Source organism: Salvelinus namaycush, chromosome 8 (assembly GCF_016432855.1).
Source record: "Salvelinus namaycush isolate Seneca chromosome 8, SaNama_1.0, whole genome shotgun sequence".
Taxonomy (NCBI): Eukaryota; Metazoa; Chordata; class Actinopteri; order Salmoniformes; family Salmonidae; genus Salvelinus; species Salvelinus namaycush.
In genome coordinates, this window is record NC_052314.1 from 65,935,863 (window position 1) to 66,007,951 (window position 72,089).

Genomic DNA, 72,089 nt, shown 5'->3' on the forward strand with positions numbered 1-72,089 from the left:
AACATAACTACCTGAATCACACTGACTGTAGAGAGAGAACATACTGTAACTACCTGATTCACACTGACTGTATAGAGAGAACATAACTACCTGATTCACACTGACTGTATAGAGAACATAACTACCTGATTCACACTGACTGTATAGAGAGAACATAACTACCTGATTCACACTGACTGTAGAGAGAGAACATAACTACCTGAATCACACTGACTGTATAGAGAACATAACTACCTGATTCACACTGACTGTATAGAGAGAACATAACTACCTGATTCACACTGACTGTAGAGAGAGAACATAACTACCTGAATCACACTGACTGTATAGAGAGAGAACATAACTACCTGAATCACACTGACTGTATAGAGAACATAACTACCTGATTCACACTGACTGTAGAGAGAGAACATAACTACCTGAATCACACTGACTGTATAGAGAAAATAACTACCTGAATCACACTGATTGTATAGAGAGAACATAACTACCTGAATCACACTGACTGTAGAGAGAACATAACTACCTGATTCACACTGACTGTATAGAGAGAATATAACTACCTGAATCACACTGACTGTATATAGAGAGAATATAACTACCTGAATCACACTGACTGTATATAGAGAGAGAACATAACTACATGAATCACACTGACTGTATAGAGAACATAACTACCTGATTCACACTGACTGTATAGAGAACATAACTACCTGAATCACACTGACTGTATAGAGAAAATAACTACCTGAATCACACTGACTGTAGAGAGAACATAACTACCTGAATCACACTGACTGTAGAGAGAACATAACTACCTGAATCACACTGACTGTAGAGAGAACATAACTACCTGATTCACACTGACTGTATAGAGAGAATATAACTACCTGAATCACACTGACTGTGGAGAGAACATAACTACCTGATTCACACTGACTGTATAGAGAACATAACTACCTGATTCACACTGACTGTATAAGGCCATGGATGAGATATTTATGAAGTAAATCACACACACACAAACAAGGGGTGATAAAGGCCATAAATGAACCAAAGGGGCTGACTGAACGTCTTACCAACCCTTTGTTAATTGTGTGAACACCTAATCAAGATATTTTACTGTTTTTATTTTTCATATTTGTTAGAATTTTTTCTTCCTCTTCAACATTTATGTAACCATTATTTAACTAGGCAAGTCAGTTAAGAACAAATTCTTATTTACAATTGTTCAGGGGCAGAATGACAGATTTTTACCTTGTCAGCTCGGGGATTCAATCCAGCAGCCTTTCGGTTACTGGCCCAACACTCTAACCACTAGGCTACCTGCAGCCCCTTTACAGAGACCTTACAGAGTATTTTGTGTAGATCATTGACAAAAAATGTCAATTAAATACATTTTAATCCCATCTTCTAACAACATGTGAAAAAGTGCAGGGGTTTGACAAACTGACTTGTTAGAAAGGTGGCATCCTATGACAGTGTCACCATGAAAGTTACTGAGCTCTTCAGTAAGGCTATTATTCTGCCAAGGTTTGTCTATGTAGATTGCATGGCTGTGTCCTCAACTTTACACACCTATCAGCAACGGGTGTGGCTGAAATAGCCAAAATCACTAATTTGAAGGGGTGTCCACATACTTTTGTATATATAGTGTTCAGTGCATTCGGAAAGTATTCAGACTCCTTGACTTTTTCCACATTTTGTTACGTTACAACCTTATTTTAAAATGGATTAAATTGTTTTTTTTCTTCATCAATCTGCACACAATACCACATAACGCCAAGAAAAAACAGGTTTTTAGAAATGTTTACAAATGTATAAGAAAATACTGAAATACTACATTTACATAAGTATTCAGACCCTTTACTCACCTTTGGCAGTAATTATAGCTTCGGGTCTTCTTGCGTATGGCGCTACAAGCTTAGCACACCTGTATTTGGGGAGTTTCCCCCATTTTCTGGATGGGGAGTGTCGCTGCACAGCTATTTTGAGGTCTCTCCAGAGATGTTCGATCGGGTTCAAGTCTGGGCTCTGGTGGGCAACTCAAGGACACTCAAAGACTTGTCCCGAAGCCACTCCTGCATTGTCTTGGCTGTGTGCTTAGGGTCGTTGTCCTGTTGGAAGGTGAATCTTCGCCCCAGTCTGAGGTCCTGAGCGCTCTGGAGCAGGTTTTCATCAATGATCTCTCTGTACTTACATCTTTGCCTCCAATCTGACTAGTCTTCCAGTCCCAGCCACTGAAAAACAGCCCACAGCATGATGCTGCCACCACCATGCTTCACCGTAGGAATGGTGCCAGGTTTCCTCCAGACGTGACGCTTGGACATTCAGGCTAAAGAGTTCAATCTTGGTTTCCTCAGACTAGAGAATCTTGTTTCTCATGGTGTGAGAGTCTTTAGGTGCCTTTTGGCAAACTCCAAGTGGGCAGTCATGTGCCTTTTACTGAGGAGTGGCTTCCGTCTGGCCACTCTACCATAAAGGCCTGATTGGTGGAGTGATGGAGAGATGGTTGTCCTTCTGGAAGGTTCTCCCATCTCCACAGAGGAACTCTAGAGCTCTGTCAGAGTGACTATCGGGTTCTTGGTCACCTCCTGACCAAGGCCCTTCTCCCCTGATTGCTCAGTTTGGCCAGGCGGGCAGCTCTAGGTAGAGTCTTGGTGGTTCCAAACTTCTTCCATTATAGAATGATGGAGGACACTGTTCTTGGGGACCTTCAATGCTGCAGAAAGTTGTTTTGTAACCTTCCCCAGATCTGTGCCTCGACACAATCCGGACAATACGGACAATTCCTTCAGCCTCATGGCTTTGGTTTTGCTCTGACATGCACTGTCAATCTCAAAGATGATCAATGGAAACAAGATGCATCTGAGCACAATTTCGTGTCTCATAGCAAAGAGTCTGAATACCTCTAGTCTGTAAATGAGGTATCTGTTTTTTATTTTTAATATATTTGCAAAAATGTCTAAAAACCTGTTTTCGCTTTGTAATTATGGGGTAGTGTGTATTGAATCCATGTTAGAATAAGGCTGTAACAAAATGTGGAAAAAGTTAGGGGATCTGAATACTTTCCGAAGGCACTGTACCGTATGTGTGGGATCTTAATTTGAGCTAGTTTGCTACAGCAGGAAAATTATCCCAGAGCAGCAGGAAATGTAGATTATTATGTGGATTATAATGAATGGAAAAAATGTTGTACGGGTTGATACATTTTGTGTTAGGGCAAATTAAGTATGACATTTTAAAGTGAAATTACTATCTTTAGAATCCTTTTTAATTATTCGAATAGACTACACTACCTCCAATACACTACAAGTTTGGATTTCCTACAAGTTTGGATTTCCTGCTGAACAGGAAAATTCTTACCAACAAAAGAGAGATCAAATTAAGATTCTACATCTATATCAGTAGCTACATTAGGCTCAATTTAGTCCCCTTTTCACCCTCACACACACACACACACACACACACACAGACAGGCACACGCATACACAAACCCAAAAGATACATTTAACTCAGCTTACCATCTCTCCGGCCACACCAGAGGTCAACAGAAGAAATGTCCACACTGTAACGATCGCCATCTTCATTCAAATCAACCGCAGACATAAAGGGGGACAGAGAAAACACAGTAACATTATGGCATTATTGATGACTGTGTTAAACAGGGGTAGCAAATTGTCCTCTTGGAGAGCAACAGTACTGTGGGTGCAGGGTTTTACTGCAGCCCTGCTTCGACACATCCAATTCAATTATTTGGCAGGTAGCTTAGTGGTTAAGAGGGTTGGGCCAGTAACTGAAAAGTTGCTGGTTTGAATCCCGGAGCCGACTAGATGAATAATCTGCCTGTGCCCTTGAGCAAGGCGCCTACCCCGAATGGCTCTGGATAAGAGTTTCAGCTAAATGACTAGAATGGAATCAGTATTCTGTCACTGTATGTTGAATCAGGTGTGTTTGAGCAGGCTGGAACACAGTAGCTTTCCAAGAGGAGGGTTGTCCTCCTCTGGAGTTAAAGGCTGCAAACAAACGTGTCTGTGGGGAGCAATGGAAACCCTGTGTCAGACACACATGGAATAGAAATGACCTTGTGTTTAGATGAAGCTTCTTTAAGATGCTGTATCTGTATTCATGGCTGTTTTATACTAGTATTGTCACGGTAGTTTCACAGCTCCTCCTCTGTTCGTCTGAGAAATAACACTTACATAGTGTACCCTCAAACTCAGAAGCAGACCACACACACACACAGACAGGAAACACTTATTTCATGCTGATCTAGTGTGAACATGACTAACAACAGCAACACCACTGCTGATACGGAGAAAAGGTTTCCCATAGTAACAGTACATCATAATGATCAACATCTTCCTCTAATCAGGGATTGATTCAGACCTGGATTACTCTTTAGCCAATATACCACCAATCAATCAATCACCCAAAATAAAGGAAATCAGCACTACGGTGAAGCCTGCGTCCCTCCAGGAACACGAGTCCACTAGTCTAAGCTTTGTCTGCCAATCATTAATTTAGCTTGTTGAGGTAAATACTGTCCTCTACTGGCTGATGTGCATAGCGCACCGTGTCAAGACAAGGCCTCTGGGTACATCAGTGTGTGTGCTTTTCAGTGCCAAGGGTACGGGATCTTTTATACTGAAAACAATGTAAGAAACCTTATCACATTTGCAAGGTAGATCGATTTACAATTCACATCCCCGGAATTGTTTAACTGATCATTAAATCTATATGATATTCATAATCCTAAATTCACAATCAACAAGTAAATAGAATGTACTGTATACATACAGTACATATCTCAACTGAACGTCAAGTTTTGATCACACACGTACACACAAACATATTTGTTTTACTATCCTTCTGGGGACCAAACAATTGATTGCAATTTAATTATCCTATTTTGCCTAACCCTAAACCTAACCCTAACCTTTAACCTAACCCTAACTTTAACCCTTACCTTAGCCTTAACCCCAAACCACTAACCCTTAATTCTAACCCTAATAGAAAAAGAATGTGAAACTAGGAGTCCAACTATGGAAGCCCTGCCCAACCTATGTAAATTAACATTTAACAAAAACATCCACAGTCTGTTAACAGACAAAAGCAAATGCATTAAATTAGATACAAACTCATAAGCAAAGAGAGGTTCACATTTCCATCAAAGGGGAATGTGTGCAAACATGGCTGTTGTTGAACCACACCAATGATTAGACTATATCTTCATCATCACATCATGAAAGGTCATGTTGATGTTAATTTCTCTTCTGTCTCTCTTTTCCCCCTTCTCTCTTTCTCCTCTGTGTCTGTCGATGCTCTCTCTTTCTCCTCTCTCTTGCTCCTCTTTCTCTCTCAATTCAGATCAAGTTAAGAGCTTTTTTGGCATGGGAAACATATGTTAACATTGCCAAAGCAAGTGAAATAGATAATAAATAAACGTGAAATAAACAAGAACACATTTACAGTAAACATTATACTCACAAAAGTTCCAAAGGAATAGAGACATTTCAAATGTCATATCATGTCTATATACAGTGTTGTAACGATGTGCAAATAGTTAAAGTACAAAAGGGAAAATAAATAAACATAAATATGGGTTTACAATGGTGTTTGTTCTTCACTGGTTGCCCTTTTCTTGCCTCTCTCTCCTGTATATCTCTCTTTCTCCTCTCTTTCTCTCTGTCTATTTCTCCTCTTCTTTCTCTCTCCTTTCGGTCTCTCTCATTCTCCTTTTTTTGTGTCTCTCTCTCTTTCTCCTCAGATCTCCAGGCTCAAAGCGTCAGTCCACCAGGTAGGTAGAGTATAAATCTACAGTGATTATAGCAGTTCAATAGTAGCCAGCTTTATTATCCCACATGTGTTTAGTAAGAAAGATAACTGTCTCTCTCTTTTCTTTTCTCAGGGCCTGGTGTGAAGCTGGTGGGAGGAGACAGTCGCTGTGCTGGTGGAGGGGATTGATACCACCAGGGAGAATGTCCCCCCTCTGGAGGGCTGAAACTTTATTTTTCTATGACCTTGGAAGAAATCTAGAAGGAATGACTGCAACCACCATTATTCCTTTTTGTTTGTTTTGACTTTTGCCACGTGGGAAACATGGGGTTTTGTTTATTTTAAGAGACTAGTTTAATTACGTCTGTTTTGCGTTCTGTACATTTAATTCCAGGATTATTTTGTAGATCTTATTTTGTTGATTCTTAAAGAGATGTCTGCGCCCCTGCGGAAATGTAGTTAGCATTAAAAAAAAATCCATCAGTTTAAACTAGAGAAATCTGGGGGTTTTGCATTGGATGCATCTCAATCCACCGCATCCGCTGATGTCACCTTCCGCATCTGCAGCAGTTTGGGTTACACATTAATATGACCCCCACTCCATGAACATGTGACTGTGGGTTGTTCTGCTGTAGGAAGCCCACAAGCCTCACAAAACTCGTATGAGGGTCCCCAGTACCAGTTTCTAAAATAAGGGGTTGAATACAAACTTCCCTGATATTTCTCATATCTCTCTGATATAGGACACTTCACCACAAACTGCCTTTCAATCTGTTGTTTCATGTGTTATTCAATGCGTTTCTATGGGCCAACAGCATTAGAGAGATGCTGGTTGGATAGAGGGTAAATTCATGCTTTAGTCAATATACAAATGAGTTGTTATTTTCTAAGGTTATTATTCTATCAATATACAGTATTATCAGAACACATAAATAGGCATGCAATGCCTTGAGGATGTATTTAAAATGGATTCAATTACGATTTTGTGTCACTGGCCTACACACAATACCACATAATGTCACAGTGGAAAAATGTTTTTAGAAATGTTTACAAATTAATAAAAAATTAAAAGTACTCAACCCCTTTGTTATGGCAAGCCTGAATAAGTTCAAGCGTAAACATTTTCTTAACCAGTCACAGAAGTTGCATGAACTGTGCAGTAATAATGTTTCAAACCTCATCTCTGTTCCCCACACCTATAATTATCTGTAAAGGCCCTCTATCCAGCAGTACATTTCAAATACAGATTCAAATGGAAAGACCAGAAGTTGTTCAATGCCTCAGCAGAGAAAGGCACGTATTGGTAGATGTGTAAACATTTTCAAAAGTAGACAATGAATATCCCTTTGAGCATGGTGAAATTATTAATTACACTTTGGATGGTGTATCAATACACCCAGTCACTACAAAGACACAGGCGTACTTCCTAACTCAGTTGCCGGAGTGTAAGGAAACCACTCAGGGATTACACAATGAGGCCAATGGTGACTTAAATGTTCAGTTTAATGGCTGTGATAGGAGACAATGGAGGATGGATAAACAACATTATAGTTACACCACAACACTAACCAAAATGACAGAGTGCCTAGAAGGAAGCCTGTACAGAATACAAATATTACAAAACATGCACTAAAGTAAACTGGAAAAAATGTGGCGAAGAAATTATCTTTGTCTCCTAAATACAAAGCGAAATGTTTGGGGCAAATCCAACACATCACTGAGTACCACTCTTCATATTTTCAAGCATGGTGGTGGCTGCATCATGTTATGGGTATGCTTGTCATTGGCAAGGTCTAGGGAGATTTTTATGATAAAAATAAATGGATCAGAGCTATGCAAAGGCAAAACTCTAGAGGGAAACTTGGTTCAGTCTGCTTTCCAAAACTGAAAAAACTCCACCTTTCACCAGGACAATAACCTAAAACATAATTCCAAATATACACCGGAGTTGCTTACCAAGATTACATTAAATGTTCCTGAGTGGCCTCGTTACAGTGTTGACTTAAATAGGCTGGAAAATGTATGGCAAGACTTGAAAATGGCTATCTAGCAATGATCAACAATCAACGTGGCAGAGCTTGAAGAATCCAGGAGTGCAAAGCTCTTAGACTTATCCAGAAAGTCACCGCTGTAATCGCTGGCAAAGGTGATTGATTCAGGGGTGTGAAGACCTATGTAAATGAGATATTTCTGTGTTTCATTTTCAATAAATTAGCAAAAATGTCTAAAAACATGGTTTCTCTTTGTTGTTGTGGGGTATTCTGGGTATTGTTTGAATTCAGGATATACATTAACACAACAACATGTGGAATTAGTCAAGGGGTATGAATAGTTTCTGAAGGCACTGTATGGTATAAAAATGTTAGCATGGGTTGTTTCAAATATGCTTTTTTAAAATATTTGACAAAGTCTAAACCTGAATTCCCACCAAAACTGGTGAATTACGTTTACTTTCTGTCCATCATTATACAATTGTTTGTGCTATAGTTCAGTCAATATTTAATGGATTTTTTCAATTCTAAAAGCTTTGAGTATCTCATTCTTTATGCAGCTGTTACATTTATCCGAACTGGATTTTTTTCTAACCTTTTATACGTTTTGATAACCGTTGCTAGCATTACTATTATTAGTATAATCATCTGTCCATTCTTATTTTTCTGTAAAAAAAGGGGATATCTATTCCACAAGCCATTTTTGTATGTTGTTGAAGTTTGAAAAACAAACAAAAAATGTTTCCTTGTTGATTTTTACCTCTCATTACGTTATTGACTATGAATTCTGAATGTTATTATGTGGATTATTGTTGTTAGTACAGTATATAGAGATAGTTGGCCAATTGCAACCAACAGGCAGAACTTAACATGCAGCTTAATGTTATGAACCGATTTCTTAAAACGCTACTAATGGGAGATTACATGCACCTGCCTATTAAAACAAACCTGCTTGCATCCAAAAAAAAACAAGAATAAACCAGCAGATTAGTTGATCTCCTGTTGTTACTGGCCACGTTCCACTGCCCAGACGTTGCTGACACATGCCAGACCTTACAATGCCTGGATAGGTATTTTAAGTATCAGCTAACCACATTATATGTTACAGCAATCTGGCGCTTGACGGTACAGTCGATGACGTGGCATGCAACCATTGGTTGACGCATGCAACGTCTGAGCAGGGGAATGTGACCACTGTGTCAAACGAGTTTGATACCAGACAGCTGCGTTTACGCCTTGATCACCCGACAGCGTCATTGCGCAAAATGGTACGCAGCATCATCTGGATATGTGTGCAACAAAAGTTCAACATTCACCTTCTGCTACCATTTCTGTCAAGCCGTCTACACATACAGTTTGATGCATACGTTCGATGAATCCAACTTATGCAGCACCGGTGGCGACACATTTATACTTTTTTTTGTCTGTTCTGTATTTTATTATTTTGGCATTAATACGTGTATGGAAAATACAGAGCTTAGGGGTTGGTAATGTTCTCTAGTTGCGCCGTGATTTGCTCAGTGTTCTGTCACTCATGGGGACACTACGTCACCCCTAAATCGGGTAGAGCTCGAAAATTCAAGCCCCTTGGGTGCTGCCCATCCAAGAAGGCTCAAGGTCATTGGCCACAGATAAAATTACCAAAATCCCTTTACATCTACGGTAGCTTTGATTGGACTAATCATGTCAACTTCATACTTTCAAAACCTTAACTAACGAGCTAGACAAGCAGTCATGATCATGCATCAAGTCGGCAATCTACTGGTAATTCCTTTTCAATTCTTGTCATATGAAGAGAAATTATAGATAAAACGTATCACTGCTCATCGGCCATTGGACATAAACATTACACAACAAGTTGGAAATCGCAAATTCAACAATGAGTGCTAAGGCGCCACTGCCGCCCCGGGTTTGATCTCAGGCTGTTACAGTCGGCTGTGACCAGGAGACCCATGAGAAGTCGCACAATTGGCCCAGCGTCGTCTGGGTTAGGGGAGGGTTTGGCCGGCCGGGATGTCCTCATCATGCTCTAGCAACTCTTGTGGCGGGGCATGCTCCTGTAAGCTGGCTTCGGTCGTCAGGTCGACTGTTTCCTCCGACATATTGGTGCGGCTGGCTTCCAGATGAAGTGAGCAGTGAGTCAAGAAGCAGTGCAGCTTGGTTATCGACCTTCGCCGAGTCCGTAGGGGAGTTGCAGCGATGAGACAAGATCGTAACTAGCAATTGGATATCACGAAAAAGGGGCTATCAATTGGATATCACAAAAAAACGCCATGGGCCAGAAAAGTCGAATACATTGGCCATGCTAGTCTGCCTCGTTCAAAACAACTGGAAACTCAGAACTGGGAAATCTCAGACTGCAGTGAGTTCAAGACAACTGGGAACTCGGATAAAACTTGATTCGACTGGGAAAATATGGAAAATCATTTTGAATGGTCATCTAACTCGGAATTCCAAATCGGGCCTCTTTCTAAAGCCCACAAGTAGGACCGCCGCGCCACCTTCCTGTTCAAGTGAGCACAGCACATTGTGAGTCCAAAAATGTCTTGTATGCTGCTGCATAAATGATGTAATATGCCAGGGAGATATGTATACTGTAGCTAAGAAAGTGATACTAAGTGTATGTTGTGTAGTAAGCTGTTAGTAGCCCATGTGCCTCACCCTAATAATTTGGTCCCTTTCCCCCTCATAACTTAGCTTACTGTTCTGACTTGGTGGTTCACATGTAGCCTATAGCCTGTTTTAGAGAAATGTCATCATAGAATATTGTAAGAGCTTTCATCGCCTGTTTATATGAACCCCTTTATTTAAACTACGGTTCTGACTTGTACAGGGAGAAAACTGTAAGAACGGCCCATGTTCTAAATTCTGTCGCTGTACATTTAAAAAGTGCTGGACAAATAGTTATATGTCGGTCTTAGCTCGCTCATTAATGTCTTGATAGTCAGGTGTAGCAGTGGTAAAGTGTTGGGACTGCTGTTGGGACTCTGCTGTTGGGACGGCTTTGTGTAGGCTCTAACAGTTTGTGGGCACCGTTTGTCACAGTTATAGTGCAATTAATGTATTGTTTAATGTTGTGTTTTGTTGTGTAGTGGCTTTGCTGGCATGCATCTAAAAAATATTGGGGGGAGTTTGCCCCACACAGAACGAACTGCAACTGCAACGCAATGCGTACCATTAGAAATTAATGTACTTCTGGTATACTCAAATACATTTTAACATGTGGAGAGAGAATGCAGGAGACAGTCAACTAATAAAGCAGGCAGGGGACCATTTTGTGGTGCTGAAACGTAAAGCTGCAACCGCAGCGCATTCAATGGCAGGTGAACAGCGCCTGGTGCTGAAAATATAGCTAACTTGTTATATAAGTGGCGCATAGCAACAGATAGAGAAAACATACACCAGTCGAGTAATTCATGTCAACAATCATCTTCATTTTAATTTGACTTCACAAACAAAAAGAGGGCTTAATTGGAGTCCATTTTTTTCCAAGCCTAGTCCAATAAAAATAACTTCACTGGCTGAGGTAGGCTATAAGGTATACCTCACTGATTTGACAGCTTCAACGCAGTTACACACCTCCGACAGCACCAAAATATCAGCTATGCAGATTATTGTTTTTGTTTCAATTAATGATTCTAGCACTGAAGGGGTAAGAGAGCTTTAATACTCCAGGCTTCAAATGATTGAATTCATTGCCAGACATCATTAGAAGTGCAGAATGTGTATTAAATATTTAAGTCCATATTTGTCCCGCTTTAGGAATGTGCATAATGCCTACATCATAATGTCTACATTATAATACCTACATCATAATGCCTAGATCGTAATGCCTAGATCGTAATGCCTACATCATAATGCCTACATCATAATGCCTACATCATAATGTCTACATCATAATGTCTATATCATAATGCCTACATCATAATGCCTATATCATAATGCCTACATCATAATGCCTATATCATAATGCCTATATTTACTAATGACATAGTCATTAGTTACTATTGTTACAATAAACATATTATAGAAGGTTTGTATAAAATAAATTGCATATGCAGTCTTTCCAAATTATTCACAGATATTAAACTTTGTCATACTTCCTTTTTGAATGTCAATTTGGAAAGAACACCCATTTGTAATACCAAAACATGCAACAATAATGTGGTTCAGGCTTTTTCCTTGTAAGTGTAACTTTATAGACGTCCTTACCTTTGCCTGTTGAGTTGGGTATCTAGAATCGTATGTCTACAAGCGGAGATGCAGCTGACGCTTTATAGCGATGCAGGGTGTTGTACTACACAAAGTGATTGGTCACCCTTATCTTGAAGGCGTTCCCTTTCTAGTCAGTCATGCAATTTCTTGTAAATCCTGGGTTGAGTTGCTGCCAGACTACATTGCTGACTCACTCCAGATCTTACAATGTCAGTGTATCACTATCACTTAATCTCCAATATACGAATGCCAATAAAGCAAATTGAGAGAGAGCGAGAGAGAGAGAGAGAGAGATCTGTAAGATGCCCCTACATGTAAAGATTATAACGACAAATAATGCATGCAGGGCAGAATTAGGCCAATATCCACTAATAATAAAAACAAAAAAAATAGCAATTCAGTTTTGAGTTCACAAACCTGTTCTACTAACACACTGAAGCCTCAGTCCCCTCATCCAGCTGGTCCTGGGGCTGAGTTCACAAACCTGTTCTACTAACACACTGACGCCTCAGCCCCCTCATCCAGCTGGTCCTGGGGCTGAGTTCACAAACCTGTTCTACTAACACACTGACGCCTCAGCCCCCTCATCCAGCTGGTCCTGGGGCTGAGTTCACAAACCTGTTCTACTAACACACTGAAGCCTCAGTCCCCTCATCCAGCTGGTCCTGGGGCTGAGTTCACAAACCTGTTCTACTAACACACTGAAGCCTCAGGACCAGAAAATCCAAACAATCAGAATAAACCAAATTACAACACAGTCAAAACAAAACTATATTACCTATTGGGAAACACAAGCACAAAGGAAAATGCATTGCTATCTGGCCCTAAATCGACAGTACGCCACGGCCACCTTAGAAAAACCTTGACAAAGTACAGACTTCAATGCTTCCCATAGTTGTGTCAAGTTGGCTGGATGTCCTCTGGGTGGTGGACCATTCTTGATACACGCGGGGAACTGTTGAGCGTGAAAAACCCAGCAACGTTCAGTTCTTGACACATTCAAACCGGTGCGCCTGGAACCTACTACCATACCCCATTCAAAAGCACTTCAATCTTTAGTCTTGCCCATTCACCCTCTGAATGGCACACATACACAATCCATGTCTCAATTGTCTCAAAGCTTTAAAATCCTTCTTTAACCTGTCTCCTCCCCTTCAAGTGGCATCAATAAGGGACCATAGCTTTCACCTGGATTCACCCGGTCAGTCTATGTCATTGAAAGAGCAGGTGTTCTTAATGTTTTGTCCACTCAGTGTGTATAAGTAGTGTCTTGTATAGGGCATTGAGTGGACTAGGATTAGGATAAATGTCTGCCTCCCTGTCTGTCTGTAATAACATGCATAGAGAAATGAGTCTGCCGTATGATTATGGAAGATAGAGTTTGCGTTGACATGGTAACCACTGACTCAGCCTGCATTCTAAATAGCACCCTATTCTTTATATATTGAACTACTTGTGAGCACAAAACAAGGGACCTTTTCAAACCAGCCTATCTGCAGTGAATGTCCAGTTGCAAGTGGGAAACGCTGTCTTTGTGACATCATCACTACTAATGAATTTAGCTTCCTTTTACATCAGCCTCTGTTTTTATCACCTGAGAGAGAGAGACAGAGTGAGTGAGGCAGAGAGAGAGAGGGAGAAAAAGAAAGGAAGAGCGAGAATGAAAGTGAAATTAAGAAGAGAGAGTCGTTTGTCTGGAGCAATCAGCACTTAATAAGTGCTGCTTTTTAAATGACCTTTTAGCCAAGTCGCATTTTGTTATTTATTTTTACTCTCTCCCACAGGCCTCCCCTACCAGAATTACACTGCATTGTTGGTGCAGTCCCATTGAAGAGTTGGAAGGATGGATCATGTGTTAAACAACACTGGATGTGTGAGAAAGCACAGTAAATATTCTCTCAATGTTAGGTCCTGCAGGCTGTCCCAACACATAATAATGACTTGACCTTAGTTTACACTAACAAGTTGTATTCTATACCCATTTGAATAGTAAACAAGTTATTAATTAATTTGTTTGATAAGATTACAGATTTTCTCATTTCAGTTTTAGGGGACCCCACATAGGGTCCCGATGCCAAGTTTGGGAACCACTGCTCTAACTTGGACTCTAATGGAGTTGCACTGGATATCCCTGTGGGAGTTAAGATGTTTTTTGTTTTTTTTGTAACCAAATTAAACTATTTATTTGATGTCTTTCAAGAGACCAATGCTATGTGAAGTTTGTCCACCATTCATCAGGCCCAGGGCAGTGGAGCTGTGGTCTAACTAGACTCTAACTGTGGTCTAACTAGACTCTAACTGTGACCTGACTAACTGTAGCTTAACTAACTACACTCTAACTGTGACCTGACTAACTGTAGCTTAACTAACTAGACTCTAACTGTGACCTGACTAACTGTAGCTTAACTAACTAGACTCTAACTGTGGCCTAAGTAGACTGTGGTCTAACTAGACTCTAACTGTGGTCTAACTAGATTCTGTGGACTAACTAGACTAACTGTGGTCTAACTAGACTTTAACTGTGGTCTAACTAGACTAACTGTGGTCTAACTAGACTAACTGTGGTGTAACTAGACTAACTGTGGTGTAACTTGGTTCTAACTGTGGTCTAACTAGACTAACTGTGGTCTAACTAGACTAACTGTGGTGTAACTTGGTTCTAACTGTGGTCTAACTAGACTTTAACTGTGGTCTAACTAGACTAACTGTGGTGTAACTAGACTAACTGTGGTGTAACTTGGTTCTAACTGTGGTCTAACTAGACTAACTGTGGTCTAACTAGACTAACTGTGGTGTAACTTGGTTCTAACTGTGGTCTAACTAGACTCTAACTGTGGTCTAACTAGACTAACTGTGGTCTAATTAGGCTCTAACTGTGATCTAACTAGACTCTTACTGTGGTCTAATTAGGCTCTAACTGTGGTGTAACTAGACTAACTGTGATCTAACTAGACTCTTACTGTGGTCTAACTAGACTAACTGTGGTCTAACTAGACTAACTGTGATCTAACTAGACTCTTACTGTGGTCTAATTAGGCTCTAACTGTGGTCTAACTAGACTAACTGTGGTGTAACTTGGTTCTAACTGTGGTCTAACTAGACTAACTGTGGTCTAACTAGACTAACTGTGATCTAACTAGACTCTTACTATGGTCTAACTAGGCTCTAACTGTGGTCTAACTAGACTCTTACTATGGTCTAACTAGACTCTTACTATGGTCTAACTAGACTAACTGTGGTTTAACTAGACTAACTGTGGTCTAACTAGGCTAACTGTGGTGTAACTAGACTTTGGTTTAACTAGACTAACTGTTGTCGAACTAAAGTAACTGTGTTCTCACTAGGCACTAGCTGTGCTCTAACTGGACTCTAACCGAAGTCTAACTAGACTAACTGTGGTCTATCTATACTAACTTTGGTCTAACTGGACTCTAAATGTGGTCTAACTAGACTAACTGTGGTCGAAATAGACTAACTGTGGTGTAACTAGACTCTGACTGTGGTCTAACTAGACTAACTGTGGTCTAAATAGACTAACTGTGTTCTAACTAGGCTCTAACTGCGGTCTAACTAAACTGTGGTTTAACTAGACTAACTGTGGTTTAACTAGACTAGCTGTGGTCTAACTAGGCTCTAACTGTGGTCTAACTAGACGAACTGTAGTCTAGCTAGACTAACTGTGGTCTAACTAGACTAACTGTGGTCTAACTAGACTAACTGTTGTCTAACTAGGCTAACTGTTGTCTAGCTAGGCTAACTGTTGTCTAGCTAGGCTCTAGCTGTGGTCTAACTAGAATCTGACTGTGGTCTAACTATACTAACTGTGGTCTATATTTGTTACATTATAGTGTGCATATAACTGTGTAACATCACTGTTTTCATTCAACTATTTACAGTTATTCATCCATTTTAAAAAACATACTTTTTCTATGTTTGCTTCCATTCTGTTCCATGTAGTATGTACCATGTGTTCATTCTACTGATGAAATACATCTGCAGTATATACTGTGATACAGGTATGTAATTTACTTGTCAGCTATACTCTAATACTAAGTCTTGTAATGTACTATTAGTAACTCCAGTGTTTTCCTTCTAAATGGTGTCAGTTATAAGTTGACATAGCACAGTAAAAACACTTCAGTTAATAGATAGAAAAGTATCCTTATCAGTAAAGATATAATATAGCAGTATCAGAATTGACCAGTAGATGGGTTGTGTCATCCTTGGAAACGTGACCAAAGCCCGTATTTACAAAGCATCCTACAGTAAGAGTGCTGATCTAGGATCAGTTTTGTCTTTGACCTCACTCCTTTTTTATTTAATTTTTACTTAGCTCACCCAGTACACAGGAACCAATGGGATAGTCCCAAAACTTCAAACTCTGCCCATCTAGCAACGCAATGTTCCTGTTTGATAAAATATTCACAATGAAAAAGTCTGTGCAGCATTTTGGAACTTGAACTTTCAGTTCGATTTGAGCTTGACTGTAAAGTTAAACATACTGTTGTTTTCCTAACACTCACATTTTCTGGATCAGCCCAAGTTAACTACATGTGACCATCTGTCTGAACCCACCGTCCGGTGGTGCATTAGTTCCTTGTTGTTTAGCCAAATAAGGTAACAGATATCCTGATGTTGACACAGAATATGGAGGTGTTTAGACTTTAAAACACACGTTACTGCAATCATAATGTAACGTAGACTGTAATTAATGTAGGCTACTGTCCCACATGCACACGTTACTCCAATTTTACATTTCATACTCACTCAGTTCATCTTGTTGCGTTTGTCTTAACGAACCAATATAACATAACTCTCTAAGACTGTGGTAAGATTTATTTTCACCAGATATGATATTTTTATGCATGGTCTGATTATTTTGTAACATGTTAATGCTTCTGGGGGACTGAGCAGGTGAACGATAACTGGGCCTAAGTACATTGCCTTGCAAAAGTGTTCATACCCTGTGGATTTCTAAACATTTTATTGTCTTACAGTGGGATTCAAATGGATTTAATTGTAATTTTTTGTCAACAATCTACATTAAAAAAAGAATACAAATGAAAAAAAAAGAATAAAAATGTAATAACAAAAATATAATTGTTGCATAAATATTACGCTCCTTGAGTCAATACATGTTAGAAAACTTTGACACCGATTACACATGTGCATCTTCCTGGGTAAGTCTCTAAGACCTTTGCACACCTGGATTGTGCAATATTAGCAAATTATTATTTTAAAAAAATGTCAGTCTCTGTCAAGATGTTGGGGATCATGGTAAGACAGCAATTTTCAAAACTTGCCATAGATTTTCAAACAGATTTAATTCAAACTTTAATTTGGCCACAGGAACATTCACTGTCTTCTTGGTAAGCATCTCCAGTGTAGATCTGGCCTTGTGTTTTAGGTTACTGAACTGCTGAAAGGTCCCAGTGTCTGGTGGAAAGCAGACTGAACCAAGTTTTTCTTTGGGATTTTGCCTGTGCTTAGCTACATTTAGTTTATTTTTTACCCTGAAAAACTCCCAGGTCCTTAACAATTACAAACATAGCCATAACATGATGCAGCCACCACTATGATTGAAAATATGGAGAGTCCTGAAAATATATCTATGAATACCACCCCTACCTTGTCACAACACAACTGATTGGCTCAAACGCATTAAGAAGGAAATCAATTCCACAAATTAACATTTAACAAGGTACACCTGTTAAAACTTCATCGGGATAGGGGGCAGTGTTTCCACTTTGAACAAATTGCGTGCCCAAACAAAATTTCCTCCTACTCTCTCCCAGAAGGTAATACATGCATATTATTATTACTATTGTATAGAAAACACTCTGAAGTTTCTAAAACTGTTTGAATTATTTCTGTAAGTATAACAGAACTCATTTGGCAGACAAAAACCTGAGAAGAGGTCAAAACAGGAAATGAGAAGTCGATTTTCAAAACAGTGTCAAATGGTACCCCTTCTAGATATGACTGAACAAACACTGCCTAGGGCTTCCACTAGATGTCGCCGTCTTTAGATTTTAGTCTTATTATTCTACTATAAAGGAGGGGCTCATAGGAGCTGTTTTAGTGAGTGGTCGTCAGAATTCTCAGTCTGGATTTGCGCGCGAGGGAGAGAGAGAGCTCTCGTTCCAATGCTCTTTCTTCAGACAATGAAATTCTCCGGTTGGATCCTTATTGATGATTAATGTAAAACACATCCTAAATATGGATTGCAAACATCATTTGACCTGTTTCTACGACCTGTAACGGAACTTTTTGAGTTTTTGTCTGGAGGGATTTCTCGTGCGTCATGAAAATGGATTCCTGGGCTGAACATGCTAACAACAAGTGGCTAAATGATGGGCTTTATGGAACTTTTCAGTCATTTCTGTCGATCTGGGAATCCTGGGAGTGCCTTCTGATGAAGTTATTCGAAGGTAAGTGCATATTTATAGTGTTTTTGTAGCTTTTGTTGACGCCAAAATGGCGACTATTTCTTTAGCTGGATTGTGCTCTAAACGCCGTTCTCAGATTAATCTTTTTCCGTAAAGTTTATTTTGAAATCTGACACAGCGGTGGCAGAGAGGATAAGTTTATCTTTAATTATGTGAATAACACTTGCATCTTTTATCAATGTTTATTATGAGTATTTCTGCAAAATCACCAGATGTTTTGGAATCAAAACATTACTGCACGTAACGCGCCAATGTAAACTGAGATTTTTTATATATATATATATGCACATTATCGAACAAAACATAAATGTATTGTGTAACATGATGTTATATGACTCATCTGATGAAGAATTTCAAAGGTTAGTGATTCATTCTATCTCTATTTGGGGGTTTTGTGAAAGTACCTGTGCTGTGAAAGAAATGTCTGTGCTTTTTGGGATTTGGTGGTGAGCTAACATAAATATACGTGTTGTTTTCGCTGTAAAACATTTTATAAATCGGACATGTTGGCTGGATTCACAAGATGTTTATCTTTCATTTGCTGTATTGGACTTGTTAATGTGTGAAAGTTAAATATTTCAAAACAATATTGTTGAATTTCGCGCGCTGCCTTTTCAGTGAAATGTGGGGGGGTTCCGCTAGCGACAATTAACCTAAGACAGGTTAATTGAAATGCATTCCAGGTGACTACCTCATGAAGCTGGTTGAGAGAATGCCAAGAGTGTGCAAAGCTGTCATCAAGGCAAAGGGTGGCTACTGGAATCTCAAATATAAAATATTTTTTGATTTGTTTAAAGCTTTTTTGGTTACAACATGATTCCATATGTGTTATTTCGGTGAGCGATTTCATTAGAAAGTGCATTGACGATGTCGTACCCACAGCAACGATTAAAACATTCCCAAACCAGAAACCGTGGATTGATGGCAGCATTCGCGTGAAACTGAAAGCGCGAACCACTGCTTTTATCCAGGGCAAGGTGACCGGAAACATGACCGAATGCAAAAGGAGGCTGAAGAAATTCGGCTTGTCACAAAAAGCACTCACAAACTTCTACAGATGCACAATCGAGAGCATCCTGTCGGGCTGTATCACCGTCTGGTACGGCAACTGCTCCGCCCACAACCGTAAGGCTCTCCAGAGGGTAGTGAGGTCTGCACAACGCATCACCGGGGGCAAACTACCTGCCCTCCAGGTCACCTACACCACCCGATGTCACAGGAAGGCCATAAAGATCATCAAGGACAACAACCACCCGAGCCACTGCCTGTTCACCCCGCTATCATCCAGAAGGCGAGGTCAGTACAGGTGCATCAAAGCAGGGACCGAGAGACTGAAAAGCAGCTTCTATCTCAAGGCCATCAGACTGTTAAACAGCCACCACTAACTAACATTTAGTGGCCGCTGCCAACATACTGACTCAACTCCAGCCACTTTAATAATGGGAATTGATGGAAATGTATGTAAAAATGTATCACTAGCCACTTTAAACAATGCCACTTAATATAATGTTTACATACCCTACATTACTCATCTCATATGTATATGTATATACTGTACTCTATATCATCTACTGCATCTTTCCATCTTTATGTAATACATGTATCACTAGCCACTTTAAACTATGCCACTTTATGTTTATATACCCTACATTACTCATCTCATATGTATATGCTGTACTTTATACCATCTACTGCATCTTGCCTATGCTGTTCTGTACCATCACTCATTCATATATCTTTATGTACATATTCTTTATCCCTTTACACTTGTGTGTATAAGGTAGTAGTTGTGGAATTGTTTGGTTAGATTACTCGTTGGTTATTACTGCATTGTCGGAACTAGAAGCACAAGCATTTCGCTACACTCGCATTAACATCTGCTAACCATGTGTATGTGACAAATAACAATCATTTGATTTGATTTGATGATTTCATAGTTTTGATGTCTTCACCATTATTCTACAATGTAAAATTAAAGAAAAATCCAGAAATAGTAGGTGTGTTCGATCTTTTGACTGGTACAGTATATCAGTATACAGTGGGGAGAACAAGTATTTGATACACTGCCGATTTTGCAGGTTTTCCTACTTACAAAGCATGTAGAGGTCTGTAATTTTTATCATAGGTACACTTCAACTGTGAGAGACGGAATCTAAAACAAAAATCCAGAAAATCACATTGTATGATTTTTAAATAATTAATTTGCATTTTATTGCATGACATAAGTATTTGATCACCTACCAACCAGTAAGAATTCCGGCTCTCACAGACCTGTTCGTTTTTCTTTAAGAAGCCCTCCTGTTCTCCACTCATTACCTGTATTAACTGCACCTGTTTGAACTCGTTACCTGTATAAAAGACACCTGTCTACACACAATCAAACAGATTCCAACCTCTCCACAATGGCCAAGACCAGAGAGCTGTGTAAGGACATCAGGGATAAAATTGTAGACCTGCACAAGGCTGGGATGGGCTACAGGACAATAGCCAAGCAGCTTGGTGAGAAGGAAACAACTGTTGGCGCAATTATTAGAAAATGGAAGAAGTTCAAGATGACGGTCAATCACCCTCGGTCTGGGGCTCCATGCAAGATTTCACCTCGTGGGGCATCAATGATCATGAGGAAGGTGAGGGATCAGCCCAGAACTACACGGCAGGACCTGGTCAATGACCTGAAGAGAGCTGGGACCACAGTCTCAAAGAAAACCATTAGTAACACACTACGCCGTCATGGATTAAAATCCTGCAGCGCACGCAAGGTCCCCCTGCTCAAGCCAGTGCATGTCCAGGCCTGTCTGAAGTTTGCCAATGACCATCTGGATGATCCAGAGGAGGAATGGGAGAAGGTCATGTGGTCTGATGAGACAAAAATAGAGCTTTTTGGTCTAACTCCACTCGCCGTGTTTGGAGGAAGAAGAAGTATGAGTACAACCCCAAGAACACCATCCCAACCGTGAAGCATGGAGGTGGAAACATCATTCTTTGGGGATGCTTTTCTGCAAAGGGGACAGGACGACTGCACCGTATTGAGGGGAGGATGGATGGGGCCATGTATCGCGAGATCTTGGCCAACAACCTCCTTCCCTCAGTAAGAGCATTGAAGATGGGTCGTGGCTGGGTCTTCCAGCATGACAACGACACGAAGCACACAGCCATGGCAACTAAGGAGTGGCTCCGTAAGAAGCATCTCAAGGTCCTGGAGTGGCCTAGCCAGTCTCCAGACCTGAACCCAATAGAAAATCTTTGGAGGGAGCTGAAAGTCCGTATTGCCCAGTGACAGCCCCGAAACCTGAAGGATCTGGAGAAGATCTGTAGGGAGGAGTGGGCCAAAATCCCTGCTGCAGTGTGTGCAAACCTAGTCAAGAACTACAGGAAACGTATGATCTCTGTAATTGCAAAGAAAGGTTTCTGTACCAAATATTAAGTTCTGCTTTTCTGATGTATCAAATACTTATGTCATGCAATAAAATGCAAATTAACTACTTAAAAATCATACAATGTGATTTTCTGGATTTTTGTTTTAGATTCCGTCTCTCATAGTTGAAGTGTACCTATGATAATAATTACAGACCTCTACATGCTTTGTAAGTAGGAAAACCTGCAAAATCGGCAGTGTATCAAATACTTGTTCTCCCCACTGTATATAAGTCGGAAGTTTACATACACCTAAGCCAAATACATTTAAACTCAGTTTTTCAAAATTCCTGACATTTAATCCTAGTAAAAATTCCCTGTCTTAGGTCAGTTAGGATCACTACTTTATTTAAAGAATGTGAAATGTTAGAAAAATTATAGATAATGATTTATTTCAGCTTTTATTTCTTTGATAACATTCCCAGTGGGTCAGCAGTGTACATACAATCAATTAGTATTTGGTAGCATTGCCTTTAAATTGTTTAACTTGCGTCAAACGTTTTGGGTAGCTTTCAACAAGCTTCCCACAATAATTTGGGTGAATTTTGGCCCATTCCTCCTGACAGAGCTGGTGTAACTGAGTCAGGTTTGTAGGCCTCCCTGCTCGCACACGCTTTTTCAGTTATGCCCACACATTTTCTATAGAATTGAGGTCAGGGCTTTATGATGTCCACTCCAATACCTTGACTTTGTTGTCCGTAAGCCATTTTGCCACAACTTTGGAAGTATTCTTGTCCATTTGGAAGACCCATTTGCGACCAAGCTTTAACTTCCTGAATGATGTCTTGAGATGTTGCTTCAATATATCCACATAATTTTCCTCCTCATGATGCCATCTATTTTGTGAAGTGCACCAGTCCCTCCTGCAGCAAAGCACCCCCACAACATGATGCTGCCACCCCTGTGCTTCACGGTTGGGATGGTGTTCTTCGGCTTGCAAGTCTCCCCCTTTTTCCTCCAAACATAACGGCGGTCATTATGGCCAAACAGTTCTATTTTTGTTTCATCAGACCAGAGGCGGTTTTGGAGCAGTGGCTTCTTCCTTGCTGAGCGGCCTTTCAGGCTATGTCGATATAGGACGCGTTTTACTGTGGATATAGATACTTTTGTACCTGTTTCCTCCAGCATCTTCACAAGCTCCTTTGCTTTTGTTCTGGGATTGATTTGCACTTTTCGCACCAAAGTACGTTCATCTCTAGGAGACAGAAGGCATCTCCTTCCTGAGCGGTGTGACGGCTGCGTGGTCCCATGGTGTTTATTCTTGCGTACTATTGTTTGTACAGATGAACGTGGTTCCTTCAGGCGTTTGGAAATTGCTCCCAAGGATGAACCAGACTTGTGGAGGTCTACAATTTATTTTCTGAGGTCTTGGCTGATTTCTTTTGATTTTCCCATGATGTCAAGCAAAGAGGCACTGGTTGTGAAGGTAGGCCTTGAAATACAACCACAGGTACACCTCCAATTGACTCAAAGGATGTCAATTAGCCTTTCAGAAGGTTCTAAAGCCATGATATAATTTTCTGCATTTTTCCAAGCTGTTTAAAGGCACAGTCAACTTAGTGTATGTAAACTTCTGACCCACTAGAATTGTGATACAGTGAATTATAAGTGAAAAAGTCTGTCTGTAAACAACTGTTGGAAAAATTACTTGTATCATGCACAAAGTAGATGTTCTAACCGACTTGCCAAAACTATAGTTTGTTAACAAGAAATGTGTGGAATGGTTGAAAAACGATTTTTAATGACTCCAACCTAAGTGTATGTAAACTTCAGACTTCAACTGTATATACGTATATATATTCAGGCCAAAGAGTTCATCTTTCCCACGATCCAGACTAGTCTCCCAGTCCCTCCCGCTGAAAAACAGCCTCACAGCATGATTGTGCCACCACCGTGCTTCACCGTAGGGATTGTGCAAGGTTTTCTCCAGATGTGACGCTTGGCATTCAGGCCAAGGAGTTCAATCTTGGTTTCATCTGTATGGTTCTCCCCTCCCCACAGAGGAACTTTGGAGCTCTGTCAGAGTGACTATCGGGTTCTTGGTCACCTCCCTGACCACAACCCTTACCTACCGATTGCTCAGTTTGGCTAGGCGGCCAGCTCTAGGAAGAGTCTTTGTGGTTCCAAACTTCTTCCTTTTAAGATTGATGGAGGCCACTGTGTTCTTGGGGACCTTCAACCTTCAATAATGCAGAAACTTCTTGATACCCTTCCCCAGATCTGTGCTTCAACACAATCCTGTCTCGGAGCTCTATTGACAATTCCTTCGACCTCATGGCTTAATTTTTTATCCTTCATGCACTGTCAAATGTGGGACCTTATATAGACAGGTGTTTACCCTTTCAAATAATGTCCAATCAATTTCATTTACTACAGGTGGACTCCAATCAGGTTGTAGAAACATCCCAAAGACGACCAATGGAAACAGGATGCACCTGAGCTCCATTTCGAGTCACATAGGAAAGGGTCAGAATACTTATGTAAATAAGGTATTTCTGTTTTTAAATTTTTTATTCATTTGCTCAAATTTATAAAAACCTGTTTTCGCTTTGTCATTCTGGGGTTTTGTGTAGATTGATGAGGAAAAACATTTATTTAATCCATTTTAGAATAAGGCTGTAACGTAACAAAATGTGGAAAAGGTCAAGGGGTCTGAATACTTTCCAGATGCACTGTATTTAGCCATGGAGCATGTTCTGATTGGCCAGTGAGTGGCCAAGCCTTGACACACCCACAACTTGTTTATTTTTACACACACTGAAGGAAGTAAACAAAATCAGGTTAATTGTTTTCTTCATACATATTTAATTGAAAATGGTATCAAAAGATTGTGACTAAAGCAAGGAAATGTAATGTGTTATAGGGTCCTGTCCTCAAGGATGGAGGAAGTGTGGATGCATTTCCCAGGGGAAATCCTGGGAGGAGAGCAGAGAGGACTGTCTGGAGAGAGGGGCACACCTGGTGATCATAAACAGTGATATGGAACAGGTGATAGAGAAGGGGGGGACTTTGTATTACCAATGTTTTCTGTGCCACAAAAACAGACATTTATCAATGGGTTTGAAGTACCAACCAGTTAAACTTAGTTATGTCTGGATTGTTCTGACAGAGAAAGAGAGGGGAGCTGAAAATGGGTAGCACCCCAATGACTGAAGGAGTAGGACTGATTCTCTGTGATGGTCTAACTCTTGTTTCTACTTCAGGTATTGGGGGAGTGGACTGCATGTTGGTAGCACATCCCAGAACTGTGTGTTTTTCAGTCACCGCTCCTCAGGCCAAGCAGTGTGGGGAGACTATAATTGTTCTTCTCCACCACATTGGATCTGTGAGAAATAGTCTTCTCATAGCTACATTCTCTGCACTGCTGATTCATGAACTCTCTGCTGTTTGTTAATGATAGTCAGAAGACTGATGATATATTTTGGTAGAATGGTACTCTGATCTAGACGTTGGAGAGAAAGGCACACGCGTGCATGAATGCACACATTTGACACAAGTTGTATAATATTCAATAGCTGCTGTAAAGCAATCACTGTAAATGTTTAAGGTAAATTGTATGTTTGCTTCTTGTGCTTCCATCAAACTGTACATAAACACTGTTTATTTCCTGCTTATTCAATAAATCATTCAACCTAGATTAAAGACATTTGTCTAGTACATTGTTCTCCTTACTCTGTTTTTATCTAACATGGACAAGACACCTACTTTATCTAATAGTAACATTGACTCTAGAAGGACAAGACACCTCTAACAAAGACGCAGGAAGCAGGTGCAGATGGTGAGTTTAATAATAACGGACATGGAGAGTTACAAAACAAGAGAAGCATCTGGACATGAAAACAGAATTAATACTGCCTGATGACTGAGGGCTCTATGAAGGGAGAGTAATCAGGGTGGTGTTGAAGTCCAGGTGTGCTTAACGATGGGGAGCAGGTGTGCGACGTCGAGCGCCGGAGGGAGCAGGCGTGACAGTACCCCCTGCCCCCGACGCGCGGCTCCAGCCGCAGGTGGACGGCGAGGAGCGGGCCGGACGGCAGAGATGGAAATCCCGGATGATGTTAAGGTTCAGGATGTCCGCCACTGGCACCCAAGAATGCTCCTCCGGACTGTACACCTACGACATCGGGAGTCCAGGAGGGACCTAACAGCATAGGCGGGGGTCCCCTCGATGTCCAGGGGAGGTGGAGGGGTGTTGCGGGGGACCTCATTAGCCAGGGGACCAGGAACCACCAGCCTGAGGGAAACATGAAAGGAGGGTGAAATCCAGTAGTTGGTGGAGAGTTTTAAACGATAGGTTACCTCATTGACCCTCCAGAGGACCTAGAAGGGCCCCACAAACCAGCAGCTCAGCTTCCTGCAGGGCAGGCAAAGCAGGAGGTTCCTGATGGAAAGAGCCAGACGGTATCACCAGGATGTTACACGGGAGCTTCAGGTGGGTGGCATTCCACACTTCCTCTGTGTGCCGGAACCACTCGTCAACTGCAGGGGCCTTGGTCTGGCTCGGAGTCCACGGAGCCAGGGCCGACTGATATCCCAGGATGTACTGGAAGGGAGTCAGCCTGGTGGAGTAGTGACAAAGTGAGTGCTGGGCTTATTCCTCCCAGGGAAGGAACCGGGCCCACTCCCCCTGCTGGTACTGGCAGTGACTCCTTAGAAACCTCTCCAGCTCATTGTTGGTTCTCTCCACCTGCCCGTTAGACTGAGGCCTGTACCCAAATGTGAGGCTGAACGTGGTCCCCTGCGTCTTCATAAAGGCTTTCCAGAGCCGCGACGTGAATTGAGGACCACGGTTGGAAACGATGTCCCCAGGAAAGGCAGTGCCGGGAGACCTGCTGGAATCTCAGCGACCTGGAGAGCGGGTGTGAGACCAGAGAGAGGGCTAAAATGGCAGGACTTAGAGAATCTGCCAATAACAACCATAATGGAAAAATCATCAGAAAGGTCTATGAAAAGTAATTTAAAAGTCTATGGACAGATGTGCCCAAGTCCGCTGAGGCACGGGAAGTGGAAGTAGTTTACCTGCTGAAGCGTGCCGGGAGATTTGGATTGAGTTCATATGGAACATGAGTTGACATAGTGGGCGACATCCTGAGCCAAGGTGGGGCACCAGTATTTATTGGATGGTACGGATGATACCTGGGTGTCCAGTGGCGAGTGATGTGTGCCCAGGTCAACAGCCGATCTCTCACCCCTGTGGGGACGTAGATGTGCTCTGTAGGGCAGGTGGCAGGAGCGGGTTCCATCTCCAGAGCCTGACAGATGTGCACATCTATGTCCCTAAACACGGGGCCAACGATACGGGAGGACCGCTTGATGGACACTCACAGGAACCTCCACCGATGTGAAACCAAAGGGTGCGGGAAAGCAGGTCCTCCGGTATCCAGGTCCCCAGGCGGTGGTTCTCATCTTTGACCAGGAGATGGTGGGGTTATGGAGTTGGAGCCACGAGAGGCAGAGGATGACTTTGTGTACGGGTGAGGGGATGATGAAGAAGGGAAACCTTTCCTGGTGCTTGAGTCCCACGGTGAGGGTCAGTGGTGCTGTGAAGTGTGTAATTGTGCAGGATCCCGGTGGTCGCATATCCAGGGCTTGGGCAGGAAAAGGAGAGATGAGGGGTTAAGTTCAGTGAGGAGGCGAGGGCCTGATCGATTAAGTTCGCCATGATACGGTAGTGGTACCGTAGCTGTAGAGACAACACTTGAGGGACAGCCAGCCAGTGAAATGAGAACCAGAAAGGGTTTGGCGGAAAACGATAATGGAATACTCCCGCCTACCCTGGGAGACGGAAGGTGACGGGGCCACCCCTCTGCTCCAGTGGACCCTGGGTTAGGACTCACCGGACACCACTGAAGCTGGTGCCCCTCCTAGCCGCAATAGGGACAGGGCCCAGGCTGTTGACGGCTGTTATCTCCGTGGGTTCAGGCTCTGCCTCAGGACAGCCGAAGGATGGAAGTGAGTGGCGAGGTGGACACCGACGATCCCGAAAAAGGATATCCAGACTGATGGCCATCACAATGAGAGCGGATATGGATATGTTGTCATCCCAACTCCGTCTGGACCTCTTTGCACACTCCACTGCAGAATAGACTGCGGCGCTGGTTCTGCAGCCTCCATCCCCTGGAGGCTGCCACAGTCCGAAAGGTGAGGGCGTACTCCGCAGCCATCTGGGCACCCTGCAGGAATTGGAAAAGTCACACCTCCCCCTCTGGAGGATGGTCGAAGACCGCCCTGAACCTCTCATAGGAACCCAGCTCCTCCTCTCCTCTGACCCAGACGAACATAGCTCACTCCAACGCCCGTCTGGTCAGCAGGGAGATGACAGTGGCAACATTGGACTTCTCGGTGGTGGGGGTTCCCGTCTGATAGGCGAAATACAGGGATCACTGGAGTAGGAAGCATTTCAATGGAATGCCGTCATACTTCTCCAAAAGGGAAAGTCAGGCATCTCTGACCTGGGCGGACGGCTGGGTAGGCTGGCTCACTGTGACGACACGTGGTAGGAGGCCCTCCATCAGAGGTATGGAGAACCTCGTTGGTGGTGTCAAGGCAGTGGAGAACGCGGAGAACCTCCTTCATGGTCGTACCCAGTAGAACCAGCAGTTTGTGGTGTTGATGGAGTACAGTCGTGGCCAAAAGTTGAGAATGACACAAATATTATTTTTCACAAAGTCTGCTGCCTCAGTTTGTATGATGGCAATTTGCATATACTCCAGAATGTTATGAAGAGTGATCAGATTAATTGCAATTAATTGCAAAGTCCCTCTTTGCCATGCAAATGAACTGAATCCCCCAAAAACATTTCCACTGCATTTCAGCCCTGCAACAAAAGGACCAGCTGACATCATGTCAGTGATTCTCTTGTTAACACAGGTGTGAGTGTTGACGAGGACAAGGCTGGAGATCACTCTGTCATGCTGATTGAGTTCGAATAACAGACTGGAAGCTTCAAAAGGAGGGTGGTGCTTGGAATCATTGTTCTTCCTCTGTCAAACATGGTTACCTGCAAGGAAACACGTGCCGTCATCGTTGCTTTGCACAAAAAGGTCTTCACAGGCAAGGATATTGCTGCCAGTAAGATTGCACCTAAATCAACCATTTATCGGATCATCAAGAACTTCAAAGAGAGCGGTTCAATTGTTGTGAAGAAGGCTTCAGGGCACCCAAGAAAGTCCAGCAAGCGCCAGGACCGTCTCCTAAAGTTAATTCAGCTGCGGGATCGGGGCACCACCAGTACAGAGCTTGCTCAGGAATGGCAGCAGGCAGGTGTGAGTGCATCTGCACGCACAGTGAGGCAAAGACATTTGGAGGATGGCCTGGTGTCAAGAAGGGCAGCAAAGAAGCCATTTCTCTCCAGGAAAAACATCAGGGACAGACTGATATTCTGCAAAAGGTACAGGGATTGGACTGCTGAGGACTGGGTTAAAGTAATTTTCTCTGATGAATCCCCTTGCCGATTGTTTGGGGTAGCCGGAAAAAAGCTGACAAGGTGAGCGCTACCATCAGTCCTGTGTCATGCCAACAGTAAAGCATTCTGAGACCATTCATGTGTGGGGTTGCTTCTCAGCCAAGGGAGTGGGCTCACTCACAATTTTGCCTAAGAACACAGCCACGAATAAAGAATGGTACCAACACATCCTCAGAGAGCAACTTCTCTCAACCATCCAGGAACAGGTTGGTGATGAACAATGCCTTTTCCTACATGATGGAGCATCATGCCATAAGGGAAAGTGATAACTAAGTGGCTCGGGAAACAAAACACCCATGGCCAGGAAACTCCCCAGACCTTAATCCCATTGAGAACTTGAGGTCAAACCTCAAGAGGCGGGTGGACAAACAAAAACCCACAAATTCTGACAAACTCCAAGCATTGATTATGCAAGAATGGGCTGCAATCAGTCAGGATGTGGCCCAGAAGTTAATTGACAGCATGCCAGGGCGGATTGCAGAGGTCTTGAAAAAGAAGGGTCAACACTGCAAATATTGACTCTTTGCATCAACTTCATGTAATTGTCAATAAAAGCCTTTGACACTTATGAAATGCTTGTAATTATACTTCAGTATTCCATAGTAACATCTGACAAAAATATCTAAGACACTGAAGCAGCAAACTTTGTGGAAATTAATATTTATGTCATTCTCAAAACTTTTGGCCACGAGTTCACTGCAGCAATTTTTTTTTACTTTTGTTGTCTTCATCATGGTTTCAGTTTGGCCAACTGAAAGTCATTCCCTCCCGTCTCTACAGAGTTCCATCTCACATCATCATCATACTTGTCATCAACTACAGAAATAAAATCATCAACAAAAATAAAAACAACAAAATTAAATCCTCATCAACAACAAAAATAAAAACATCAACATCAAAATTAAATCCTCATCAACAACAAAAATAAAATCATCCTCATCATCATCATCATCATCATACAGGCAGAAAGTTTAAGATGGACTTCGAAATTGGACGTCAGTCCATGTCCTGAGGACGTCGGAAAATGCCTTCATAACCGGCCACGTCATTGAACAAATCATAAGGTGTGGTCCAATAAAAATATTTTAAATATTCTTAGTAATCATTGTTGCTGAAATAAATTATTCAAAGTTTAATCAATGTGTAATACCTTTATATGAAAAACAAATGCATTTCTTCACAATAAAAATTACATTAAGATTAAAATGCAAAAGGTCAAATTACAAAAACAAAAGCCAAGCCAACCGTTTACCACTAAACGACCATGCAGTCACTTCTAATCATTAATATGTGATTAATTAAATGGAAAAGTAAATGAGAGAAATATAATTATCAAAATAGCAAATAAATTAACAATGGTAGACTAGCTCCTTATTTACCTGTGTATTGTGTATATCTAGACTAGCTCCTTATTTACCTGTGTATTGTGTTTATCTAGACTAGCTCCTTAGTTATCTGTGTATTGTGTATATCTAGACTAGCTCATTCGTTACCTGTGTATTGTGTATATCTAGACTAGCTCCTTATTTACCTGTGTATTGTGTTTATCTAGACTAGCTCCTTAGTTACCTGTGTATTGTGTTTATCTAGACTAGCTCCTTAGTTACCTGTGTATTGTGTATATCTAGACTAGCTCATTCGTTACCTGTGTATTGTGTTTATCTAGACTAGCTCCTTAGTTACCTGTGTATTGTGTTTATCTAGACTAGCTCCTTAGTTACCTGTGTATTGTGTTTATCTAGACTAGCTCCTTAGTTACCTGTGTATTGTGTTTATCTAGACTAGCTCCTTAGTTACCTGTGTATTGTGTTTATCTAGACTAGCTCATTCGTTACCTGTGTATTGTGTATATCTAGACTAGCTCATTAGTTACCTGTGTATTGTGTTTATCTAGACTAGCTCATTAGTTACCTGTGTATTGTGTTTATCTAGACTAGCTCCTTAGTTACCTGTGTATTGTGTTTATCTAGACTACCTCATTAGTTACCTGTGTATTGTGTTTATCTAGACGACCTCATTTAGTTACCTGTGTATTGTGTGTATCTAGACTAGCTCATTCGTTACCTGTGTATTGTGTTTATCTAGACTACCTCATTAGTTACCTGTGTATTGTGTTTATCTAGACTACCTCATTATTTACCTGTGTATTGTGTTTATCTAGACTACCTCATTTAGTTACCTGTGTATTGTGTGTATCTAGACTAGCTCATTCGTTACCTGTGTATTGTGTTTATCTAGACTACCTCATTTAGTTACCTGTGTATTGTGTTTATCTAGACTACCTCATTAGTTACCTGTGTATTGTGTTTATCTAGACTACCTCATTAGTTACCTGTGTATTGTGTTTATCTAGACTACCTCATTAGTTACCTGTGTATTGTGTTTATCGAGACCCGCTCATTAGTTACCTGTATATTGTGTGTATCTAGACTAGCTCATTCGTTACCTGTGTATTGTGTTTATCTAGACTACCTCATTAGTTACCTGTGTATTGTGTTTATAGAGACTAGCTCATTAGTTACCTGTGTATTGTGTTTATCGAGACTAGCTCATTCGTTACCTGTGTATTGTGTTTATCTAGACTAGCTCCTTAGTTACCTGTGTATTGTGTGTATCTAGACTACCTCATTAGTTACCTGTGTATTGTGTTTATCTAGACGACCTAATTTAGTTACCTGTGTATTGTATTTATCTAGACTAGCTCATTAGTTACCTGTGTATTGTGTTTATCTAGACTACCTCATTAGTTACCTGTGTATTATGTGTATCTAGACTAGCTCATTCGTTACCTGTGTATTGTGTTTATATAGACTAGCTCATTAGTTACCTGTGTATTGTGTTTATATAGACTAGCTCATTAGTTACCTGTGTATTGTGTTTATCTAGACTACCTCATTAGTTACCTGTGTATTGTGTTTATCTAGACTACCTCATTAGTTACCTGTGTATTGTGTTTATCTAGACGACCTCATTTAGTTACCTGTGTATTGTGTGTATCTAGACTAGCTCATTCGTTACCTGTGTATTGTGTTTATCTAGACTACCTCATTAGTTACCTGTGTATTGTGTTTATCTAGACTAGCTCCTTAGTTACCTGTGTATTGTGTTTATCTAGACTAGCTCATTAGTTACCTGTGTATTGTGTTTATCTAGACTAGCTCCTTAGTTACCTGTGTATTGTGTTTATCTAGACTACCTCATTAGTTACCTGTGTATTGTATTATCTAGACTAGCTCATTAGTGACCCGTGTATTGTGTTTATTTATGGACATTAGCAAGTAAAACACTCTGAATCTGTTGGTTAACTTGTTGGTGTTCATATTTACTCTTATTATCTGTATGATTTCTGAATGTAGCTTAAAGTGCTCTGCTTACACCTACATTATGATGTTAAATGTTGTATTCCTTTCACATCATATTCAAAGTGTTAGCTATTTCATTATGGAACATCTGATCTGTAAATTCCTAAGATGTTATATAGTTTATGAATGCATCTGAAAATAGGTTTTTCCTGCTGCAGTTGTTCTTTTCTAAATTGCATTGGGTATCTGCACATTATTTCAAAAACTTTATTGAGACGACTGGTTCTACATATGATGATTCTGTGATATGTCATTTCTGGTTGTTAAGTCTATGAAACGTCAATCATGTTTCTGGTCAACGAGTCATTATATAGTACTCCACTTTATTTTATGTGGAAAGACTCTTTCAAGCTCTTCAATGCATCATCACGTGTTAATGCCTTCCAGTCCTCTGGGATATCAGCAGGGAGTGCATGTTTGCCTTTAGCAATTCTCTCATTGAATGTGGCCATCACATACTTCCAGTAGTCTGAAGCCTCAATGCTGGAATCTCCAGTTATGATCCAGTCAGGGTAATATGTCAGGTAGTCCTTGTAGGGGTGATATGTTCCTCCAGTCTCGGCATTGGAGAATTTACCGTCACTAACCACAAGAGATGAACATATCTCAATGGATAATTTCTGTGACAATATAGACCTATAACCACAGATACCTTCTGAACGGTGAATGGAGGCATGGTGTTCGGAGTGCTCTTTCCCCCCTGCTTCACATGGTACACCACAGAAGGGACATTTCTTCCCACAGCCAAACAGACTGGTGAACATCTCATCCTGAGGCTTGAATGGCAGAGAACTGAGTCTCTTTTTGATGTCTCCTGCCTTGTTGTACTTAGCTGCAAGTGACTTCTCCATTTCCCCCACAAACTCTGTGAGGTAGACAGCAAACTGCTCTGTGTCTGCAGTGTTCAGAATCAAGATGGAATCCAGAGCATCCTTGAGGACCAGCTTATCTTCAAGAGCTCTGCAGATGTTCTGAATGAATGTCTTGACATCATTTACATTTGTTAGGCCAGTTGTTTCTCTGATGATAGAGATTGCGTCAGTGATCATCTTGACTATCTCTGAAAGATGTTTCTTCTCCAATTTCTCCAGACCGCTCTCATCTGAGAGTTGTTGGACAATCTGGTCCAACAGCCAGTCCTTCACAAAGCTTTTATAATTCTCAATGTACATTTCATATTTATCATATTTTCCATTTGTCAGGAGTTGTTTCAAAATAGAGAACTGGAAAGCCACTCTTGTGCTGTAGTCCTTTGACCCTTTACCTCTCTTCACTTCATCAACCACATCAGGACCAATCATTTTGGTAACGTAGTCCTGTACAGCTGGCTGCAAACAGAGCTTTGTGAAGTCTTCAGCTTTCTTTTGGCACAGGTCTCGGTTATTAAATAAGTCTTTGAACTCGGTAAGGTACTTGCTCTTAGACGTTTCCAGACACTTCCTTGGGTCATTGACTTCAATGAAATCATTATGTATCTTCTGAAAGGCTCTGGCTGCTCTGCCACAGATGTGTAGCTTCAGAGAAACCTCACATTCCTCACTGACGTTAACATTCTTGTGTTGTTGTAACGTTTCATCAATCTTGTTCAGCAACTCTTTGATGTAAGTATCATGGTAATCTGTTTTGATTTCTACCTTCTGTGTTATAAACAACTGACACTGTGTTATGATGTTGTCACACAACTCTTGTAGTTTCTTCCTGTAATGGTTGAAGTCCAAGTGCTTAAATAAGCCCCCACATTTCTCCCGGAAACCCCCAGATTCAACAGCAAATTCTTCTTTACCACAATCCACCAGGTTGTTTCCAACCAACATCTTATTGATATGCCCACCCCTTATTGATAGATTTCCATTTAACATGATAAAGGCATCCTGAGCCACATCTCTTCTTGGGAGTCCTTTGAAGTGTATCTCAGACAGAGTTTTCCTCCACATGGTTTCAAACTCTTTACGGAGTTCCTTATCTGATAGAACAGATTCTTTTTTACTACAGTTCTGCAGTAGAGTCAGAACCTTCTTTTCCATTGTATTTGCCTGAGAGCTCTTGATGTTGTTCAGTTCTGTCATTCCCTCATTGATTTCAACAGCTCCTTGCAGTTTGTTCCTCACTGTGTTTTCTGTCTCTCGTCTCAGTGTTTTAGCACTGGACACAAAGTCCTCCTTGTATTTTTCCACCAGATTGACATGGCCATCTTGCTTTTCAAAGTATTTTACTAGATTGTCTTGGATTTCCTTTTCTCCCAATGTCATCTTCTCAGATGCCTCTATCATCAATTCATTTAGCACATTTCCTATGGACCTCCCAGGACTTTGATCTGTCATGCCAATATTGGATATTTTTGTTTCAGCACTTACCATCCATGTATACATCTCCTTCTGGAAGGTCCATTCCCAACCATTGTACTCAGAGCATAATCTGGAGTATGCATCTGCAACCAAGCTGTTTCTGAAACTAAAGATGAATTTCTCAAATTTCACTGCCTCCCACAAGCTTTGTGTCCACTTCAAGAAATGTGTCAAGTCATCATTCCTTTGGCATTTTCTGAAATCTTTCATCAAGGTCTTCTTGAAGCTGTACACAGCCTCACTGTAGCCTGAATTGACTGGAGCCATAGGGGGAGTCCCATGCCAGAGTCCTGGGATGTAGCAGCTGCTTTTGTCTGGATCATACTCCATCACATCAGTGAACTTTGTGATATTCTCCTTCTTCTCCATTCTGGCAGCTGCCTGGGTCATTTCATCCAACTGTTCCAACAACTTCTTCCTGTCCCTCATATTGTTGTCATGAGCAGACATGTCTGACACATTCTGGTGCACAAAATGACATATTGGCTTCTTCCCCACTTCCTTCATCCTGATAAAAGCATGAACAACAATCTGTAGAATGTCTTTCATCTCTGTGTTGTTCTCCATGGCGATGTTGATGATAGTGACATCACTGAGTCCTATCACCAGTGTGGCCAGTTCATTGTCATGTTCATGGCTGTCATCTAGTTGAGCTAACTCTGGTGATTTCAACCCCTCTGTGTCAATCACCATGATGAAGTCACATTTCAGCTCCTCCTTGAGTTCTTTGTTGACTTTAATCAGTAGCATGAAGGCACCTCTGGTGCATCTTCCACTGCTGACAGCAAACTGGACACCAAACATGGTGTTGAGGAGAGTGGACTTCCCAGTGCTTTGGACCCCTAAAACTGTCACAACTCGGATCTTGCTGTTGGATTGAACAAGAGTATGAAGCTGAGTCAGTACAGCTGATATCCATTTCAGAGGGATATTTGATGCATCTCCATCCACAAGCTCAACGGGGAAACCATCCAACAGCATCTGAGCACACAATCCAGGGAGATGCTCCATCTGTTTCCTTTGTAGGCTACTTTCAGGGAGGGAGCAGGCAGCTTCATATAACTGGCCCAACTCACGCAGGAAGTGTTCAAGACCTAAGGAACAGTCAGATAATTGCTTATCCAAATCTTTAATGTCTTCTTTTTTCTCCGGCGAATGTTGGCAAAGATCTTTGTACTGCTCCCGCAATCCAGATAGGTTCTGACGTGACAGATTGTCCAGATTAATCCGCATCCATTTGAGGAAATACGATCGCTCTGCTCCTGAACTAGACAATCCTAAAATGAAGCTTGCCATTGCATCTGACATGTCAAATGTATGTTGCTTCTCTCTCAGCTCTTCCTCCTTTTTCTTCAGAGAGCTCTTGTAGTGTTCAATGTTTTGATTCCCTGCTTTTCTCAGTCTACATCTCTCTTTCTCCAACTGGGAAAGCTCTTTCCAGATTTGCCCTTGTAATTGTAGCTGTTGGTCTTTGAATTCATTTGTGTCTTTGATGTTCCTGGTGATTTCATCTGCCATCTTCCTGGCACTCTGACACTCATCACAGTCTTCATCAACCAGAATCCCCATCTGATGAGCCACGTCAACCATGTTTTCAATTGTCAAACGGTTTGGACTTCTTTCGATGATGTCACCCACAGATGATTGCAGAGTTTTGACAAATTCTGCATCATTCTGCTTCTTCTTCAAAATCACATTTTTTTCATTGATACTGCAGTTGCTGATCATTTTTTTCAAGGTGTCTACTCTAAACGTCTTTCCCTGACAGTTGACAACCAGAAATAACTCTGCCTTTGTTTTTTTGCTTTTCAAGACCTTGAAGGAATTGGCCTCTAAATCATCACTGAAAATGTAAACTGCAGCTGATGTTTGACACAGAAAGGAGAACTGTGTTTCAAAGGACTTGATGTCTCCTCTGAGATTGGCCACCGCCACAGGCTTAGTGAACATGTCTATGTTTCTGTTCCCACATGGAAAGTACCAGCTGATTTCAACCAGACCATCTGAGATTTGTCGAGATGCATCTCCACATTCCATATCATGATGAACAAATGTGTCATGGTACTGTTGAGGGTTACTAAGCAACTTGTTCAAAATCTGAGACTTGGACAAGCTGCTCTCTCCAAGCCTAACAAAGGACACCATAGGAATATCAGAGAGTACAATTCTCTCCTCCACAAAAGCCTTTGTGGCTATTTGGGAAGAGGGTCTAAACTTCCTCACTATGTCCCTCAAGGCCCACAGCATCAAAGTGCTTTGTTCTGTGTCACAGTTGGGCAGCAAGAGAGGAACAGCAAACTGACACATGGACATTTTCTGGACCATCTCCTGCTGCAGGAAACCATCTGAGCACAGAAACAGGGCAGTTATCAGGTCCAGTGGATTAATTACGTTGCTGCTCTCATTGTCATTGTCCAGGTTGTCTACACCACAATAGGAAACCTCCTGGTCAGTGGTCAGACATTTCACACTCCTAGCATTCACATTTGCCATCATTAATTTCTTCAGGAAGGCCCCTGGAAGTGACTGCATAGTGGTAAGAGGTTCATCTGATGTAGTATCAGCATTTATCTCAAGGACAGAACTTAACGTCAGCTTGTTTTCATAATGATCTTCTAGTCCAGTCTTTGACAACAGCTCCCTGAGAAAAGGTCCTGCGAATAGAAATGAAAAGAGAGCCATGATTACAAATCCTCTTCAACGTGTAGCAGAAAAGCAAACTGACAGGTGTTTACACTGTACTTTGGATGAAGTTAAAGCAAGCAGAGGCAGAACATCTCTGTGACACAATTACTCACAGAAATGGAAGCGAGAATTGAAATGTGAATTCAGATATGGTATTGTTGCTTCCCTGGTTAAAGGAAGCGGATTATTTTAGTTATTGCAAAGAGAAACTTGAAAGTATACAGCATTAACATCACGAAGACGGTTTATTTACAACATGACGGTGGATACAACAAGCTGAGTCCAACTGCACCTGCTCAAAGGTAGCACACTTGAATACTATGGCCAACAAACATTGAAGTACTGCCAATAAAGCTATGTGCATTAAATCAGATATTCACACCCTGATCTGTTTCACCTGTCTTTGTGATTTACATTTACATTTAAGTCATTTAGCAGACACTCTTATCCAGAGCAACTTACAAATTGGAAAGTTCATACATATTCATCCTGGTCCCCCCGTGGGGAATGAACCCACAACCCTGGCGTTGCAAGCGCCATGCTCTACCAACTGAGCTACACGGGACCACGTGTCTCTTGTCTCTACCCCCACCAGGTGTCACCCATCTTCCCCATTATCCCCAGTGTATTTATACCTGTGTTCTCTGTTTGTCTGTTACCAGTTTGTTTTGTTTTGTCAAGCCTACCAGCAGGTTTCCCTGTTGCTGTCGCTCGATTGTTCCTGTTTTCTAATGTTCCCGGCTTTGACCTTTTCTGCTTGTCCTGACCCTGATCCTGCCTGCCGTCCTGTACCTTTGCCTCCACCTATCTGGATTACTAACTCTTGCCTGCCCTAGACCTGTCTTTTGCCTACCCCTGTTGGATGAATAAACTGTTTTTAATTTGATGTTGTCTGCATCTGGGTCTTACCTTGAAACGTGATACAGTATACAGTGGGGCAAAAAAGTATTTAGTCAGCCACCAATTGTGCAAGTTCTCCCACTTAAAAAGATGAGAGAGGCCTGTAATTTTCATCATAGGTACACTTGCACAATTGGTGGCTGACTAAATACTTTTTTACCCCACTGTACATATTTTCAACATCAAGCACTGAACATGTGCGTACCATTTTAACCAGGTGTGCATAATAACATGCTGCTCATCTCTCAAACACTACAAGTATGAGCTGCAAATCCATAGAGCTCCTAAACTCCAAAGGGAGCTATTATGATATCAGATAAGGTAGGGTAATTTCTGTTTGGTTAAATTTGGAAGCAGCCATTTTACTGCAACACCAATGAAATATCCATTCAATGGAGAAATTGTAAACTAACTGTGTTTATTGCGATAGAGCTATATCAGTATCTATTTACATTATAGCATGGAATAAAGGTACAATAACATGTCCTGTTTCTAGATCTATATCAGTATCTCTATACATTACAGCATGGAATAAAGGTACAATAACATGTCCTGTTTCTAGATCTATATCAGTATCTCTATACATTACAGCATGGAATAAAGGTACAATAACATGTCCTGTTTCTAGAACTATATCAGTAGCTATTTACATTACAGCATGGAATAAAGGTACAATAACATGTCTTGTTTCTAGATCTATATCAGTATCTCTATACATTACAGCATGGAATAAAGGTACAATAACATGTCCTGTTTCTAGATCTATATCAGTATCTCTATACATTACAGCATGGAATAAAGGTACAATAACATGTCCTGTTTCTAGATCTATATCAGTATCTCTATACATTACAGCATGGAATAAAGGTACAATAACATGTCCTGTTTCTAGATCTATATCAGTATCTCTATACATTACAGCATGGAATAAAGGTACAATAACATGTCCTGTTTCTAGATCTATATCAGTATTTCTATACATTACAGCATGGAATAAAGGTACAATAACATGTCCTGTTTCTGTAGTGCGAGGCTGCTTGATGTTCAAGTAGTGTACACGCCCTGGACAGGAAGCGAGTCTTTTGCAGAGCCTTACCCCCAATCTATCTCCTTAATGCTGAGTGCCAAGCAGAGACTCATTTAGTCCCAGTTTTACAGCATTTGGTATGACTTGGCAGAGGATCAAACTCCCAACCTACCAATCACAGGGTGGACACTAACCACAAGGCTAGTGGTTGGTCGAATGAGACACCAAAATATTCTGGACATTCCTCGCAAACACTGTTTTCCCTTCACTTTTGGCTGTTGTTGCATCACATGCAATATTGTCAGAAAATGACTTCCTGGATTAATTGATGATGATGGAAAACATCTGGACACCAAATAATAATTGAAGAACCACTTTAAAACCACTACAGGATCGGTGTCCCCCGTGGGACGGTTGAGCTAGTGTAACGGATGTGAAATGGCTAGCTAGTTAGCGGGTATGCGCTACTAGCATTTCAATCAGTTACGTCGCTTGCTCTGAGACTTAAGTAGGGTTTCCCCTTGCTCTGCAAGGGCCGCGGCTTTTGTGGAGCGATGGGTAACGACGCTTCGTGGGTGTCAGTTGTTGATGTGTGCAGAGGGTCCCTGGTTCGCACCCGTGTCGGGGCGAGGGGACGGTTTAAAGTTATACTGTTACACTAACGTAGGCTAATGTGATTAGTACGAGGTTGTAAGTAACAAGAACATTTCCCAGGACATAGACATATCTGACATTGGCAGAAAGCTTCAATTCTTGTTAATCCAACTTACAATGTCAAATTTACAGTAGCTATTACAGTGAAATAATACCATGCTATTGTTTGAGGAGAGTGCACAATTACGAACTTAAATGTATTAATAAACTAATTAGGCACATTTGGGCAGACTTGCCAGAACATTTTTAACAGAAATGCAATGGTTCATTGGATCAGACTATAACTTTGCCCGTACACTGCTGCCATCTAGTGTCCAAAATCTAAATTGAGCCTGGGCTGGAATAAGACATTATGGCCTTGCTCTTGCATTTCAAAGATTTAAAAAAAGCCTGTTTTTTTCTTTGTATTATCTTTTTACCAGATCTAATGTGTTATATTCTCCTACATTAATTTGATATTTCCACAAACTTCAAAGTGTTTGCTTTCAAATGGTATCAACAATATGCATATACTTGCTTCAGGTCCTGAGCTACAGGCAGTTAGATTTGGGTATGTCATTTTGGAGAAAATTTAAAAAAAAGGGTTTGATCCTTAAGAGGTTGATGACAGTAGCAATTTTGGTTTTGTGAATCAAGGTAAGGTGACTGTTTCGGCTAGAAGCAATTGATTTAGCAAATTCAAAATAATTTGGAGTTGTGTGCCAGTAAAAACTGTTTTCACAATGTAACATGAGACAAAAAAAGTTACATCGCAATTCAGAGATCTGCATCCCAAAAAATAGACAAGCATGATCTCTTAAGTTCTGTTTGCATTATGGACACTCGCATGTTAACCGTACTCTCATACACCCCTAGATAAAATAATTAGCATGGAACATCAGTCGTCATCACTAGAACTAACACTGCTTTGTCCTCTCATGTTATGCTACCTGCATACTGAGCATCTGTTCAACATTGATGCTAGACAATATACTGGAACTCATTACGGTTCTGGTTCCTTCGTCAACGTGCCAGCTGCTCTGAGCTATGGGCCACTCAATTCTGCATTGGCGCTGATACTGCTTCTCATTTGGTCACAGTTTTACCCATGATGGGAGAATGATCCTCTGCTGCTACGAAGTTACATTTGATTGATTCTGAGATTCTGGAGCTACATGACTTCCTGCTGTATTGCTTTATGATCATGATTGAGTCAGCCCCAAGGTCCAGTAGCTAGGTTACATAGGCAGAATATCCTTATATATCAAGATGACAGCTCATCCTGCCTCAGCAAAGCCCCCCGGCAGTGCATCTATAGAAAAAAACTATTGGTCTCTAAATCCGTCGAGACCTAGGACCATGAAAACATTTCTAACTGGAGCTGGTCTGAGCGGTTGGCTGTGAATGCCCTCACCAGCTATTAACTGATGCAGATTGCTTAGGTTCTGCTTAGGTTCTCCTGACTACAGGACTACTGGACATAACATGATGTTGAGGCCCATCACTATACAATTTGTCACAACCACACACATAGCTGCAATTGTAGTAAAGTGATGACATGCAACATATGGCATGCTGTTCTAACAGTGGCTGCTATAGTATAACATGCAAACACTTGTCGTAGCTGAATCATAATTAGTTAGGTAACATAGATAAATAAGATGCTTTATTTACTTTATACTTGTCATTAGAATGTCTATTTTTGGACTATACTGTTGGCAGTTGCATTTTCCTTTCTTCTCTAGGGAAAAGTCACTTGGGGCCCAGCGAGGGGAGAGGTCAGGCTTGTCTTGTACATGTCTGGTAATATGCAGAATATCAGAAAGGGTTTGTCAGGTTTGAACATTGTCTTCATATGTGAATGTATCTGTTAAACCATGTGAAGGGCTCCACAATGTCTGTACTCCAGTCACTCCCTCCTTTTCCCATTGGGGGGAGGAGTATGGCAGCGTCTAGAACCATTGTATTACCCCTCTGATGTTGCACTAATCTTGAGATAGTATATGACCTAGAAGTCACTCCCTCAGTGAGCTTGTCCAGGGGTGGGGTGTATTTGAGATGGGTGTATCTAAAGTTGACAATTGATATATGCCATTGGATGAGGTAATGTTTTGGTACTATGAAGTACCAAGAATGAGATCAGAACCTCGTTTTAGAGACCAAACTGAACGATAATTTATAGCTAATGCTATCTGGCTATGGGATACTCCTCTCTCAAGTAAAAGGCCCTTTGTGAAGTTTCTGAGATCTGTGGTTCGTCATGTGTGTTGAGAGGGGCGTATCTTGGCTATAAAAGATACTATAATTATTTTGTAAGCACTCTCAGAATTCATTTATAGACACTGAATTTATCTGAGAGTCAAAGGGCTATGGTGAAGCTCATATGATTAAAGATGAAGTTTAAATATAACTCTGACGTGTGTGTGGTTTGTAAACTCTCCTCATTTAGTAATACAGGAAATTACCACGACACACTTCACACAGCAGGAAAATATACAGTACCAGAGTGCCAGAGAGAGAAATAGAAGGCTTTTGCACTTCAGATTTATGGCCCTCTCTCAGGCCTGACTATAGATCTTATCTGAGCAGACACCGTTACTAGGCCGTAAATCGAAGGGCACAAGCACCAGATCGGATTTGGTCGTTCTGGAACCAATAGAAACTTGGCAATGGTGCCCTTTACTACAGCAGTACCATCTAAGGCTATACATTGCAGTGGTAGCATTAACATACAAATAATATAAACATTGCTGATACACATACATAGTAGGCAGCAATTATAATGACTGTAACACTTCTAAAAAATGTAGTAAAGATAGCATGCACAGGGTACACTGTCACGCTCGTCTTCCTCCTCGTCTGAGGAGGAGAGGTTTGAAGGATCGGAGGACCAAAACGCAGCGTGGTATGTGTTCATCTTGAATTTATTTACAAAGAGAACACTTGACGAAACTATACAAAACAATACAAAATAACAAACGACGAATGTGAAGCTATCGAAATAAAGTGCTGACACAAAACACTACACATAGACAATCACCCACAACCCACAATGACAAAACAGGCTACCTAAATATGGTTCCCAATCAGAGACAACGAAAAACACCTGCCTCTGATTGAGAACCATATCAGTCCAAACACATAGAAATAGACAAACCAGACATACAACATAGAATGCCCACTCAGATCACACCCTGACCAAACAAAACATAAAACATACAAAGCAAACTATGGTCAGGGCGTGACATACACACAAACAATGCTAGCATTAAGTGGAAGCTAGCAAACCAACACTGCATAATTATATTACAAATGTACCTTACAATTTTAAGGCTGCTTCCTACCGTTCTACGATAGCTGCCAGGGACTGACACTCTCGGAAGTCCATTTGGGGTAAAATGACAGGAGGGCTAGCTCGGAACTGCTGAAACCGGATTTGAAGGATTCTAGCTCTGAAAGACTCCAAAAAGTGGCAGATTATTTCAGGCCCTGTGCCATTGCTCGGCAGCAACAGTGAAAGATTCAGCAGGCTACTGTCATTACACATCTGGCTAAAAGACTACTGTAGCCCTGTTGGCAGAACTTTTATAGGTAACTTTTGGAAACAGAAGATGCTCTACAGGAATGACGGAGTCCATAGAAAACATTTTTGTGCCTGGACCCTGTCCCAACAATGACTTATCAGTGAACCAAGCTCTGCTCAGATAATCCCTACCATTGTGTCGCTGAGCTGTCATAATGCTGCTGCAAATATACATTTTTCCAGGGGTGTTGTCAATCATAATCTAAGTAACTTAATTTTATCCGACAACTACTGTCAGCAGGAATCATGTGCATACTAACCTGAGTTATACTGTTAGCACAGATGGTTTGTCATGTCTTCTCCCAGTAAAGCAATAAAAAACTGTACTCAGTTGACTAACTGTAGCCTGTCTGTTGATCTGCACAATTTGTGTCACGCGTACTGGAATATGTTCCGGTAAGCCTTAGAGGACAACATTAACTTATATGCTGACTCGTTGAGTGCGTTTATAAAGAAGTGCATTGGAGATGTTGTACCCACAGTGACTATTAAAACCTACCCTAACCAGAAACTGTGGATGGATGGCGGAATTCGTGCAAAACTAAAAGCGCGATCCACCGCATTTAACCATGAAAAGAGATATGGAAATATGGCTGAATATAAACAGTGTAGTTATTCCCTCTGCAAGGCAATCAAACAAGCGAAATGCCAGTACAGGGACAAGGTGGAGTCGCAATTCAACGGCTCAGACACGAGACGATTGTGGCAGGGTCTACTGGAAATCACGGACTACAAAAACAAAAACCACCACGTCACGGACACTGACATCACATTTCCAGACAAACTAAACACCTTCTTTGCTCGCTTTGAGGATAATACAGTGCCACCGTTGCAGCTCGCTAACAAAGACTGCGCCCCCCTCCTCTCCTTCTCGTTGGCTGACTTGAGTAAAACATTTAAACTTGTTAACCCTCGCAAGGTTGTCGGCACAGACGGCATCCCTAGCCACGTCCTCAGAGCATGCGCAGACCAGCTGGCTGGTGTATTTACGGACATATTTAATCGTTCCCTATCCCAGTCAGTTGTCCCCACATGCTTCAAGATGGCTACCATTGTTCCTGTACCCAAGAAGGCAAAGATAACTGAACCAAATGACTACCGCCCAGTAGCACTCACTTCTGTCATCGTGAAGTGCTTTGAGAGGCTAGTCAAGGACCATATCACCGCCACCTTATCGGCCACCCTAGACCCACTTCAGTTTGCATACCGCCCCAACAGGTCCACAGATGACGCAATCGCCATCCCACTGCACTATCTCATCTGGACAAAAATAATACCCATGTAAGAATGCTGTTCATTGACTACAGCGCAGTATTCAACACCATTGTACCCTCCAAGGTCATCATCAAGTTGGAGGCCCTGGGTCTCAACCCCGCCCTGTGCAACTGGGTCCTGGACTTTCTGACGGGCCGTCTCCAGGTGGTGGAGAACAACATGATAGAGGACTCGTTTTACTGTGGATATAGATACTTTTGTACCTGTTTCCTCCAGTATCTTCAGAAGGTCCTTTGCTGTTGTTCTGGGATTGATTTACACTTTTCACACCAAAGTACGTTCATCTCTAGGAGACAGAACGCAACTCCTTCCTGAGCGGTATGACGGCTGCGTGGTCCCATGGTGTTTATACTTGCGTACTATTGTTTGTACAGATGAACGTGGTACCTTCAGGCGTTTGGAAATTGCTCCCAAGGATGAATCAGACTTGTGGAGGTCTACAATTTTTTTCTGAGGTCTTGGCTGATTTCTTTAGATTTTCCCATGATGTCAAGCAAAGAGGCACTGAGTTTGAAGGTAGGCCTTGAAATACCTCCACAGGTACACCTCCAATTGACTCAAATGATGTCAATTAGCCTATCAGACGCTTCTAAAGCCAAGACATAATTTTCTGGAATTTTCCAAACTTTTTAAAGGCACAGTCAACTTAGTGTATGTAAACTTCTGACCCACTGGGATTGTGATACAGTGAATTATAAGTTAAATAATCTGTCTGTAAACAATTGTTGGAAAGATTACTTGTGTCATGCACAAAGTAGATGTCCTAACCGACTTGCCAAAACTATAGTTTGTAATAAGAAATTTGTGGAGTGGTTGAAAAATGAGTTTTAATGACTCCAACCGAAGTGTATGTAAACTTCCGACTTCAACTGTATATAGGTATAAACACTATAGGTATAAACACTATATATAGGCATAAACACTATAGGTATAAACACCAAAGGTATAAACACCAAAGGTATAAACACTTTAGGTTTAAACACCAAAGGTATAAACACCAAAGGTATTAACACTTCAGGTATAAACACTATATGTATAAACACTGAAAATATAAACACTACAGGTATAAACACTATAGGTATAAATACTATAGGTAGAAACACTATAGGTATAAATACTATAGGTATAAATACTACAGGTATAAACACTATAGGTATAAATACTATAGGTATAAACACTACAGGTATAAACACTATAGGTATAAATACTATAGGTATAAACACTATAGGTATAAATACTATAGGTATAAACACTACAGGTATAAATACTATAGGTATAAACACTATAGGTATAAACACTACAGGTATAAATACTATAGGTATAAATACTATAGGTATAAACACTATAGGTATAAATACTATAGGTATAAACACTACAGGTATAAATACTATAGGTATAAACACTACAGGTATAAACACTATAGGTATAAACACTACAGATATAAACACTACAGGTATAAACACTATAGGTATAAACACTATAGGTATAAACACTATAAAGAAACAAACCAGATATCTCCCGAGAATATCCCCAAACTTACATCGTAAAAAAAAAAAAGAAGAAGTGGAACCTGGTATTCCCAGGCAGTCTCTGTCCCAGTGCTAACCAGGCCCGAACCTGAACAGGCGTGTTTAGGGTGGTGTGGCCACAATATATTTTTTTTACCCAATTTTCTCCCTGAATTAGGAACTTGGCTCATCTATGCAACTCCTCAATCACACTGCTCTCTTGACCAGGTGTCAGTCACGCCAATGTGTCAGAGGAAACACCGCTCAACTGATGACTGAAGTCAGCTTGCAGGCGCCCGGCCCAGTCACAAGGCTTTGCTAAAGCACGATGAGCCGAGGAAAGCCCCACCGATAAAACCCTCTCCTACCCTGGATGGCACTGGGCCAATTGTGCGCCGTGCTATGGGGATCCCGGTCATGGCCGGTTGTGACACAGCCTGGGATCAAACCTCAGGCTGTAGTGGCGCATCATCACTGCGGTGACCCCCCGAATTTACATCCTCATGGACACATTAGGAAAGGTCTGTCAGCATCAAAAACTTGCTTCTTTCTCAAGACGGCATACTACACAGTTAATATTCACACATAGTAGACGGCCATAATGGTAGAATGACCTTCGCTGGTCTATTTGAGAGCTCCCAAATGGCAAAGAGTTTACCTGCCAGTAACATGTCTCATTAAGTTTGCTATGTTGGCATCAGCCATGCTGATAGCCTACATGTTGGCGTCTTTGATGGCTACCTGATATAAAGTACATTGCATATAGCTGCAGGTGGTTAGCTGGGTCATATTGCGTAAGGTGGCTTGTTAGAAAATACATTTCAATGTAGATCCACCAGATGATTACTCATTTAGTTTCAGCGAGAGCTCCCGGCAGTGTGTCTGCAGGGTGGCTGGGTTCGTATTACTTATACCAAGCTGACAGCTCATGTTGCCTCAAGTGAGGGTACCCAGCAGTGTGTCTGCAGGCCGGATGGGTTTGTATTGCTTACAGTTGCTACTAATAGTAGATAGGTAAAATATTCCCATATTCCAAGCTGACAGCTCATCTTGCCTCAAGCGAGGGTACCCAGTCGTGCATAATATGGGAAACATGATACATAGGTTGCATAGCGTATGCTACTCATGGTTAATATTCACACATAGATACAGACTTGTAATGGTAGGATGACATTATCTGGTCTATTTGATCATATCTCAAATGAAACCAAATTTTATTTGTGACATGCTTACTTACAAGCCCCTAACCAACAAAACAGTTTTTAGAAAATGTAAATAGTCTGGATAGGACATCTACAAAGTAGCTGAGCTACCCTGAAAGAGCAGAGCCTCTATCACCAAGCCTTTCATTATTAATCATTTCATAAATGGTTAAACGTATTTATTTATCGTGTTTCTTTTCTCAAATGCAAGTTATTTGAAAACAAAGATATATATTTATTTGATGCCTGCCAAATATTTGACGAAGATCAAAAAACTACAACAGTTAGTTGAATTCCTCTATATACTGTATATGCCAATAAGCACATGGTTTGTCGGGCTCTTAGATATCAATCTTGATATAGCCTATAGCCTTGAATTAGATACATGAGGGAGATGGAATTACCTCAACATTAGAGTAGACCACTTTTGCAGCTTCAATATTACTAACAAAAGGTAATGCAGTAACACTTGACATCCAGTTCCTATACATGTGTAGTAAATATGTCGTTACCAACAACGACGAGAAGGCCTACGTGGAGGAGGTGAGGGTCCTCAGAGTGTGGTGTCAGGAAAATAACCTCTCCCTCAATGTCAACAAAACAAAGGAGATGATCATGGACTTCAGGAAACAGCAGAGGGAGCACCCCCCTATCCACATCGACGGGACAGTAGTGGAGAAGGTGGAAAGTTTTAAGTTCCTCGGCGTACACATCACGGACAAACTGAAATGGTCCACCCACACAGACAGCGTGGTGATGAAGGCGCAGCAGCGTCTCTTCAACCTCAGGAGGCTGAAGAAATTTGGCTTGTCACCAAAAACACACAAACTTTTACAGATGCACAATCGAGAGCATCCTGTCGGGCTGTATCACCGCCTGGTAGGGCAACTGCTCCGCCCACAACCGTAAGGCTCTCCAGAGGGTAGTGAGGTCTGCACAACGCATCACCAGGGGCAAACTACCTGCCCTCCAGGACACCTACACCACCCGATGTCACAGGAAGGCCAAAAAGATCACCAAGGACAACAACCACCCGAGCCACTGCCTGTTCATCCCGCTATCATCCAGAAGGCGAGGTCAGTGGAGGTACACCAAAGCTGGGACAGCTTCAACAGCTTCTATCTCAAGGCCATCAGACTGTTAAACAGCCATCACTGACATTGAGTGCCTGCTGCCAACATACTGACTCAAATCTCTAGCCAATTTAATAATAGAAAATTGGATGTAATAAATGTATCACTAGCCACTTTAAACAATGCCACTTTATGTAATGTTTACATACCCTACATTACTCATCTCATATGTATATACTGTACTCTATACCATCCACTGCATCCTGCCTATGCCGTTTGGCCATCGCTCATCCATTTATTTATATATACACATTCTTATTCATTCCTTTACACTTGTGTGTATAAGGTAGATGTTGTGAAATTGTTAGATTACTTGTTAGATATTACTGCACGGTCGGAACTAGAAGCACAAGCATTTTGCTACACTCGCATTGACATCTGCTAACCATGTGTATGTGACCAATAAAATGTGATTTGATTTTAACTTTGTAATTATTACAATAGCAACATTGTTGTTAAATAGGACGTTGGACACTGCTTCATAATTGCATACTAATGGAGTTGTTACATACATTGAATATGGAACATTCACTATTCCTCTTGTCTACAGTAGTTGCAAAAACTCTCAGCTCATTGCTATGCAATTAAAATGCAATTAACAAAGTATTATGCTATTAAACTGTTGCTCCAAAAGTAATTACAGTTTTATTACACAGGCACAAGAACAGTTTAATGTTAAGTGTTATGAGAATGCTAACAGTAACAAAATATGACTAATAAATAAGTGTCGTATGGAAACAAAATATACCAAAGCTGCCTTTTCTTGAATCAAATACAGCCAAATTAGGTGGCAAATCATGTTATTTAGTCAACTGTAAACTGTACCGTTAAAGAGGGTATAGTTTGTGTTTGAAACAAGAACACTTACCCTCAGATGGACAACTTTGTTTGAAGTTGTTTTTCCTAATTATCCAACTTGGTGTTTGCAATGTTTGTAAATGCCTTTTAATTATTCTGCAGTATTTTCAGGTATCATAAAATGTATTGCAGCTTTCAGCCTTTTCAGTGGCATGTTGAAAGAGTCATACAGTATTTGAGTTTCACAACATATTTATACTTATCTCTACAAAATAAGAATTGGTTTGACTTTAATTTACAAAATGTTGAGGTAGAAATGTATTGTGTAGATTCAATATGACTGCCAGATAGATTGGAATAGTATAGGACATTGTGTGTGCTCTATTCCTTCTATTTATATCTTCAACATGCAGTTCCAGATACAGCCCTGCCATTAGTTGAAGGCAAATAATCCAATAGTTTCAGAAAAGTAGTCACTTCCTATATTCAAATATATTTGTTTAAGTAGTTCCTGTAAAGTACTCACTTTCTGAGATAATATGGGATCTGTATTCAAATAATTGTAGTTACCTCAAAAGTAAGTTTTTATTCCCACAATTTTTTTTTACTTTCCACAAAGCATAGTTTTCCCAGGTCTGGAAGATACTGTACCTTTCCATCCCATGCTGACCTCATACAGCCGTGACAAAAAATATTGGCACCCTTTTTTTTTTCTTTTTTTTTTCTATTTGCTTATTTCAGCTGTTCTTGCCATAATATGGACTTGGTATTTTACCAAATAGGGCTATATTCTGTATACCACCCCTACCTTGTCACAACACAACTGATTAGCTCAAACAAATTAACTTTTAACAAGGCACACCTGTTAATTGAAATGCATTCCAGGTGACTACCTCATGAAGCTGGTTGAGAGAATGCCAAGAGCGTACAAAACTGTCATCAAGGCAAAGGGTGGCTACTTTGAAAAATCCAAAATATATTTAGATTTGTTTAACACTTTTTTGGTTACTACATGATTCCATATGTATTATTTCATAGCTTTGATGTCTTCACTATTATTCTCCAATGTAGAAAATAGTAAAATTAAAGAAAAAACCTTGAATGAGTAGGTGTGTCCAAACTTTTGACTGTTACTGTATATAGAGACGGTTTAGTACCCAAAATAACAGGTTTTGTAAAAAAATAAATATATATAAATATATTCCTGATCTTTCTCATATCTCTCAGATATAGGGCAGACATTTCAGAACAAACTTCCTTTAGATTTTTTAGGGGACTATCTTTATACTATCTGTTCCTTGTGGTGGATCTGTTATTCAATGCGTTTTTATGGGCTAATAGCAGTAAGGGCAAATAAAAAAATGTATCAAATATTTTTTAAATATATCTCTTTATACTTCAAGGGGTCTTACAATTCTAAATCAAATAGCTAATTTATCCTTGGTATGATCTTCTTAAAACAATACCATACAGTGCACCCGGAAAGTATTCAGACCCCACATTTTGTTACGTTACAGCCTTATTCTAAAATTGATTAAATTATTTTTTTCCTCAATCTACACACCAAGTATTTGCTCATTTATTAAAAATAATAACCGGAAATATTATTCAGTATTCAGACCCTTTACTCAGTACTTTGTTGAAACATATTTGGCAGGGATTACAGCCTCGATTATTCTTGGGTATGACACTAACAAGCTTGGCACACCTGTATTTGTGGAGTTTCTCCAATTCTTCGCTGCAGATCCTCTCGGTCTTTGTCAGGTAGGATGGATAGCGTGGCTGCACAGCCATTTTCAGGTCTCTCCAGAGATGTTCGATCGGGTTCAGGTCCGGGCTCTAACTGGGCCAATCAAGGACATTCAGAGACTTGTCCCGAAGCCAGTCCTGTGTTGTCTTGGCTTTGTGGTTAGGGTTGTTGTCCTGTTGGACGGTGAACTTTTGCCCCAGTCCGAGGTCCTGAGCGCTCTGGAGCAGGTTTTCATCAAGGATCTCTCTGTACGCTCCGTTAATCTTTTCCTCGATCCTGACTAGTATCCCAGTCCCTATCCACTGAAAAACATCCCCACAGCATGATGCTAACACCACCATGCTTCACCGTAGGGATGATGCCAGGTTTCCTCCAGACGTACCGCTTGGCATTCAGGCCAACAAGTTAAATCATGGTTTCATCAGACCAGAGAATCTTGTTTCTCGTGGTATGAGAATCCTTTAGGTGCCTTTTGCTAAACTCCAAGCAGGCTGTCATGTGCCTTTTACTGAGGAGTGGCTTCCGTCTGACCACTCTACCATAAAGGCCTGAATGGTGGAGTGCTGCAGAGATGGTTGAACTTCTGGAAGCTCTGTCAGAGTGACCATCAGGTTCTTAGTCCCCTCCCTGACCAAGGCCCTTCTCCCCCGATTGCTCCGTTTGGCCGTGTGGCCAGTTCTAAGAAGAGTTGGTGGTTCCAAACTTCTTCCATTTAAGAATGATGGAAGCCACTGTGTTCTTGGGAACCTTCAATGCTGCAGAATTTTTTTGCCACCCTTCCCTAGAACTGTGCCTCGACACAATCCTGTCTCGGAGCTCTACGGACAATTCCTTCGACCTCATGGTTTGGTTTTTGTTCTGACATGCACTGTCAACTATGGGACCTTATATAGACAGGTGTGTGCCTTTCCAAATCATGTCCAATCAATTGAATGTAACACAGGTGGACTCCATTCAAGTTGTAGAAACATCTCAAGGATGATCAATGGAAACAGGATGCACCTAAACTCAATTTCGAGTCTCAAAGCAAAGGGTCTAAATACTTACGTCAATAAGGTATTTCTGCTTTATATTTTTAATATATTTGCAAACTTTTCTACAAATCTTTTTTTTTTGTTGTCATTATGGGTTATTGTGTGTAGATTGATGAGGAATAAAACATATTTAATCAATATTAGTTGTACGGCTGTATACTATATGTATACTATATCTGAATACTTTCCGAATACACTTTAGAGCTTAATAGAACCCCCCACCTCCCTCCCGGCTTAGACATGGCTTTGACTCTTAAGGGTTAATTAGGGTAATTAGGGTAATTCCTTACCTGTGGTGAGGGTTGTTGACACCAGTTCACTTTGCTTTCCATTTTCCAGCACAGTGCAGACAGTGACAGAGTACTGAGTGACACGTTGCAGGTCAGAGAGAGTGATGCTGTGTGAAGATGTGGTAGTGATGTGTGGTTCTGTCCCTGGACACTGGTAGGAGATCTGGTAATGATGTTGGGTTTGGTCCAATCCTGGTGGCTGGCTCCAGCTAACAGCAGCTGATGTGGTGTCCACTGAGTCAACAGTCAGCTGTTCTGGAGCAGGAAGTACTAAGGGAAAATACATAATTGTCAACGCTATAGTTTAACTCTAGAAATAAACTACAGGAAGAAAAGTAGTCAAAGTTGAAAAGATCATCTCATATTTCCATTTGATATGTGAAGAAATAAGCTGAAAAGAGAAGTTGGATTTGTAATGTAACACAAATTAACAGTTTCCACTATATTAACTTAATAACGGCGCTGCCCTCTGCTAAATTGTTGCCACACCCCAAAAATGTAAAATATATAAATTAAAATAAATATCAATATCAATATAAATTAAAATAAATCTGTTATTATAAATCCTCTCCACAATAACAAGTGTTTTACACTGTAATACTGATAAAGTTAAAATAAGCAGAGGCAGATCAACTCCTTGACAGAATGACTCACAGGAATAGAATCAAGAATGAAATCAGATATTATAATAAACATTTATTGATTTCAACACAGAACTGCCTCATGAGAAGATGAATTCACCATCATATTTCTCATCAGGGAATATACTTTTACATCGCATGCTGACAGATCCATTATGATTAGTTTGTAAAAATGTATTTTGACTACAGATCCACAATGCATTCATTACACATCTATAAGTATTTCATGAATGTGTTATAACAGGTCCCAACCACATTATTAAAGGATTAATTAAATATAGCATATCTATAGCACATTAATGTCATGCTATGCAGAAGCTCATATGTAGGTATCTTTAAAGATGCATCATTACAATGACAGCATAGTGTCATCATTATGGCTGTTCTCTAAAGTGTACTTCTGGCATGCCAGTGTTAGTGAATATGCCAAAAGACCAAACCAGGTATAGCCCGTACCAGCCGGTATATAACTCTTTTTTATTCTTCTCCTTGATGTCAGTGATGCATGAAGATCTTCACAGGGGTGAATCCTCAGGGGAAATTTTACAGATCAAAATGTGTAGTTGAGACTCATACGATAACTCTTTCGTAACTCATTAACAGCCCTCCTCCACATCACAATAAAATGGGTCATACTGGTCTAAAGCATACATGAAGGGTCTATGTATGAACTCTATGCAGTCAAGGTAAAGTTAAATCTATTTTCCCAATCATAAACCATTTATACTGTAGCTAAGCACATTTACAGCTAAGCACTTCGTGTTACGGTAATTAATTATGCAGTTTGCCACTCTGATATATAACACCAACATTAAATGCCTACAGTGCATTCGGAAAGTATTCAGACCCCTTGACTTTCTCCACATTTTGTCACATTACAGCCTTATTGTAAAATTGATTCAATTGTTTTTTCCCTCATCAAACTACACACAATACCCCATAATGACAAAGCTAAAACATTTTTTTTAGGTTTGTAAATTTATTCGACACTTTACTCAGTACTTTGTTGAAGCACCTTTGGCAGCGATTACAGCCTCGTGTCTTCTTGGGTATGATGCTACAAGCTTGGCACACCTGTATTTGGGGAGTTTCTCCCATTCTTCTCTGCAGATCCTATCAAGCTCTGTCAGGTTGGATGGGGAGCGTCGCTGCACAGCTATTTTCAGGTCTCTCCAGAGATGTTCGATCGGGTTCAAGTCCAGGCTCTGGCTGGGCCACTCAAGGACATTCAGAGACTTGTCCCTAAGCCACTCTTGCATTGTATTGGCAGTTTGCCTGGAGTCGGTGTCCTGTTGGAAGGTGAACCCTCGCCCCATTCTGAGGTCCTGAGTGCTCTGGAGCAGGTTTTCATCAAGGATCTCTCTGTAATTTGTTCCATTAATTTTTCCCTCGATCCTGAATAGTCTCCCAGTCCCTGCCGCAGAAAAACATCCCCACAGCAGGATACTACCACCACCATGCTTCACCGTAGGGATGGTGCCAGGTATCCTCCGCAAGTGACGCTTGGCATTCAGGCCAAAAAGTTCAATCTTGGTTTCATCAGACCAGAGAATCTTGTTTCTCATGGTCTAAGTCCTTTAGGTGCCTTTTGGCAAACTCCAAGTTGGCTGTCATTTGCCTTTTACTGAGGAGTGGCTTCCATCTGGCCACTCTACCATAAAGGCCTGTTTGGTGCAGTGCTGCAGAGATGGTTGTCCTCCACAGGGGAACTCTGGAGGTCTGTAAGAGTTACCATCGGATTCTTGATCACCTCCCTAACCAAAGCCCTTCTCCCCCGATTGCTCAGTTTGGCCGGGCGGCCAGCTCTAGAAAGAGTCTTGGTGGTTCCAAACTTCTTCCATTTAAGAATGATGGAGGCCACTGTGTTTTTCCAGACCTTCAATGTTGCAGAAATGTTTTGGTAACCTTCCCCAGATCTGTGCCTCGATACAATCTTGTCTCTGAGCTCTACGGACAATTCCTTCGACCACACGGCTTGGTTTTTGCTCTGACATGCACTTCTTCTTGTTTATCTTTGGTGTAATGGCGTTTGCAACAATTAAATGTGCATTCCGCCACCTACTGTACTTATAGATAATAAGTATCTTAAAAGGAAAAAATGCGGGGTAAAAAAATAATTTAAGAAATCCATACACACTATCAGTAAGGAAATGTTAATTAAACTAAATCAGCCTGCTTTTCTATTTGAATCATGTCTCTACACAGGCTCAGAAGGATCCTGTGATTGCGGAACATTTCCTGGCGACAGTAGTCCTTGCAGTGCTTCTGCAGTTAAGTCTTGGAGGCCCAAACAGTTCTAGGCTGCAGATAAAATAATGTCCAGCTTTTTGGGCTTCTTGGATACTTGTGCAGTACATTTAATAACTGTGGCTATAAATTATACAAAATCAACCTTTTTCACAATAAGTGTATCCAGATCACTTGATTGACGTATAACATTTGCAACTGGTTGTGGTGCATCCTCTGCCATATCTTCTCCAGAACTGTGGCCTCTTGCCCTTTCAACTAGCTTCACCTCCTTCACATAGGAGATTTGCTGTACAGCCCTGATTCCTGACACCTCAACCTCTTTCACCCCAACAGGGCAGTCAGGGAATTGGGAAATCCCCACCACAGTTACAACATTTTACATTCAAAGACTCTTCAATAACCTATTCCTTCCGTCTGCAAACACGTGACACATGGCCATCTTTTACAAGGTACCTACTCCTAAAATCAAAGCTGTTCACTTCATGTGCCGATAATTTCACTAGCCACAATCCACGATCCTTTTGCTCTTTAGAAACAAAAGATATCAACACCATACCACTCCTGGTTACTAAGACTACACGATATCAACACCCTACCACTCCTGGTCACTATGACTACACGATATCAACACCCTACCACTCCTGGTCACTATGACTACACGATACCAACACCCTACCACTCCTGGTTACTATGACTACACGATATCAACACCCTACCACTCCTGGTCACTATGACTACACGATATCAACACCATACCACTCCTGGTCACGATGACTACAAGATATCAACACCATACCACTCCTGGTTACTATGACTACAAGGTATCAACACCCTACCACTCCTGGTTACTATGACTACACGATATCAACACCCTACCACTCCTGGTTACTATGACTACACAATATCAACACCCTACCACTCCTGGTCACTATGACTACACGATATCAACACCATACCACTCCTGGTCACGATGACTATAAGATATCAACACCATACCACTCCTGGTTACTATGACTACAAGATATCAACACCCTACCACTCCTGGTCACTATGACTACACGATATCAACACCATACCACTCCTGGTCACTATGACTACAAGATATCAACACCATACCACTCCTGGTTACTATGACTACAAGATATCAACACCCTACCACTCCTGGTTACTATGACTACAAGATATCAACACCCTACCACTCCTGGTTACTTTAACTGCATCCACTTTCCCCAACGCCTTCTTCACCGTCCTCGTGACTTCAAAAGGGTTTCCCAAATAAACATTCTTATCCAAAGAACGCACTCCAACGATTCATTAGACTCATTTTCCACATACATTTTAGCCCTTTTTGCTCCATTCTTGGACTTCACTGTTCTCGCTAACTGTACTCAATGTGCTTTCAACTTCAAATGACACTTCTGCTTCCGCCATCTCACCCCCTCTGAAATGCACTATCAACTGTGGGACCTTACATAGACAGGTGTGTGCTTTTCCAAATAATGCCCAGTCAATTGAATTTATCAGAGGTGGACTCCAATCAAGTTGTAGAAACATCTCAAGGATGATCAATGGAAATAGGATGCACCTGAGCTAAATGTTTAGTCTCATAGCAAAAGGTCTGAATACTTATGTAAATAAGATATTTCTGGAACCAGCTGCATTCATATTGACTGCAGAGGAGAGGTGACAGGTTAATGACATCACTTCCTTCTTAACAATTTTTCTTATTTTAAATGTGCAAATGTACGACGCCAGTCATGAAATAGTGAACAAAAAAGGTTAACTAAATGTTACATTTGTTTTTTGATGATTTTGGTGGAAGCAAGAGGTCAACTGGAAGTGACATTTTACTGACCTCTCACCCTATCCTCCCATGCAGACAAAATGGAAAGAATCTCATGTTCCTGTCTCTTATTTTTTCCTGTTGTTAAAGGTTCCGAATGTGCAAAAGTACAATCTAAATCTTAAAATAGTGAGATGGTTAACTTTTAACTAAATGTTTCATGAATTTTACAACGATTTTGTAACGTTTATTGTCCTAGTTAGAAAACATGTTTATATTGTTCCAGCTACTGTAGTTCCTAGCTACAGATATTTATTAGTGAATAAGAGGGGAATGCTATCTCGTGTCGTGTTAACACCCTGTGTTAGAAAGTTTTACTCACTAAAATAGTTAATGTGACTTGCGAAAGCAAATGTCCCACTTTAAATCTTTCTCATATTTTATATTATTATTATTTGAAACGCGACTCATTTTACGCCATAGGCCAACGGACTCTGACATTGGATTTTGTACGTAAAACAATATTTTTTTAAACAGCTACGTCCTGCTCCTTCCCTGACTTTTCCTAAATATTAATATTTTACATTGCTCAGTTGTCAGAATTTTAAAATAACGAACAGAAACATATTAAGAGGCTGTTTACCAGTTGTCGTTTTTTTACAGCTGTTAGTAACTTAAGGGGCCAAGACAAATGTGTCATAGGGCGTTGGTACCCTGGCGCTTATGCATCTCTTTCCTCACTGAATTAATGTTGTCAATGGATGAATAGGCATTACACAACGGGTAGTTCTAATCCTGTATTCTGATTTGTTAAAACAGCATTTCAGTCAGTGTCTATTCCACAAGTTTCCACGGACTAAATCTATGACATTAAAATGCCTATTTACTCTGTTCCATCTGACTGCAATTCATAAACTTAATCTCCAATATAAAAGCGTCTAGACAATATCTCACATTTCTTTTAGACTAACATTTTGTTTCAAAAAGCAGATATTTGTATAAACCTTGCTGTCTGTCTCCGACATTTGCAACATTGTTTCAATATTCAAATTCGATCTCCGTCTGTAGTCAGGATGAGACAGACAAGCAAGCAGCGGTTCTCAGCCAGTCAAAATAATGAATCAACTGGCATCATTTTTATGGATATATACAAAGAAATGTCATTTGAAAAAAGGTCAAACGAAATGAAGTGCATCTAGTTTGCAGTCTTTCCAGCTTCAGTTTGAAGTGATTGTGTTAGCTGTGTTTGTTGGCTAGGTCCTCTAAACAACAGTGTCCTGGCGAGAGAGCACATTTTCTATGCCATATGAAATCGCGCCTCGTCAGCTCATTGTTATGGATCTATCTAAATAAAGGTCACTAGAAAACAGCTTAAACTTATGCAAATGCAGCTACTGTTGATATTGTGGCTGCACGGTTTGATGTTACTAAGTTAGCCGTAGTTGGCTAGCTAGCAAGCAAGGGATAAGAACATTGCCAACCAGTATGGCAATGGAACATTTAGAACGAACGACTGGGTCGCGTCCATAGATACAGAACAAAAAGACTGAATAACTGGGTCGTGCTCTGGCTACCGAACCGATAGAACGAATGACCAACCGGCTTGGGTAGCAATCCTAGATTCGTGTCGGGACTATATGTTGTGGACATTTCTGGGATCTTTAATTTCAGCTCATTAAAAATGAGACCAACACTTTACATGTTACATTTATATTTTTGGTTTAGTATAAGTTTTTGGGAAAGTGATAGAAATGTCTGTTTTTAAAAGTTGACAGAAAATGTATTTGATGCGATTACTACACTGAACGAAAACATAAACGCAACATGTAAAGTGTTGGTCCGATGTTATTTCTATATATGCCTACACAGTGGCGTGCCGTGGGCCTGGGGCCTGGGCCTTCAGTGAGGTACTACACAGTCCCACCCGAATTAATCCACCTCTTATTACCATCATTATGATGCCATGGCTCTAGACACTATACATTTAGACAGAAACGCAGTATAACCAGGCGTTGCGTCACCTTGAAATTGACAAATTGACATTTTTGGGTAAACAGTGTTTACCCAAAAACATGACACAATCAATGAGTCTTTTCAATATTTCCCTTCACCTTTTCATTGTGCAGCTCCGTTGCCCTGCGCGCGTGTTCTTTGAGCTGTAGATCCACTCCGGTGTCCCCAAAAGTTTTCAAAAGCACCATTGCTTGTTAGTGCCCAGCCGTACTTTAGTGTCTCGTTGCTGCCTTGGTTAGACAACTCAAGTTTGCAAAGCCAGTGTGGCTCCAAACACCAAATCGATCACTTGCAAATAATAGGCATTCCCAGCAGTACAGTTTGCAGTGCTTATCGGAGCCAAGGAGCCTGTGAGCCATTGACAGCGCTCGTAGTTGAAACTTTGAAAGTGGCGAGCGAACGAAACCCTTTCCCGCCTGTGACAGGCTTTGTGGCGTCGGGCGACCTCTCCTTACAATGTCTAACTTTTCTTGAAAAGTTCGTCTTGAGAATGGCGTTATAATTATATCCTCGACCAAATCGATATCTTCTCCTCCTTCCGCCATTGTGGGTTGAAAAAACAGCTTAGTAGTACGCGAATTAATTAGTTTATCAAATTCAGTTTCCTAGATCTCCATAGGACCTGCCTGTCAATATTGGTAATCCAATCAAAAGACGTGCACGCACTACGCCTGCTAGCTGGCTCCTGTGTAACACTGGAGTGATCGAGAGTTGCACCCCTTCTGAAAAAACCTACACTCGATCCCTCCGATGTCAACAACTACAGACCAGTATCCCTTCTTTCTTTTCTCTCCAAAACTCTTGAACGTGCCGTCCTTGGCCAGCTCTCCTGCTATCTCTCTCAGAATGACCTTCTTGATCCAAATCAGTCAGGTTTCAAGACTAGTCATTCAACTGAGACTGCTCTTCTCTGTGTCACGGAGGCGCTCCGCACTGCTAAAGCTAACTCTCTCTCCTCTGCTCTCATCCTTCTAGACCTATCGGCTGCCTTTGATACTGTGAACCATCAGATCCTCCTCTCCACCCTCTCCGAGTTGGGCATCTCCGGCGCGGCCCACGCTTGGATTGCGTCCTACCTGACAGGTCGCTCCTACCAGGTGGCGTGGCGAGAATCTGTCTCCGCACCACGTGCTCTCACCACTGGTGTCCCCCAGGGCTCTGTTCTAGGCCCTCTCCTATTCTCGCTATACACCAAGTCACTTGGCTCTGTCATATCCTCACATGGTCTCTCCTATCATTGCTATGCAGACGACACACAATTAATCTTCTCCTTTCCCCCTTCTGATAACCAGGTGGCGAATCGCATCTCTGCATGTCTGGCAGACATATCAGTGTGGATGACGGATCACCACCTCAAGCTGAACCTCGGCAAGACGTAGCTGCTCTTCCTCCCGGGGAAGGACTGCCCGTTCCATGATCTCGCCATCCCGGTTGACAACTCCATTGTGTCCTCCTCCCAGAGCGCTAAGAACCTTGGCGTGATCCTGGACAACACCCTGTCATTCTCAACTAACATCAAGGCGGTGACCCGTTCCTGTAGGTTCATGCTCTACAACATTCGCAGAGTACGACCCTGTCTCACACAGGAAGCGGCGCAGGTCCTAATCCAGGCACTTGTCATCTCCCGTCTGGATTACTGCAACTCGCTGTTGGCTGGGCTCCCTGCCTCTGCCATTAAACCCCTACAACTCATCCAGAACGCAGCAGCCCGTCTGGTGTTCAACCTTCCCAAGTTCTCTCACGTCACCCCGCTCCTCCGCTCTCTCCACTGACTTCCAGTTGAAGCTCGCATCCGCTACAAGACCATGGTGCTTGCCTACGGAGCTGTGAGGGGAACGGCACCTCCGTACCTTCAGGCTCTGATCAGGCCCTACACCCAAACAAGGGCACTGCGTTCATCCACCTCTGGCCTGCTCGCCTCCCTAGCTCTGAGGAAGTACAGTTCCCGCTCAGCCCAGTCAAAACTGTTCGCTGCTCTGGCACCCCAATGGTGGAACAAACTCCCTCACGACGCCAGGTCAGCGGAGTCAATCACCACCTTCCGGAGACACCTGAAACCCCACCTCTTTAAGGAATACCTAGGATAGGATAAAGTAATCCTTCTACCCCCCCCCCCAAAAGATTTGATGCACTATTGTAAAGTGGTTGTCCCACTGGATTTCATAAGATGAATGCACCAATTTGTAAGTCGCTCTGGATAAGAGCGTCTGCTAAATGACTTAAATGTAATGTAAATGTACAATAGCCAACTCTAAAGCTGATTGGTTGACACTAAATTTTCATTTCCATTCACTATAAGCTACAAGCGCCCGCACTGTTGATTCTGAAGGCCTGAGGGCAGATTTTAGACCCCTGGCAACACATGATGGCTGAATAAACACCTTATGAATAGAAAAATAGATTGGACTTTACACTGAATGCATATGTGGGACCCATAGTAATATTAGAGAATGCATTATGGATATGTAGTCAAAGTTAATTGTTACTCATTAGTTCATTTACATTAGTTACATTTTTTTTACTTTGACACCATACATAATTTTTAAGTAGAGAACTTACTTGTGATGAAGGTTGTTGACACCAGTTGACTTTGCTTTCCATTTTCCAGCACAGTGCAGACAGTGACAGAGTACTGAGTGGCAGGTTTCAGGTCAGAGAGAGTGATGCTGTGTGAATATGTGGTAGTGATGTGTGGTTCTGTCCCTGGACAGTGGTAGGAGATCTGGTAATGATGTTGGGTTTGGTCCAATCCTGGTGGCTGGCTCCAGCTAACAGCAGCTGATGTGGTGTCCACTGAGTCAACAGTCAGCTGGTCTGGAGCAGGAAGTACTAAGGGAAAATACATTATTGTTAGTGCTGCAGTTTAAAGTTATTTAATATTCCCATTAGTTATATTTTTTCCCTCATAGAATGGTAGGCCAACTAGGCTTGAATGCATTATTTGCAGTTGAATTGATGACATGTTGTTGGCAGTAGCCTACCTGACTGCTGGCCTATAAAGGGCAGGAAGGAACGGACAGTAGTCCATATAAGCCACAATATCCAAAGCCATGGGGAATCTGTTTGGGAACATTAATATTAATGTGTTTTCACAACTAAATAAAGTGCCTTAAAGTATTCAGACCCCTTGAAATGTTGTTACGTTACAGCTTTATTCCTAATGGATTAAATTGTTTTTTCCCCCTGCTCAATCTACACTCAACAGCCCATAATGACAAAGCAAAAACAGGTTTTTAGAAATGTTGATAATTCATTATTATTTTATTTTATTATCCAGACCCTTTACTTTTGGCAGCGATTACGGTCTCAAGTCTTCTTGGATATGACGTTACAAGCTTGGCACACCTGTATCTGGGGAGTTTCTCACATTCTTCTCTGCAGATCCTCTCAAGCTCTGTCAGGTTGGATGGGGAGCGTTGCTGCACAGCTATTTTCAGGTCTCTCAAGAGTTGTTCGATCAGGTTTAAGGGCTCAGGCTGGGCCATTCAAGAACATTCAGAGACTTGTCCTGAAACCTCTCCTGAGTTGTGTTGGCTGTGTGCTTAGGGTCGGTGTCCTTTTGGAAGCTGAACAGTCTCCCCAGTCTGAGGTCCTGAGGGATGATGCCGTGTTCCCTCCAGACGTGACGCATGGTATTCAGGCCAAAGAGTTCAATCTTGGTTTTCATCAGACCAGAAAATCTTGTTTCTCATGGTCTGAGTCTTTAGGTGCTTTTTGGCAAACTCCAATCGAGCTGTCATGTGCTTTTTACTGACAACTGGCTTCAGTCTGGCAACTCTACCATAAAGGCCTGACTGGTGGAGCGCTGCAGAGATAGTCGTGGAAGGTTCTCCCATCTCCACAGTGTAACTCTGGAGGTTTGTCAGAGTGACCATCGGATTCTTGGTTACCACCCTGACCAAAGCCCTTCTTCCCTGATTGCTCAGTTTGGCTGAGCGGCCAGCTCTCAGAAGAGTCTTCGTGGTTCCAAACTTCTTCCATTTAAAATGATTGAGGCCACTATGTTCTTGGAGACCTTCAATGCTGCAGAAATGTTTTGGTACCCTTCCCCAGTGTGTGCCTTTACTTCTGTAAATAAGGTATTTCTGTTTTGTATCTTTAAAACATTTGCTAAATTTTAAAAAAAATACTGTTTTCGCTTTATCATTATGGGGGTTTGTGTGCAGATTGCTGAGAAAAAGTCATATTTAATCAATTTAAGAATAAGGCTGTAATGTAACAAAATGTGGAAAAAGTCAAGGGGTCTGAATACTTTCCGAAGGCACTGAATATTTCATTAAACTGTTGACAGCTCCTCTCTCTGCACACTCAAGAAAGGAATGAAGGACATAGAAAGAGAAGAGGTGATGGAAACACTGTGGTGAGATATTCTGTAGCTAAAGGAATGAAGGAGATAGAAAGAGAAGAGGTGATGGAAACACTGTGGTGAGATATTCTGTAGCTAAAGGAATGAAGGAGATAGAAAGAGAAGAGGTGATGGAAACACTGTGGTGAGATATTCTGTAGCTAAAGGAATGAAGGAGAGAGAAAGAGAAGAGGTGATGGAAACACTGTGGTGAGATATTCTGTAGCTAAAGGAATGAAGGAGAGAGAAAGAGAAGAGGTGATGAAAACACTGGTGAGATATTCTGTAGTTAAAGTAATGTGTCAGCCTATTAATTATAACAATATAAATTAGAGGTGTTCCAGCACCTCCCAATTTACGAATGTTGTGATAATAAATCCTCTCCACAATAACAAGTGTTTTACACTGTACTAGTGATAAAGTTAAAGCAAGCAGAGGCAGATCAACTCCTTGACATAATGACTCACACTAATGGGAAGCAAGCATGAATTCAGATATTATTAAAATGTTTATTGATTTCAACACCAAACTGCATTTTGAAATCTGGGGATTTCACCATCACATATTTATCTTCAGGAAAAAAACTTCACATCCCATGCTGACACATCCATTATGATTAGTTCATTTACATTAGTCATTTGTTAACTAGTCAAAGTTATATAATGAGAACTTGTTCTCAACTAACCTAGCTGGTTAAATAAAGGTGAAATAAAAAATAAATAAATATAAACTTTGCCACCAGACAAAATACTTAATAAGCAGAGTACTTTCTTACCTGTGGTGAGGGTTGTTGACACTAGTTGACTTTGCTTTCCATTCTCCAGCACAGCGCAGACAGTGACAGAGTACTGAGTATCACATTGCAGGTCAGAGAGAGTGATGCTGGGTGAAGATGTGGTGGTGATGTGTGGTTCTGTCCCTGGACAGTAGTAGGAGATCTGGTAATGATGTTGGGTTTGGTCCAATCCTGGCGGCTGGCTCCAGCTAACAATAGCTGATGTGGTGTCCACTGAGTCAACTGTCAGCTGGTCTGGAGCTGGGATAACTAGTGGAAACACAATATTGTCAGTGTGACAGTTAATATCAAGAAATACAGTACCTGTCAAAAGTTTGAACACACCTACTCATTCCAGGGTTTTTCTTTCTTTTTACTATTTTCTACATTGTAGAATAATAGTGAAGACATCAAAACTATGAAATAACACATATGGAATCATGTAGTAACCAAAAAAGTGTTAAACAAATCAAAACATATTTTATATTTGACATTCTTCAAAGTAGCCACCCTTTGCCTTGATGACAGCTTTGCACACTCTTGGCATTCTCTCAACCAGCTTCGACCAGCTTCAGCTGTATACAGTACCAGTCAAAAGTTTGGACACACCAAATCATTCCAGGGTTTTTCTGGAAGTGTGTTGGATCATTATCCTGTTGAAAAACAAGTGATAGTGGGACTAACTGCAAACCAGATGGGATGGCATATCGCTGCAGAATTCTGTGGTAGCCATACTGGTTAAGTGTGCCTTGAATTCTAAATAAATCACAGACAGTGACACCAGCAAAGCACACCCACACCATCACCACTCCTCCTCCATGCTTCACGGTGGGAACCACACATGCGGAGATCATCCGTTCACCTACTCTGTGTCCCACAAAGACAAGGTGGTTGGAACCAAAAATCTCAAATTTGAACTCATCAGACCAAAGGACAGATTTCCACTGGTCTAATGTCCATTGCTCCTGTTTATTGGCCCAAGCAAATCTCTTCTTCTTATTGGTGTCCTTTAGTAGTCGATTCTTTGCAGCAATTCGACCATGAAGGCCTGATTCACGTAGTCTCCTCTGAACAGTTGATGTTGAGATGTATGTGAAGCATTTATTTGGGCTGCAATTGCTAAGGCTGGTAACTCTAATGAACTTATCCTCTGCAGCAGATGTAACTCTGGGTATTCCTTTCCTGTGGCGGTCCTCATGAGAGCCAGTTTTAACATAGAGCTTGATGGTTTCTGCTACTGCACTTGAAGAAACATTAAAAGTTCTTGACATTTTCCTGATTGACTGACCTTCATGTCTTAAAGTAATGATGGACTGTCGTTTCGCTTTGCTTTTTTGAGCTGTTCTTGCCATAATATGGACTTGGTCTTTTACCAAATAGGGCTACCTTCTATATACCAACAATACCTTGTCACAACACAACTGATTGAAAAGCAGTAAGAAGGAAAGAAATTCCACAAATTCACTTTTAACAAGGCACACCTGTTAATTGAAATACATTCCAGGTGACTACCTCATGAAGCTGGTTGAGAGAATGCCAAGAGTGTGCCAAGCTATCATTAAGCCAAAGGGTGGCTACTTTGAAGAATCTAACACTTGTTTGGTTACTACATGATTCCAGATGTGTTATTTCATAGTTTTGATGTCTTCACTATTATTCTACAATGTAGAAAATAAAAAAATTAAGTAAAACCCTTGAATGAGTAGGTGTGTCCAAACTTTTGACTGGTACTGTATGCATATATATATATACAGTATATAAATGATTATGGGAATGATTCAAGTGCAACGGTGAATAACGGCATTATAATCTATATTAATATATATATACACAGTGCTTCGGAAAGTATTAATTTTTCCACATTGTGTTACATTTCCTCATCAATCTACACACATACCCCAGAATGACAAAGCAAAAACAGTTTTTTTGAATTTTTTCCTAATTTATATAAAAGAATCTGAAAAATCACATTTACATGAGTTTTCAGACCCTTTCCTCAGTACTTAGTCGAAGCACCTTTGGCAGCGATTACAGTCTTCTTTGGTATGACGCTACAACCTTGGCACACCTGTATTTGGGGAGTTTTGCCCATTCTTCTCTGCATATCCTCTCAAGCTCTGTCAGGTTGGATGGGGAGCGTTGCTGCACAGCTATTTTCAGGTCTCTCCAGAGATGTTTGGTCGGGTTCAAGTCCGGGCTCTGGCTGGACCACTCAAGGGCATTCAGAAACTGTTCCGAAGCCACTCCTGCATTGTCTTGGCTGTGTGCTTATGGTCGTTGTCCTGTTGGAAGGTGAACCTTCGCCTCCAGTCTGAGGTCCTGATCGCTCTGGAGCAGGTTTTCATCAAGGATCTCTCTGTACTTTGCTCCGTTCATCTTTGCGTCGATCCTGACTAGTCTCCCAGTCCCTACCACTGAAAAACATCCCCACAGCATGATGCTGCCACCGCCATGCTTCACCGTAGGGATGGTGCCAGGTTTCCTCCAGACGTCACACTTGGCATTCAGGCCAAAGAGTTCAATCCTGGTTTTCATCAGACCAGAAAATCTTGTTTCTCATGGTCTGAGAGTCTTTCGGTGCCTTTCGGCAAACTCCAAGCGGGCTGTCTGGCTTGATTGGTGGAGTGCTGCAAAGATAGTTGTCCTTCTGGGAGGTTCTCCCATCACCACAGAGGAACTCTAGAGCTCTGTCAGAGTGACCATCGGGTTCTTGTTCACCTCCCTGACCAAGGCCCTTCTCCCCCAATTGTTCAGTTTGGCCGGGTGGCAAGCTCTCGGAAGAGTCTTGGTGGTTCCAAACTTCTTCTATTTAAGAATGATGGAGGCCACTGTGATCACCTTCAATGTTGCAAAAGTGTTTTGGTACTCTTCCCCAGAGCTGTGTCTCGACAGAATCCTGTCTCGGAGCTCTACGGACAATTACTTCAACCTCATGGCTTGGTGACATGCACTGTCAACTGTGGGACCTTATGTAGACATGTGTGTGCCATTTCCAAATCATGTCCAATCAATTGAATTTATCACAGGTGGACTCCAATCAAGATGTAGATACATCTCAAGGATGCTCAATGGAAACAGGATGCACCTGAGCTCAATTTCTCGTCTCATAGCAAAGGGTCTGAATACTTTTATAAATGTCATATTTCAGTTTTTGCGTTGTCATTATGGAATATTGTGTGTAGATTGATGAGGAAAAACAACAATTGAATCAATTTTAGAATAAGGCTGTAACGTAACAAAATGTGGAAAAAGTCAAGGGGTCTGAGTACTTTCCGAATGCACTGTACATTAGCTTGTAGTACATGGCCTCCAGATTGCTGGCCTGCCAATGACCAAAGCAAAGCTAGGTACTTCTCTGTTTCAGTTGTTGTGGGCAACCTAGCTCTTTGGAGAACAAGGTGATATATACAGGGACTTTTGAGATGTTTGGATCCTCCTTGATTTGATTTGTGGATCCAAGTAAACTATTTAAAATGTGTGTGTAATCTCAGTATGTTTGTGTGCACATGCAGTGTATGTGAATGTGTGGGGGTTTTGTGTCAATGTAGTGTTTGAGTGTATATATAGTGTGTGTATATAGTATTCTGAGTGTGCATTGAGTCAGTGCAAGATTGTGTCAATGCAGATAGTCTGGGTAATAGAGGTCGACCGATTATCATTTTTCAACGCCGATACCGATACCGATTATTGGAGGACCAAAAAGCCGATACCGATTAATCGGACGGTTTTTTATTTTCATTTTTTGTAATAATAACAATTTCAACAATACTGAATGAACACTTATTTTAACTTAATATAATACATCAATAAAATCAATTTAGCCTCAAATAAATAATGAAACATGTTCAATCTGGTTTAAATAATGCAAAAACAAAGTGTTGGAGAAGAAAGTAAAAGTGCAATGTGTGCCATGTAAGAAAGCTAACGTTTAAGTTCCTTGCTCAGAACATGAGCACATATGAAAGCTGGTGGTTCCTTTTAAATATTCCCAGGGAAGAAGTTTTAGGTTGTAGTTATTATAGGAATTATAGGACTATTTATCTCTTTACGATTTTTATTTCATATACCTTTGACTATTGGATGTTCTTATAGGCACTTTAGTTTTGCCAGTGTAACAGTATAGCTTCCATCCCTCTCCTCGCCGCTACCTGGGCTCGAACCAGGAACACATCGACAACAGCCACCCTCAAAGCAGCTTTACCCATGCAGAGCAAGGGGAACAACTACTCCAAGTCTCAGAGCGAGTGACGTTTGAAAAGCTATTAGCGCGCACCCCGCTAACTAGCTAGCCATTTCACATCAGTTACACCAGCCTAATCTCGCAAGTTGAATTCATAAACAGCGAAGAGCTGCTGGCAAAACGCACGAAAGTGCTGTTTGAATGAATGCTTACGAGCCTGCTGGTGCCCACCATCGCTCAGTCAGACTGCTCTATCAAATCATAGACTTAATAATAACATAATAACACACAGAAATACGAGCCTTAGGTCATTATTATGGTCGAATCCGGAAACTATCATCTCAAAAACAAAACATTTATTATTTCAGTGAAATACGGAACCGTTCCGTATTTTATCTAACGGGTGGCATCCATCAGTCTAAATATTCCTGTTACATTGCACAACCTTCAATGTTATGTCATAATTACGTAAAATTCTGGCAAATTAGTTCGCAATGAGCCAGGCGGCCCAAACTGTTGCATATCAATCAATCAATTTTATTTTATATAGCCCTTCGTACATCAGCTAATATCTCGAAGTGCTGTACAGACACCCAGCCTAAAACCCCAAACAGCTAGTAATGCAGGTGTAGAAGCACGGTGGCTAGGAAAAACTCCCTAGAAAGGCCAAAACCTAGGAAGAAACCTAGAGAGGAACCAGGCTATGAGGGGTGGCCAGTCCTCTTCTGGCTGTGCCGGGTGGAGATTATAACAGAACTATGCCAAGATGTTCAAAAATGTTCATAAGTGACAAGCATGGTCAAATAATAATCATGAATAATTTTCAGTTGGCTTTTCATAGCCGATCATCAAGAGTTGAAAAACAACAGGTCTGGGACAGGTAGCGGTTCCATAACCGCAGGCAGAACAGCTGAAACTGGAATAGCAGCAAGGCCAGGCGGACTGGGGACAGCAAGGAGTCACCACGGGCGGCAGTCCCGACGCATGGTCCTAGGGCCCAGTATATACCTTGACTCTGTGTGCAATGAACACAAGAGAAGTGACACAATTTCACCTGGTTAATATTGCCTGCTAACCTGGATTTATTTTAGCTAAATATGCAGGTTTAAAAATATATACTTCTGTGTATTGATTTTAAGAAAGGCATTGATGTTTATGGTTAGGTACACGTTGGAGCAACGACAGTCCTTTTTCGCGATTATATGCAACGCAGGACACGCTAGATAAACTAGTAATATCATCAACCATGTGTAGTTATCACTAGTGATTATGATTGATTGATTGTTTTTTATAAGATATGTTTAATGCTAGCTAGCAACTTACCTTGGCTTCTTACTGCATTCGCGTAACAGGCGGGCTCCTCGTGAGGCAGGTGGTTAGAGCGTTGGACTAGTTAACCGTAAGGTTGAAAGATTGAATCCCTGAGCTGACAAGGTAAAAATCTGTCGTTCTGACCCTGAACAAGGCAGTTAACCCACCGTTCCTAGGCCATCATTGAAAATAAGAATGTGTTCTTAACTGACTTGCCTAGTTAAATAAAGGTGTAAAAAATACATTTAAAAAATTGGCAAAATCGGCGTCCAAAATTACCGATTTCCGATTGTTATGAAAATTTTAAATCGGCCCTAATTAAGTGGCCATTCCGATTAATCGGTCGACCTCTACTGGGTAACCATTTAATTAACTATATAGCAGTCGTGTGGCTATTTATCAGTTGTATGGCTTGGGGGTAGAAGCTGTCTCAGAGCCTGTTGGTCTGAGCTGATGCTCCAATACCTTTTGCTGCACGGTAGTACAGGGGTAATGGAGGGGTAATAGTGGGCTAACAATTAAATAACAATATGATAACTAGAAAAGGAAATGTCCTGAAGAAAATGTGTGTCACTCTGCACATTTCAATGTTGGTGTGTTTTTTGAAGCATGAATGTTTCAAGAACTGTGTCAGAGCCAAAGAATTTATGCAAATGTAAAATGGTTATAGTTTATCAGGTATTCATATCAAAAGCTTTTGACAAGAAGTTTAAGTTGAGTCAGTCTACACAATTCAACATTGTTTTCATGTTTGTAGCTTATTAAATGGTTTAACCTTCTACTGCAGTGGGCTAAATCAGGGTCACACAAAATGACATACCCAAATCTAACTGCCTGTAGCTCAGGCCCTGAAGCAAGGAGATGCATATTCTTGGTACCATTTGAAAGGAAACACTTTGAAGTTTGTGGAAATGTGAATTGAATGTAGTAGAATATAACACAATAGATCTGGTAGAAGAAAATACAAAGAAAAAAACAAACGTTTTTTTTTCTACCACCATCTTTGAAATGCAAGAGAAAGGCCCCAAATCTAGCCATCACTCTGGTTGTAATTCCGATAGTGTCCACAAGATGGCAGAAGTGTATGTGCAAAGATTCAGATGGATAACTTGAAGTACAAGCAAACCATATTACTTTTAGTGTGAAGTCACCCAGATACATTTGGGCAAATCGTGAAGGAGACATTCACATTCACATTACATTTTTCTGCAAGAATATTGTCAAATCTGTATACTTGGACCTTTATTTAGCTTTTCCAGTATTAGTAGCCATATTATAAGTTCAACATTTGCAAAACACCCAGTATTCATAAATCTCCATATTCTTGGCACTACTGTAAAGCCCAGTTCATTGGCTATCTAGCTAGCTTTGTTTGACCTCGATTGGTGCTTATTTGACAAAGTTGCAGTCGATCAACTGAAGACCGGCCGCATCATTGGCGTGCCATGAAGGCGTTGCTCTCTGTCCAAATTTGGTGTCCTATTGGATATACTACACCCCTAATGATATAGTGAAGTCTGGTTACGTTCTAGGATCTCTGAGGAATACATACGAAAGTGAATTGACTGGTTGAAACAACATTTAGATTTTCACAGATTCCTTTCTTTGCAAATTGAACGGGTGGAAATACAAAATCGATCGTGCATGCTATATGGACCTTTTTAGGATATGAAAAGGGATTTTATCTAACAAAACAACACTTCATGTTATCTCTGGGACCCTTTGGATGATAAATCAGAGCAAGATTTCAGAATATAAGTACACATTTCACCTTCAGAAGTGAATTTATCAAACCTATCGCGGTGAAAAAAAGTGTTTTGTTGTTAGGAGCTCTCCTCAAACAATAGCATGGGATTTTTTTTGCAGTAATAGCTACTGTAAATTGGACAGTGCAGTTACATTAACAAGAATTTAAGCTTTCAGACGATATAAGACACTTATATGTACCGACATT